At 40.7% G+C, this 72,089-nt stretch overlaps 4 protein-coding genes across 4 annotated transcripts in view; all 4 read left to right on the top strand.

Moving 5' to 3' along the window:
- Positions 1–2,750: 2,750 nt before the first annotated feature.
- RpL32 (Ribosomal protein L32) lies at positions 2,751–10,209 on the top strand. Its single transcript, XM_076173992.1, has 4 exons — positions 2,751–2,815; positions 9,462–9,557; positions 9,718–9,870; positions 10,034–10,209. The coding sequence occupies exons 2-4, from the start codon at positions 9,465–9,467 to the stop codon at positions 10,190–10,192; spliced, it is 405 nt and encodes a 134-aa protein (XP_076030107.1). The 5' UTR covers positions 2,751–2,815; positions 9,462–9,464; the 3' UTR covers positions 10,193–10,209.
- A 6,891-nt stretch (positions 10,210–17,100) lies between these two features.
- Positions 17,101–39,226, top strand: LOC143018790 (uncharacterized). The gene is made up of 2 exons (XM_076174369.1): positions 17,101–17,229; positions 36,876–39,226. The coding sequence occupies exons 1-2, from the start codon at positions 17,164–17,166 to the stop codon at positions 37,776–37,778; spliced, it is 969 nt and encodes a 322-aa protein (XP_076030484.1). The 5' UTR covers positions 17,101–17,163; the 3' UTR covers positions 37,779–39,226.
- Positions 39,227–45,992: 6,766 nt separating this feature from the next.
- LOC143018548 (uncharacterized) lies at positions 45,993–60,509 on the top strand. The gene is made up of 5 exons (XM_076174003.1): positions 45,993–46,228; positions 48,452–48,492; positions 48,950–49,050; positions 54,836–54,931; positions 58,833–60,509. The coding sequence occupies exons 1-5, from the start codon at positions 46,144–46,146 to the stop codon at positions 58,894–58,896; spliced, it is 387 nt and encodes a 128-aa protein (XP_076030118.1). The 5' UTR covers positions 45,993–46,143; the 3' UTR covers positions 58,897–60,509.
- A 6,988-nt stretch (positions 60,510–67,497) lies between these two features.
- LOC143018549 (uncharacterized) overlaps positions 67,498–72,089 on the top strand; it is a 536,469-nt gene continuing 531,877 nt past the window's right edge. The window contains exon 1 of the mRNA XM_076174008.1: positions 67,498–68,051. Coding sequence (XP_076030123.1) covers positions 67,972–68,051 — 80 coding nt within the window. The 5' untranslated portion in view covers positions 67,498–67,971. The remainder of the gene's footprint in view (positions 68,052–72,089) is intronic.

Consider the following 72,089-nt stretch of genomic DNA (forward strand, 5'->3'; position numbering starts at 1 on the left):
CGTCACTTCCTCCCTCCCGACGCTCCACCAACTCGCCACGCCACTAGACACAGAAATAGGCTCGTACCAATCAAAGCGCCAAGGACTGACCGCTACAAAAACAGTGCCATCCCATCCATTGTGCACATAATCAACTCTATGTAAACTTGTACCGTGTATATACTCTAAGTTTTATATTTCTAATCAGCTTTTATAATATATTGTCAGTGTACTACTGCAATTGAAATAAACCATTTATTATTATTATTATTATCATTATTATATAACCTCTTAGCATCCATTCCCAGATGTCTATTCCTCATTACACTTTTTAATCCACCAAGGCATTTACTCGCTTCTCACAATCTACATTCTACCTCCACCCCCACTCCTCCCTTTCCTGTCACATTCGCACCCAAGTATCTGAAACTATCCACTTCCTCCAGTTTCTCACCCTTAATGCTCACTTCCAGCCTACTGTCACTCTCTCCCTTTGTACATCTCATCACCTTACTTTTGCCCACATTTATCTTCAGTTTCCTTCTTTCACACACCTTCTCAAACTCCGTCACTAACTTCCTCAATCCCTCTGATCCTGCTACAAGTGCAGTGTCGTCAGCAAACAACAGCTGGCTCACCTCCCACTTTTCTCCATTTTCTTTAATCATCTCCAACCCCTGACCCACTACCCTTGCATTCACCTCTCGCACCACCCCATCCATGTAAAGATTGAACAGCCAGGGCAACATAACACACCCCTGACGAAGTCCCACCTTCACCTCAAACCATTCACTCTCTCCATTTCTAATCCTAACGCAAGCTCTACTACTCTCATAAAAACTCTTGACTGCTCTTAACAGTTTTCCTCCTATCCCGTATATCTGCAGTACCTCCTACAGTGCCTTCCTGTCTACCCTGTTGTAAGCCTTTTCCAGATCCATAAAAGCCCAAAAACATCCTTACCTTTTCCTATAGTTTTCTCACATATCTGTCTTACCACAAAAATCTGATCTACACATTCCCTACCTGTCGTAAAACCACACTGTTCCTCACCAATTACTCCCTCTGTTCCTCTCCTAATCCTCTCAATCAAGACCCTCCCATAAGCCTTCCCAACTACACTCAACAAGCTGATCCCTCTGTAACTACTACACTCACACTTGTCCCCCCTTCCTTTGTAAAGCGGAACTATACAGGCACTCCTCCAGTCCTCTGGCACTCTACCCTCTCTTAAACAAACATTGAATAACCTCACCAGCCAGTCCACCATAATTGTACCTCCTTTCTTCAGACATTCTGCATGGTATCCATCCAACCCAGGTGCCTTACCTGTTCTCATCATCTTAGTCTTAGTTAAAAAATGTTTATTGTTAAGTGACATGATGAGAGAGCGCAAGTGCGGAATGGGATAGTTGTCACTTACAGTTACATTATTTGGACTTCGGTAATCACCACAAGGTCTCCAGGAATGTGGTTCTTCCTTTGGAACCAAATGAAGTGAAGCCGCCCAAGGTGGACTGGAATGTCGAATAATACCTGCATAAGCAAAAATTGGAATTCGTCCTTAGCAGCCTTGATCTTCTCACTTGTTAATGGTTTCACCTTAAATGAAACTGGAGGGGAATCACCCGTATCTATACGATGACGTATAGATAAACACTGTAACTCCTGTTACATTGGCCAAACTGGTAAAGAATTACACTTAAAGATGAATCAACATAGATATAACATAAGGACAGGCCAAATGTCTAGTGGGGTTTTTGTCCTTGTAAGAGAGACAAACGTCATAGCACTGACTGGGACAATGTTAAAAAAATTGTTGTTTGTAATTATGTTTTAAAAAGGAACATCATTGAATCCAGTTTTATAAAAAGCAGTTTTGATAACATAAATTTGAGTTTAGGTTTATCTAAACTAGATAATTCTATCATCAATATGATCATAAAATAGTACCATGACTCTTAATTGTGCCAGATATCCCTGTGGACTTTTCGGCCACATGGTTATCTGTTTTTGTTATTGCTGTTTTATTGTTTATTATTACTATTATCATCTCCTTTTCTGCATGAGGGGACCGAGGGGGGGGTCGCCGAATTTATGAAGCGGCCTTGCTGTGGATGTGCTGTGTCTTGCGACACTGCTTCTGACCCAGGGCAGTGGACAGGATGCAGGGATGACCCGTCATCCAGGAGGTGCCTAGATTGGAGGAGGGTGGAGTGGAGTGGAATATATGGGGAATGAAATGGGTGGGAGTGATTTCTGTGCCTTTTTATTTTTGGCTACCCCCTATGTACGGGGGAAAAAGCCTTTGGTATATGTATGTATGTATTATCTTTATGTATTCACCTTTGTCTTTGGATCACGTGTTGGACTCGTGATCTATTCATGTGTGTGTATTTATATTTCTGAAGGTTTTATGTGGCTGTTACCTTCCCCAATTTTCTTATATCTGTATGAATAGTGTGTTCTATTTCTCTTTCTTGTATTCCGAAAATGTAATAAACGAAAACGTTTAGTATTCCGAACTTTAATTTCCCTGTGGTTTCTGCATGAATACATATATATATATGTATATATATATATATATATATATATATATTCACATATATATATATATATATATATTCATATATATATATATATATTCATATATGTATATGTATATATATATTATCATCACTGTTATTGTTATTATTTTTTAATCATCCTCATCTTTATTTCATATTTCCGAACGCAGTCTCGAAGAATTTTAAACTACCCGCTTTCTCCCTGTGTGATCGTAGATGGCAGCACTAGCTTCCCTTCACGTCTCTTCTTCACCAGCGTGGTTACAGAGGTAAGGAGAAGTGAAGTTAGTCTGTATAATTTTCAATATTTTCGTGTAAAGTTGCTATTCTAAGTAGTACAGTTGTGTTGGTATTAGATGGTGAAAACGACATTAGTATATAACAGTTATTTACATATGAGGAACGTATATTTCAGGAGAAATAAATATACGTGTATAGATGTGTTTACACAGGCTTACATGCGGTGAACAGATAAAAAGACAAATGTTTAGCACAACAAAAATTTAAATAATTTAAACTTTGATGATGTATTAAGCAATGTGTAGTTAGTTTTGGTGTTGAAATGCCCAATTCGTTTGGTGAATGATATTTTTCGTGCTTGGACGTACATACTTTTTGTGGTACAAAGTATCGATAGACACTGTGACTGTCTAACAGTGGCATGTGCTTTCCTTTATTTTGTGTGTAAAGTTTGTATTGTGTATTGAATGTTAAATCTGAACAGGTACGATAATCTACTCTTAGAATTAACTTACGGAGATTAGGCAACTAACAGTCGTGAATCTCACCTGAAAGTGAATACTTTATACTTACTTGGTCTGTTTACATAATTATAATATATTGTAACTTTAATAATAATCGAAGTATATATTAAATACAGAATACAGTACATAGTAAATGAGGGAGTTCCTATGTTAACATTTAGATTGAAATTCTGGTATTTTAGTTGTGCACACCTATGGCTATGTGATATAGCAATAGAAAATTAAATATTAATTTTGTAAATTATATTACACGAATGTAATATGCAATTTTCTTGGCGGAAATAAATAACAAGAAACCTTACTACAAGCAAATTACTAATGCACAAAGCTGCTAGGATACAGGCCAGATGCCATGTTGTCCGTTACAATTATCGGGCCATCAGCATCTGTGACGACAACAATTTGGATGATATTTAGAATTTGAGGTACTGAATTCCTAAATATAGATTAGGTTACATAGGTTAGGTTGGAATAGACAAGTTTATCCTTTCAATTCATTGACCTCTGCATCTATCAAAACAAACGGCATATAATTCAACTGCTGCAACCTCATACATTAAATCTGTTTTAGCAACTTTTTTTTATTGATAATTTGATTTCTGCCAAGAAAACCACCTGTTACATTGATGTATTATAATATGCAAAATTAATAACTTATTGCGTAGGTAGCTAGGTCAACATGAAAATGGAATTCCTGATATTTGAGCTGAAGTAGTTCTCATGGAATGCAGAAAGTCGCTATGAGTACAATGCAATTTGAATTATCCATCTAGCTGTCCTAGTTCTCAAGATATTGCATTTTGAAGGGAATTAAATTGGGCCTATTTTGTCCCAGGAAATCGGTCCGAAACGTGCGGTCTGACTAATTGCTGATCAAACGTTAAACAATGACGGTTTTTACTAACAGGCACAATTTTATATAAAAATTTAGCATATGGATGCATTATTTGACCTATTCTCTTTGAAGATGTGTGATTTCCATGTAATTTGATCAAAGAATTTTTTTTACCCTCTGCAAAATTACCCACCACAGCTACGAATATTGTCAAATTACATGAAAATCACACATTTTAAATAAAATAGTTGAAATAATTCAACTATATGCAATCTATTACACTAATAATACAATAAAAAACTTAATAGTGTAGTTTGATCCATACCACCAGTGATCATAGATAGCGGGCAGGACGAATCATAGCTGTGGTCCGTGATATTACGGAGGATAAAAACGTAACTTCTTTGATCAAATTACATGAAAATCACACATTTTAAAGAAAATAGTTCAAATAATTCAACTATAAGTCTATTACACTAATAACATAATAGTAAGAAACTTAATAGAGTGAAGTTTGATCCATACCACCAGTGATCATAGATAAGATGGCGGGATGGACGTTGACGTTATCCGATAATCCGACCCGATAGATAGAAAAAAACAACTAATTAATACCACCGATTTCTCAGCTCTACCATAACTCGCTGCCTTTATTGTGGTATTAGAATAATCCGCGAGACTAGTAGTTTTCGTTCATTTTGGTCAGTTATCAATACACTGAATTTATTTAGCTCATTTTTTACGCTGAAACATAAACCAATTTTCGATTTACTGCTGAATGCAAGCCGCCATGTTTATCTTATGTTTTTATGTAACTGATGATGTAATTGTTTGAAATTTACTATGATCGTAGTAAATACACTCTCATAACATTTGTATGAATGAAATTTCCGGCGGTATGTAAATTTGGCCGTTTGCATGGCGTGCGCATAAAGTGACGCACTATTGTGCTCGTCATCGACGGTGGTGCCTCTGGTGGTGTTTGACCTACCTAGCATAGGTGTGCACTTATAAAAATTTACTAAAACTCTGAAAGGATTTGCTTATGCCTCCAGGTCAAGGCTTGTAATTAAGATCAAGCAGTGGGCAACACATCTGATTCCATGTGGTAATGGTTACTTACCTAGGATACTTGGGAGAATTTTGCACCAAGTCTTAGGATACTTGGGAGAATTTTGCCTGTTATTGGCACAGCTGAGGTGGGCCTTCACTGGTTCCAGGGTCATCTGCCCTCCATATGATTTCAGGGAGGGTGTTGTGTGGTAGTTTGAGTATCCTGGTATTGTGCTCAGCCCCTTGTCAAGTCTTCTTTTGAAGCTTAGGGAGGTGCCTGTGTGGTCTCAAATCTCTCAAGGGAGACTGCTAGAAATAAGAGTACCATTGTGTGAAGGAATAGTGCACCAGTGTGTATACCTTGTGCCCTGGATGATGTTTACATAGTACAATCTTCCTCTTCGTGAGTGGGGGTTTTCTTGTAGTCCCACATTTGGTACTCTCCTCTCAAGGATCTTCCTCATGTATATGGCAGTGTATCTCTCCTCTGAGGAGAATATAGCTTCAAGTAGCAAGTTTTTCCCAGTAGTTCATGTGCTGAATTACCTGAATCCTGCTGGTGAAGGTTCTCTGGATGGCATCAAGGGTAGTGATGTGGAACAGTGGATGGCATGGGGGGACCACAGTTGGTAGTAGTATTCCAGCTTGAGTTTTCCACAGGGTTACAATGCATTTACCTTCCCTGGCCTTGTAATGGAAATTCTTAAGACCTGGCCACTTGTCTGTCTTGCAGCAGCTGTGATCTTGTGGTGCCTGAAGGATGCATATCTGCAAATGCTGCCTTCTTGGTTAAGTTAGGAGCTGTAAGGACAACATCAGTTTAATGTTATGTATCCCTTGTGTGCTGCTATAATTTTACCAAATTGTGACTTCGACATATTCACTTTCGGAAGCATTTAGCCCTGCTGTGTAGATACTGTCTTGCAGCAGTTCTTCTGTGGGAGCAATAAGATCTCGTTTACTTAATTGAATTACTTGATTTGGTTTGGTGGTTTTATCATCCCACCATGCCAACACGTAGTGTCCACCTCAAGTTTTCCTCATCCTTCACTAAAGAGTTTTTTGTCTGTCTAGACGTCGATGGGGTGCCTTCCAGTTTGGCAAGGAATTTAACCAGCTGGTGTTTGAAAGAGTTGACTGAACAACCATTTTTATCTTGTACCTCTCTTTGGGTGCAGTTGAAGAGTGGAAGCTCTCAATCTGAAGTTGTTCTACTGTAGTGATCCAGCTCTGCCACACTGAACAGTGTTGACAATGCATCTTCTGCCTCAGTGTGCAGACACCTGTGACATCATGGGGTTTGTCAGATTTGGCACATTTTCCCGTAGGAATATAATGGTGTACCTATTCCATCTTCTCTCCAAAGAGGGATTTGGGTATTTTAGCCATTCTGAGTAACTGATCTTTTAAGTGATATATATATATATATATATATATATATATATATATATGCTAATAAGAACACGGGTACGTGTGTTCACTTATGCAAAGTAGACCACTTGGAAAAAGAAACTAACGAAGCAGAGCGCTTTCGTATATTACATCTTCAGTGCAACAAGTGAAGATGTAATATACGAAAGCGCTCTGCTTCGTTAGTTTCTTTTTCCAAGTGGTCATCATACATATATATATATATATATATATATATATTATTATTATTTTTTTTTTTTTTCTTTTCTTTTCTTTTCTTTACTTGGATTGTAAGATTAAAGGGTGGGTTTGCAGGGTTTGACTAATTACCCCACCGGACCCCATCGGACCGCACCGGACCTTTATCCAAGCTTATACCTACCCCACCGGAGGTTGAGATTGATCGTAGGTTATCATGGAATGTGTATTTTGACAGTTTGCACATGACTTGTATTTGTAACACCACTTGACGTTGCATGCCGAGAGGTTCGAGAGAGTTTGTATGGGACCGCACCGGAGGCTTATTTTATTGTACTTCTACCTGAATAAAATGTACATCAATGTTTTATACGGAACAATAAACATTTATCTGATTCTGATAGTACCAATACCAATTATTCGTATACGGGCGAATAATAATAGCATCTCCATGATAATAGTGAGGTTGAGATTTCAAACTTATCACGTATCCGTATCCTTATACGGATATTTAACATTAGAATTCAGTGTACTTGTTCACGTGACCTTGTACATTATACGTAGTATTCGTTTTCGTTTACGTAGTGAAATCTCAACCTCTCTAATCATTGTTCTTGGACAACCGTATACTGACGGTGGAATAACAATAAAAATATGCACTTCGATCGTATATGGGCGAATAATCACTTCGTTTTATTTTTATTTGAATTTATTCGGTAAATCATCCTCCATCGCACTTTCATCTCTGAACGTCACTTAACCATTGATTTAATTGGGCCGGTCAGTTAACAGTGACTTTTATCTCAGTTAATATTCAATAAACGGTGCCATATTGCCACTTTCACTGACTTTTACCTCAGAACGTCACTTGCTTGAACTTCATTCAGTCAATTGGTCAATTAACAGCCTGTGACATTGCCCCTTTTACCCCAGAACGTCCTCACTTGAATTTTATTCAGTTAACTGGTCCGGTGGGGTAGGTATGAGCCAAATTTTATACCACTGGTCAAACTGTGAAAATACACATTCCATTTGACCAACGATCAATCTCCACCTCCGGTGGGGTAGGTTTTAGCTTGTGTAAAGGTCCGATGGAGTCCGGTGGGGTAATTAGTCATACCGGGTTTGCAGTGGAGAATTAAGGAGGGTTGGAGGGAAATTATGCAGGGATTGTTATTGTAACCATTCTTATTTATATATACCAACAGGCTTCTTCCAGGTCTTGTCACTTGAAGAAATATTATGTCTGAGTTAGCTAGTGTAGGCTAATGATGAGGTGTTTGGTATCTTCTATGTGATGGTTGCATCTGGCGCAGTTTTAGTAGCTAGGCCTATTCTGTGCTTACACTGTCCTAATACCAGATGACATGGATACATGCACAATAAAATGCTGAAGTGTTTAATTTCTTTGTTTTATTGCTTAATAACCAACACTACAGGTGTTGCATTTTAATACTGGTACTAAATCAGTTAAATTAAAGTTTATTATGCTGGTTTCAGGCCACATTGCTGTTGTGTAGATCCATGGAGACGAAATAAATTTGATACAAAGTTGCTTACCTTAAAGAATACCTTGTGCAGTCGGTGGTTTGACAGTTTTGGTAATTCAAAGTGATGGTGATACTGTTTCTTCTGTTGAGGTCTTTGGTCAGGTAACATTGTGATATGGTTATATAAGGATGGGATGATTAGTTGTATTTTCAGTTTCCTGAGTCCGTGTCTTGGTCATACATATTGCTAAATGATAGTTGTTTGTGGAATAATGCCATAAAAAAGGGTGATGATTGTACTTGTGTTTTGTACAGTAGTGGCATCCTGTTTAAGTGGAAGTACTCACAGGTTTTTGTTATTAACAATTAAACAAGAAAGAAAATATTGTTGGTCCAGATCTCTTGCAGAGACCCATGGCCCCCAGGTAACTGGCAACAGCCATTATACATACCCATAGGTAACTTCAGGAAGAAATACTGTGCTGTTGGTGAGGGATATTGCGTGGTAGTGCAGGACAGTGCTAATTGTGACTGTTCCAAACGTGGCCAGTTTGATTCCATTGCCATACCTATTCTGTGCTGGTATTGTATAAGAGAAGGATGGTATCTTGAACATTAGTGTGCTTATATAGTTCTTTCTTGGAAAGCAAATTGGCACAAAGTTTTGGATTTTCAAAATTGAAGCTGTGATGAAAAGCAGGTATGCCAACACTGATTTTGACTACGGAATATTGTACATAACAGAAGTGGAATGATCATGAGAGGAAGATGGAGAATGAAATAGATGGGTGAAGGCTTACAATGATGTATATAATGTCCATTGAGCAGTTAAGAGAATGCAAATGAACTGAATGAAGTGTTTTTATCTAGAGCAAGTGAAGAAAGTGGGGAGGGGGGCACCATAATATGGAGTGGGGGTACTAACTGTGGTTACTCTGGGTGAAAGACAAGTATAAAAGGTGTAACTTTGTATTTTAAAATGCGTGTATTGTGATGCATTATTGTATATGAGGCAGCTAATGTGTGCACAAATACTTACTCGTATTAAAGAGGTTGTAGTATACAGGAAGGGAGCAATGTTTGCAAGGTTGTCTGAATATTTACATAGGTTGCTTTTGCTTTTGTTCCAGTGGAAGAATTAATAATTTCATAATTTTTTCAACAGACAATGGCAATCAGGCCCCTGAAAAAAGCAAAGATCCTCAAGAAGAGGACCAAGAAATTCATTCGCCACCAGAGTGATCGCTATGTTAAACTCAAGGTAAGGTTTTACTTTAAAGAAATTGAAATTGAAAATGTACTAATAACCTTGTAAAATATATAAATTGTTGAACGCTCAACAGGTTAGTGCATTAATTTATGGATAACTGAAAAAATGTGCAACTAATTTGTTAACATTTACTTCTCTTCAAACATAACAGCCCAACTGGAGAAAGCCTAAGGGTATTGATAACCGTGTTAGGCGTCGCTTCAAGGGTCAGTACCTAATGCCCTCCATTGGCTATGGGTCTGCAACCAAGACGAAACACATGCTTCCTAACGGCTTCAGGAAGGTTCTTATCAATAATGTTAGGGTATGTATCATTTCACAGCCATTGTATTTAACAAACTAAATGATGAAAATTTTGGCTAGAGTACTGAAATACTTGTTGACCTTTGTTCAGCCTGATCACATATATACCTATTTTATAGTAACCATGTGAAATTGTGTTTTTCATTTGAGTACTTTTGTTGTAGGAGTTGGAGGTCCTCATGATGCAAAACCGAAGTTACTGTGCTGAGATCGCTCATGGTGTGTCTTCACGGAAACGAAAGGACATTGTTGAAAGGGCCAACCAGCTTTCAATCAGGCTAACCAATGGTGCCGCAAGACTGCGTACTGAGGAGGCCGATTAATAAATGAGGATCAGAAATTATTGTTTTACTAACCATGTCAAATTATAGATTTCTGGAGTATATTTCAGTGGGTGCAGATATTTGGGTGGTCTCTGTGCAACCTGTTAAATGTTCCCAACATTGAATGCCAGTATTATTTGCTTTTGCACCAGTTTGAGGGACTAGTTATTTTTCAGTATGTTATTGGTGTCATGCTGTTTTCAACGGATAATGGGGGGGGGGTTCCTAAAGTATCAAGAAATTCATTCGCAATCAGTGATCCCCATGTTGAACAGTACATACTGATGGGCCTTTCTCCCATGAGGGGTGGCTAATTGAAAACAGCCCCCCCTATATACATCCCAATTTCAAAGTCTATTTGATCCTCCTTCAGCACCTATAGTCAAATGGGCATCCATGTCCTTTGCCACATCTTTTGACAGCTGGACACATCAGCTGTAGCTGGCTTACCTTTAGTACATGGCGATGACCCCCTTATTGATTGAAGTTATGCAGAGGACGTCCCCTCTAATAGTGTCATTTCTTAGTCTCAACTACTCAATTTGCAAGCAATTAGGTAAGGTACAATGTATGTATGTTTTTTTTTTTGTTTTTTTTTTTTTTTTTTTTTTTTTTTTTTTTTTTTTTTTTTGTTTTTTTTTTTGTTTTTTTTTTTGTAGAATATTGAAATATTGTGTACTAGTAACCAAGGTTAGGTAGAATTTTTATTAACTGTGATGACATGATCACTCCCTACCCCTATCCCATCCCTTGTATATAAGCAATTTTTTCTATACACACCCAACAGGGGAAAGGTGGATGCTGCTTCATGTACCAGTACCTGATGCCCTTGGTTATGGATCTACCTTGAAAATTAAATGTATACTTCCCAATGGAATCTGGGCAAATTTCATCTTGTTAGGGTACATATCTTTCACTTCATTGTATTGCACATGGACAGAATGATGAAAATTTGGCTAGAGTACTGAAATACTTGTTGACCTTTGTTCAGCCTGACCACATATATATCTATTTTATAGAAACCATGTAAAATTGTTTTTCATTTGAGTACTTTTGTTGTAGGAGTTGGAGGTCCTCATGATGCAAAACCGAAGTTACTGTGCAGAGATCACTCATGGTGTGTCTTCACGGAAACGAAAGGGCCAACCAGCTTTCAATCAGGCTAACCAATGGTGCCGCAAGACAGCTGGACCCATCAGCTGTAGCTGGCTTACCTTTAGTACATGGAGATAACCCCCTTATTGACTGAAGTTTTACAGAGGAAATGAGTGTCATTTCTTAGTCTCAGCTACTCCATTTGCAAGCAATTAGGTAAGGTACGGTGTACATATATATATCATTGTATTGCACATGAACAGAATGATGAAAATTTTGGCTAGAGTACTGAATTATGTGTTGACTTTCGTTCAGCCTGACCACAAATAGCTCATTTTATAGAATCCTTGTAAAATTAAATGCTTTATTAGACTTCTTTTGTTGCAGGAATTGGAGGTTCTTTGATGCAAAACAAGTTCTTGCATAGTGATTGCTCATGGAACATCATTAGGAAGGACTTTATTACAAGGGCCAGCCATTTTTCAGTTGGGCTAATCCAAGTAGTCCCTTATGTCCCTAGGGAGTGTCTAAACCAGTCTTGGGTGTATCGAAAAAGGCATTCCAATAAGTTTATTTTTATTTATTAAGAATTGTACTTCATTTAATCAACATAAAATAAAGGAGTCCATACAATTCAATTGTTTATAGCCTTCCCATCAGCTCTTTTGTACTGAAAATTGAAAGCTAAAAGTAGTAGGCTGATATTTGAGAGGGAGCGGGGGTTATCAGTCTGACTTGAGTTGAACTTTGGTATAGGGACCAAGAGCTAGGAACCACTGGGCTAATCAATGGTGCTGCAAGACTATTAATGAGGCACATAAATTATAGTTTTATTGGCCTCATTTAATTTAAGACTTATTATATTTACTGGTTGCCATAATTTTTCTCTTCTTTTTCCCACCCTGCACATCAGTTGGAAACCAAAAATCCGTCCACAACTTGTAGTGCAAAGTCACTAGTCACTGTTGAATATTTGTACATCGTACACCAAGGGCTCATAACCCCCTTCAAGGGAGGTAGTCAAAGCCATAAATCCATTCCCACCCACTACACCAAGTCACCACCTTCCCTCTGCTCCTGAATGATGGGTCATACCTGCACTGGGTTGCAAGGCACAGCCTGCCCACTTCATTTAATCAGTGATTTCCCTCTGTCACCTTGTAAAGAAAAAAAAATGGGGAGAATTCCCTTTAGGCTGCATCAAAATATTCACACTCCCTCACCCACTCCAAGTATCACAGCATCATCCATACACAACCATTCCCCACTCACCTCTAGCTTCTGTTTTCTCCCTCAGATGTCCCCCTCTTTCCTAATGCCCTTTTTACCCCCATCCATCCATCTAATCCTTGGTTGCCCACTCGTGTTCACTCCACCTCTGCCTTCCACACCTTTTTTTTTACCTGTCTTCACAAATTCTTTCAACGTGTCCAAATCATCCCAATACTCTTTCATCAACCCAATCTCTCGTCTACCTTTCCATCCCCACTCTCCTCAACTCATCTATCCAACCTAGTAACCCCTACCATACTTCTCAGGCATTTCATTTCAAATTCATTCATGTTCCATATTTCTGCCCCATAAACATCTAAGCAAGATGCTGTAATGATTATGATTTATTTTATATTATTTGTTTATGCTTTATCATTTGTCGTTTGATTTTCATTTATTATTAGTTGACAATTTATTATTTACTGTTTACCTGTTTGTTTGTTATTCAACTATACCTATGCATTTATTTATGTATTTTGTTTGTTATTATTATTATTATTTTTTTCGCATCCAACCTAGATATGGACCAAAAGGTCTCCTGTCGGCATGCTCCGCCTTTGTAATCCTTTGTAAGTGCTGTTGGCTCAATCACCCCATACAATCTCCTCTTAGCATCCATTCCAAAATCTTTCTCATTACACTTCAATTTCCCAAGGTATTTACTTGCTTATCTCAATCTACATTCTACCTCCACTTCTCCCTTTCCTGCCACATTCACCCTGAAGTATCCAAAGCTATCCACCTCCCCCATTCGCTCTCTTCATATTTGCTTCCAATTTGTTGCCATCTTCTCCCTTGTACATCTCGTCACCTTACTTTTACCCAAATTTCCAGCTTCCTTCTTTCATGCACCTTTCCAAACCCCATCCCTAACTTCCTTAATCCCTCCTCTGATCCTGCTATAAGCAGTGTCATCAGCAAACAACTGGCATATCTTCCATTTTTCTCCATTTTAACCATCTCCAATCCCCAGCCCATTACCCTTGCATTTACCTTTTGCACCACCCTATTCCTGTATAAATTGAATAGCCATAGCAAAGTCCTGCCTTTACCTCAAATCATTCCCTCCATTTCTAATTCTATCACAGGCTCTACTACACACGTATACCAAGGGCTTTTTCGCCCCTTACAAGGGAGGTAGCCAAAGTCAAAGACATAAATCCACTCCCATCCATTCCATCCCCACATACTCTCCCATTCACTACCCCTCCCTCTTTTCTTGGCTCCTGGATGACTGGTCATCCCTGTCTCTCTCCTGCCCTGGGTCATAAGCAATGCAGCAAGACGTAGTACATCCACAGCAAGGCCACTTCATTTAATTGGTGACCCCCCTCTCCATCTCATACAGGAAAAGAAGACAGGGAGAAATCATTTTGGGCTGCATCAAAATATTCGCACATACTTCCTCATCCCCCTCTTCTATACATCACAGCATCATCCATACATTACCATTTTCCACTCAACCCTATCTTTTGTCTTCTATCTTCCTCAATAGACATTCCCCTCTTTCCCAATGCCCCCTTTACCCCATCCATCTCATCCTTGGTCACCCCTTCATGCTCACTCCCTAAACCTCTACCTTCCACACCTCTACCTTCCACACCTCTTTTACTAATCTTGCTTCACTCGTACTTTCCATGTATACAAACCATCCCAATGCTCTCATCAACCCTATCTACTAACTCCCTTTCCTCCTCATCTTGTTTCTCACTATCCAACCTAGTGACCCTATCAAAGTTCTAAAGCATTTCATCACAAATACATTTAAACTCGTATGTTTCATGTTTCTGCCCCATACAGTCCTGTCAACACAATCACACCTTCATACTATCTCCTCTTGGCACCCATTACCAAATGTCATTTCTCATTACACTTGTTAGTCCCCCAAGGCATTTACTTGCTTCTCTCAATCTAAATTCTATCTACACACCTTACTTTCCTGCCACATTGCTCCCAAGTACCTAAAGCTATCCACTTCCTCCAGCCTCTCTCCCTTAATACTCTTCCAATTTGCTGCCATCCTCTCCCCTTGTACATCTCATCACCGTACTTTGACCCACATTTATTTTCAATTTCCTTCTTTGACATATCCTTCCCAAACTCTGTCACAAACTTCTTTAATCCCTCTTCTGATCCTGCTACAAGCACAGTGTCATCAGCAAACAACAACAGGCTTATCTCCCATTTTCCTCCATTTTCTTTAACCATCTCCAATCCCTGGGCCATTACCCTTGCATTTATCTCTCACAACACTCCATCCATGTATAAATTGAACACCCATGGCAACCTAACACATCCCTGGCGAAGTCCCACCTTTATCTCAAATCACTTGCTCTCCTGTTCTTAACAGCTTTCTTCCTATCCCATATATCTGCAGTACCTCCCACAGTGCCTTCCTGTCTACACTATCATAAACTTTTTCCAAATCCATAAAGACCCAAGAAACATCCTTACTTTTTCCCAAACTTCTCACATATCTGCCTTACCACAAAAATCTGATCCACACAACCCTTATCTGTCCTAAACCCACACTGTTTCTCTCCTATTCCTCTCAAAACCCTCCCATAAACCTTCCCAACCACACTTAACAAACTGATCCTTCTGAAACTACTACACTCGCTTTTGTCCCCTTCTTCATGTACTCCTCTTTTTCTTTCTCATTTAAGCAGTTTACTCTAAGCACCTTCTTACTTTCAGTCCTTTTCCTCTTTCTCCATCTATCCTCCACTCTTAACTTGCCTTCCACCAAAAAAATGATCTGATATTCCTCCAGTCTCTCCCCTTAGAACATGTACATTCAAAATTCTTCCTACTCTTCTGGTTACCACTATATAGTCCATTAAAGCCCTATCTACCACGCTTCCATCCACCACCCTCTCCCATGTGTTATCATCAACTCTCTAGACACATCACCATCAATTCTCCACTACAATTTTTTCATGGCACTCCACATTTCACAACCACTGTCTTTATTGGTTTATCTCTTACCCTAGCATTGAGATCTCCCAATACCACAACATTGACCTTTTTCTCGAAACCCTCTGTGCACTCTTTTAAATCTACCCAAAAAGCCTCCTTTTCCTCTACACTCTTCTCACTACCAGGTCCATATGCACTTACAAAAACCCACCCCTCCCTTCCCAATTTCACTTTCATCCACATTAACCTTGAAGAAACCTCCTTCCACTCCATCACATGCTTACCTATCTCTTCACTTACAAGTATAGCCACCCCTTCTCTCCCATCTCTTCCATTATTATCTCTCCATCTCCACCTTTTATCTTCTCTTCTGTACTTGTTTTGCCTCCCCTTCCTCTCTTAATTTCCTTCACTCCTGATACTCTCCCAACTACAAATTCAAATGCGCCCCTCCCTTTCAACTTTGTTTCACTCAATACCAACACATTCACCTTTCTTCTCACAAACATACTGGCTATCTCTTCATTTTTACTCTCATCTTTACCACATCCAAGCACATTAAAAGACCCAAACCTTAGGGTTATGGTTGGAAAACTCCCAGACCCTCTTATGCCTTTGCTTTTTTGTAGGAATGTCCCCTCTGGGGCTACAGAGAGATTCTTAGTCGTACTCCTGTCCCATTTTTGTTGCCTTTTACGACTCATTTATAAATAATTTAAAATGTATTCCAGGGTAGAATGCATCCTCAGTAGTTCATTGTAGGGTTAGCTGCCTCAATGTTATCTGCTAGGATACAATTGTTGGGATGAAACAGTGGTGGTTGGGTTAGTTGATGTTCAGAGTTTTCTGATGAATATGGACAATTTAAGTAATTTTTAATAGGTAAGGAGCATTTTTTATTATACGACTGTGTGTGTTACAATATATATATATATATATATATATATATATATGCATATACACGGTCAATATCCACCAACATATGAATGACGCATAAGTATATCATCCAGTCTGTGTGATAACAAATATCTATATCTACAAATGCCCACTGACCTAAGTTCTTTGCGGTATTAGGTCGTTGGGGAGCCTTCCATGGGGGCTAGTTAAGGCGGGGGGGGGGGTTTGATTATGGTGGTTGGGGGAACTTATATTGGTGGGGGCTTATGGTGGTGGTGGCGATGGGAAGCTTGTGGTTGTGGGGAACTTATGATGGTGTGAGTGAGTTTGTAGTGGTGGGGTAGTTTGTAAGTCGAGGAGTTTATGGTGTAGGGGGGGGCTTGTGATGGTAGTCGAGTAGTTTATAGTGATTGGGACATTGTTTTGGTGGGTGAGGGGTGGAGATTGTGTTGGTGATAGGACTGTATGTGGGAGTGACGTATATATGTATGTATGTGTATTTATATATATATATATTATATATATATATATATATATATATATACATATATATATATTTCTCTCGGGAACTTGCAGTGATTACGGAATCCGGACCGGTCGGAAAAAAAAAAAGATAGAGGAAAGACTACATTTTCCTCGCTTTTTTTTTTTTTCCCTTCTTAATATAGATTAATCAACCGGGAAAACTTGGTAGACTTCCTAACTCTCAAAGTAGTCTCGCGTGGGCAACTGTTGGGATTGTGTATTTAACATCAATCCAACGCATATTTTTTAAATCCCTTGAACTGATGGATTACTTAAAAAGACGTTTCTATGTTCTAGTGTCTGCTGTTTCTTTCTGGATTCTCCTGATGGTAAGGTTCGGTATTGTAAAGAAATATGTACAGTCGCGAATTTTTCATGATGCCAAATTAAAATCCTTTATCTTTTTTTAAGTCATGTATGAACAATGTGACATCTACACAGGGATTCTAGAAAGTAGAAATACTTAGCATACTGAAATTTATTTCTGATGAACGTCAAAGTTCATGGGGCTTTAGGAAGAGATATAGTTCGGCAACATTCAGGATTTAATGATGCTATTGTGATCATTATTACTATGCTGTTATAACTATTAACTATTATCGTTATTATCTGTTAATGTTTATTTATTCACTTTTTTTTTCTGTATTCATTTTATTCTATTTGCTTATTTTCATTTTGCGTTTTGTTTATTCTAATTTTGTTATTTGTTTATTTACTTTTTTACGTATTCATTTATTTATTCAACTATTCGTCTACATATGATATACGTTTGTTTATATAATTATAGAAAATGAACATAAAGATGAAATCTAAGAGGCGTGTGTGTAGTGGTTTGGTTCGAACAAGCCAGGGAAAATGAAATTCACTTTGGTCTCTTATTCTAATCTCTTTGGTAAAACCACAAGTAATAGCCACTGGTTAGTGGATCTGATCAGTCGTAGCTGGACGGTGAGCCTAACGTCAGAGGCGGTGGCGGCTGATGACGGCGAGGCTCGATGGGACTGCTACAAGACTGGACGAGATGTTGTTGCTGCTGCTGTGGCTATTACTATTCTTCCCTGAATAATAATAATAATAATTGAAGATAGGTAAGTAAGAAGAGTGGGAGCAAGGGGGGGGGAGGGGGGGAGAGGTGAAGGTAAAGATTAGAAAGTGAAAGAAGTGTAAGTGTGAAGGTGTGGGGCGGACCCACTTGCATGGTGTATCAATAATATGTGCGGTCATCCTATCTATGCTCTAAACAAAAGTTTCCCTATCTAGCTAAACATTTTTGTGATGTGAAGGAAGGACTTATTTCTTGTTATTCATTTTATATTGACTTAAAGTTGAATATCGAGGTATTATTTCTGATGTTACTTTTATGTTTTAGTATAAGTCCTTCCTTCATTGTGCATATAATAATACATGTTTAAAATTTACAAGAATTGGGAGCAGGTGTGACTCTGTGCGGGCTTTGTGCCGTGAAAGTTATTTAAGTATTATTTGGGTTTCATTTCCATTTATGTTATAATTAGTAACAAGTTATGTCATACCTGCTCTCATTTGAATTATATATATATATATATATATATATATACGTATATCTATATATATATATATATATATATAGATATATTTTATGAGGAGGGATACGTACGTTTGGAGATGGCTAATGTGCCATGTGACTTCTAATACTCATTAAGTTTTACACACGTATCCTTATGGATACGTGTGTTTATGTGTGGCTAATATGCCAATTATTATTGTTAATGCGTTAATACTTACGTACGTATCCTACCGGTTTTTTTTTTCACATTTAGCTAGGCGGAAAGGGTAAGGGGACTTAGCCCAAGATGGTCTTTAGGCGTGGCCAGTTTTTGTGGTCTTTGGTTCTTTTGTTGCTATTTGGGGGCTGTGGTAGTGTGTTGTGTTCAAGTAATGTATTCCAGTTTTTTTTTTTTTCTCACATTTAGCTAGGCGGAAAGGGTAAGGGGACTTAGCCCAAGATGGTCTTTAGGCGTGGCCAGTTTTTGTGGTCTTTGGTTCTTTTGTTGCTAATTGGGGGCTGTGGTAGTGTGTTGTGTTCAAGTACTGTGTTCCAGGCTTTGCTGCTCAATCTTATAAGTCTTTCGTGTATTGTTTCTAATTTTGTTCTTTTGTGAAGTTGTTGTGTGGTTTCTAGGTAAGGGGGTTTGTGTTTTAGTATTGTTCGTATTGTTTTGTTCTGTAGTTTTTGCATTTTTTTGATGTATGTGGGTGAGCTTGTAACTGTAATTATGGGTGGGTATTCAAGTTGTGGTCGTGCTAGTGTCTTATATAATTGTATTTGTGTTTTTGTCTTGAGTCCTCGGAAACGTCTCAGTCTGTTTAGTGTGGTTTGTGTTGTTCTTATTCTGTTTTTAATGTGTGTTTGTATTCCTTGTGTTGTTATGGTGAGGCCTAGGATGCGTGCTTGTTTGTTGTATGGTATTGTGGTGTTGTTAATCTTGATTGGTGGTGGTTGTCGTGATGAGATGGCTAGGAGTTGAAATTTGTTTGTGTTTGTTGAAATTTTCCATTGTTTCTCGTATGTGTTGATTTTGTGGATTTCGTGTTGTGTTTTCCTGGCAAGCATTTGTTTTCCTGTGGTGTTGGGGTATGTGATGATTTGTGTTATGTCGTCTGCGTATTGTATGGTGTAGCTTCCGTGTGATGGTGGAGGGGTGTCTGCTGTGTATAAGTTGAAGAGTGTTGGGGAAATGACGCTTCCTTGTGGAACTCCACTGTGGAGTGGGAAGGCTGGTCCTATGTGTTGGTTTATTTTTATTTTTGCTGTTCTGTTGTCGAGGAAGCTACACAGTGTTTTCGTGATAATGTCAGGGAGTTGTGTTTGTAGTAGTTTGTGTTTAAGGCCTTCGTGCCAGACTTTGTCGAAGGCCTTAGAGATGTCACGTGAGATAATTATACATGCTTGTTTGTGTCTTTGTGTGTCTGCAATTGTTTCATATAGGGTGGCGAGTGCGGTGTGTGTTCCCTTGCCAGGAGTGAAGCCGTGTTGGTGTGGGTTTAACAGGTCGTGTTCGTGTAGGTGTGCCATTAGTCTGTTTGTAATGATTCTTTCGTATATTTTTCCTGGTGTCTCGAGTAGTGAAATGGGTCTGTAGTTTTGTATTTGTGTTATGTTTTTGTTTGGTTTTGGTATGAAAGTGATTATTGAGTTTTTGAATTTTTGGGGAAAGTATCCTAGGCTCAGTGTTTCGTTGAATATGTCTGTGAGCAATTGTTTAGTTATTTTTGGTGTGTGTGAGAGTATTTGTTTTGTGATTCCAGATTCTCCGGGTGTTTTGTTTTTTGTGTGTTTTATTATGTTTGTGACGTCTTCGAGTTGTATGGGTTGGGTAATGTAGTTGTAACTAGTTGCCGTTACTGGGCTAGTGACGACCGGGAAGATTGACAGTCGGTTTTAGCTTCTGGGATTTATTGACGTCACTATGTACATACACTAACACACCCGGCCCAGACTAGGCCTAAAAGGAGACTGACCGCGACCTGACCCCGGCAACCCTTTAAGTACTCTCCTTGAGTACCGAAAAGTAGCCTACCTCTGGCTGGAGCAGGGTTGCCGGGCATAGGCCTGCAGTGTGTTTCTACGAGGATACAAATACATACAATATAGGAGAACTAAAGACTTATTCTACACACACTTAATATGAGGCCGAAGGCCAACTATTTCTACACCGTCTATCACTTCACGGTTGCTCCCACTGCTGGGGTTGCGATGCCATAAGCCGACATAGCATATGTGGGGGCTTGTTCGCCACATTTACCCCCCTTCCCCTGCGAAGCGTGGAATCGTGATGTCCAAGCAGGGAGGCGGGGCGTGGGTGACGTCAAAGGAGGGAGGAAGCTGTGGAGGCGGCGACGACTGCGGCAGCGGGAGCATAGGCCGTCTGCGATGTCAGTGGAAGCGCGGACTTCCGCAGGGGCGCAGACGGTGGCGGTGACGGCGGTAGCGTTGTGACGTCGACCTGGGAGGCAGTCGTGACGTCGAGCGAAGAAGCGCAGAGTTGCTCGTGGGCGGCGGCGACGGTGGGCGGTATCCATCGTGGAGGCGTCCATGAGTGACGTCAGTGGCCGCGGGATTCGTGATGTCCGACTGGGTGCGCGCTCGGAAACACGAGACACGGGGGCGCCGCGCCTATGGGCAGGAAAAGGGTGCCGGTGACCCCGTACCAAGTACCGGCCCCCGCCGGTGACACACTATTGATCTGGTCCTGGTACCTTTGGGGTCTACGCACCACCCGGCCCGACCGCAATATCGTGCCCTCCGGGTTGAATTCTCCGTCTCCTGGGGTTATGTGGAGGTGGCCCTGGTGGGGACTGAGCGGCGCGGGGAGTGCGATGGCCTCTGGTGTATTCTGTGTGGGCGTCGGTGGGCGCGGCAAGTCCTGACTGCCATGGAGCGGCTGCGGGTGTGGTGTCGGCTCTGCCTGGGGGAAGTAGGGGGTGGGGGGAGTTGGGTTTCGATGAGGAGGTGTTGACGGACGAGGGTGCGGGGGGGGGTAGGGAAGGGTGTACCATTTCATCTTGGGTTGACCTGGGATGAACGAGGACCGCGTGAGGGGGGTGAAGAGGAAGGGTTTGAGGAGGGGATGGACTATTGGAACGACTTGGGGAAGAGGGTGTGACTGTTTCTTTCTGTTCAGGGAACGGGTGTATGACAATTGTGTGGGGAGTGGGAATTGGAGGAAGGTGATGAGTTGGAGGAGGGGTGGTAGAAGTGCGATGTGGATGGGGAGGGTTGGGGGAAGGTACTCGAGGAGGAGGAGGAGGAGTGGTATTAGAAAGGCGATGTGACTGGGGTGGGTTGGAGGACGGCACGAGAGGAGGAGGGGGATGGTTTGGGGGAGGAGGGGTAGGTACTGTAAGGGTAGACTGGGCGTTTGCATCCACGTGGGCGGGTTTCACCCTATCCCATGATACCGCTGAGCGCCGGCCACCTATCTGTACGGTGACGTGCTTTTGTGCGCGTGCCAGCACCTGGTAAGGGCCTGTGTACCTCGGCGCCAAAGAGCCAGCACGCGCGTCTACACGGAGAAATACCTTGTCTGCCGACATGAGCGTGGGGTGGTGGTATGTGGCGGATGCTACAGGAGGTCTCGGCGGCCGAGGTGTGAAAGACCTCATGGCTTGGCGAAGGGCAGGCATGAATGTTAGTTCTGAGTACGTGTCAAGTGGAGGCGTGTACTGTGCTGGCAGGCGTAGGTCTTCGCCGTAGACCAGTTCCGCTGGCGTGAGCTGGAGGTCCTCCTTCACGGTAGAACGGATGTTCAAGAGAACGATTGGGAGTGCGTCTGCCCACGACGTTGGATGTGGTTGGGCGCGAAGGGCTTCTTTCAGTCTCCTATGGAAACGCTCTACCATTCCGTTGGATTGGGGATGGTATGCGGTGGTACGCTGCCTGTTTGTGCCAAGGAATAATAGAAGATCTGTCCACGCCTTCGATTCCCACTGCGGGCCCTGGTCCGTGATGATTGTGTGAGGGGCTCCCAAACTAGCCACCCAACCATGCAGGAAATGGAAGGCTGTACACTCCGCAGTACTATCCACCATGGGAATTGCCTGCATCCATCTAGTTGCTCTGTCAACGCAGGTGAGGAGGAAACGGTACCCCCGGGAGGGGGGTAGGGGTCCCACAATGTCGATGTGGACCGTATGAAATCTCTGGGTTGGTGTTGGTATCTGATGGAGCGGGAGCTTGGTATGCCGATGGATTTTCGCTGTCTGGCACGGAATGCATGTGCGCACCCATGCATTTAGGTCCCGCTTCATCCCTGGCCACACAGCCCGTTTCTAAATTAAACGCTGTGTAGCAAGGATTCCGGGGTGGGCCATATCATGGAAATGACGGAATACAGTTTGGCGGAATGCTTTAGGGATGTAAGGGCGCACGTGACCTGTGGAGATGTCACACCACAATGGGGCCGCCAGTCCTTCAGTCTGCTGCAGCACTAGACGGAGCGACGTGTTTCCTTCTTTTAGCTCCCGTAACTCCTCATCTTCCGCTTGTGCTTGCGCGATTGCAGCATAGTCCAGCGTTGCGGAACGCGTAATTGCGTTAGTACTACGAGACAATGCGTCCGCCGCGGTGTTATGAGATCCCCGTATATGCCCGATTTCCGTTGTGAATTCAGATATGTATGCGAGGTGGCGTCTGGCTCTCGGGGTTAGCTTGTTTCCTGGGCTTGCCATAACATACGTAAGGGGCTTGTGATCTGTAAGCACCCTACACGGCCTCGCCTCTAGGAAATGGCTGAAGTGGCGCACTGCTTCATATATGGCTAGAAGTTCTCGATCAAAAGCGCTGTAGTGGCGTTGGGCGTCATTCAATCGCTTGCTGAAGAATGCCATCGGGGAGAGGACGCCCTGCACCTCCTGCTGGAGGACGGCGCCCACTGCCTCTGCCGACGCGTCTGTCGTGAGGACCGCCGTCGCTCCCGGCACAGGATATGCGAGGAGGGACAGCTGCGCAAGGCGGTGTTTAATATCCTGGAATGCCTGCTCTGCACTCGCGGACCATTGTAGCGGCTTCGGCGAGTGTTTCTTTGTTCCCTTAAGAAGATCGTACAGGGGCACGAGGAGGCCCGCAGCCCCCGGGATGAACCGGTGGTAATAATTTACCAGACCGAGGAACTGTCTCAACTTACGGATGGTGGTCGGCTGTGGGAAGTCGTCGATCGCCTTCACCTTTTGCGGAAGGGGCGAAATACCCGACGCCGAAACTCTATGGCCGAGGAAGTCGACCGACTCGGTCCCGAACACGCATTTTGCAAGGTGAATCCGCAAGCCGTGATCATGGAGTCGCTGGAAAAGAAGGCGGAGATGTTGGCAATGCTCATGATGGGATGCTGAAGCGACGAGGATGTCGTCGATGTATACCACGACGAAGTCTAGTCCCTGCACCACCTGGTTCATGAAACGCTGGAAGGTTTGTGCGGCGTTCCGGAGGCCAAAGTTCATGACCGGAAATTCAAACAGGCCGAATGGGGTGGTGACAGCCGTCTTGGGGATGTCCTCCTCTGCCACGGGGATTTGATGGAACGCGCGCATCAAGTCGATTTTGGAGAACACAGTCTTCCCGTGCAGCCTGTCATGGAAGTCCATCACATGAGGTATCGGGTAACGGTCCGGTTGCGTCATCGCGTTAAGAGCTCTGTAATCCCCACATGCACGCCACTCACCATCCTTGGCTTTCGGCACTAAGTGCAGGGGCGATGCCCAACTGCTGGCCGACGGGCGCGCAATACCATCCTGCAGCAAAAGTTCGAACTCTTGCTTTGCTGCTTGCAAGCGTTCCGGCGGGAGGCGTCGGGGACGGGCGAAGCACGGCCGAACTTGCGTGATAATGGTATGCTCAACGGTGTGACTCAGTTTTCGTGGATGGGGTATACTGGACGTGATGGAGGGGAATTCTCGGACGATGTCGTTGTACGGTGAAGGCCCCTGAACGTGCGTAAGCACCGGCGCTGGGGACGTCCAGAGGAAAGTGCGGATAGAGGCGTTGGAAGGCCTGTGTATCAACCGTTGGCGCCGTGCATCCACCAAAATGTCATGTTCCCGCAAGAAGTCCAGTCCCAAGATGGGTTGTCCTACGTCCGCCACCACGAAAGTCCACGGGAATGATAGCTCGGGGGCAAAGGAGACGCGCCAGTGCCTGGTGCCGTATGTGGCAATTGGAGTGCCGTTGGCAGCTAAGAGGTCGTACGCCGTATGTGCATGCGTCCTGTCCTTAGCGGCGGGGGGGGGACAACGCTAATGACGGCACCCGTGTCGACGAGGAAGTGACATCCAGTCACCGTATCCGTGACGCGCAATAGGGCGCGACTGTGTGCCCGGGACGGGCGAGGGGGGTTGTGACGGGGGCGTGGAGGACAGGCCGTCGGCATATCCTGCGTGGAAGCGGGAGGGACTATCGCCTCCCGCTTGCTGCGTTTCCCGACCCCCGTGACCAAGGCTGATGCTCAAACCAAGTGCATGGAGGGCTGCAGTTTCTAGCCCTGGGGCCAAACGTAGTGTGGTAGAAACAATACGCGCGTCGACGTGGAGGAGGTGGGTCGCGCACGCCCCCTGCACCGACTAGTTGTTCCAGCATGCCTTCGACACGCGCTAAGCGCACATCCAAGGTGTCCGCTGGTGCAGGCCGCGCCGTACTGGCGCGCGCGATAGCGTCAGTAGAAGCACAGGCAGTATCACTACACACACGAATCGGCGCACTGTTGTCGACGTTATACACACGAGCACTCTGGTTAGAAATGTTACTGTTCACTGATCCAGGGGGCACTAATCCTGCTGCCATATCCTGCGGAGCGAGCGCGTGGAACAACCTGTCGGCCTTTTTTTTATATTCATTGATATCAGTAATGTCTAACAACGTAAGGGGCGCCCGTACGTGCGGCGGGAGTGATTGTTTATGCCGAAACATCACTAATGCATCGGACATCGGTGATCCGGCGGCCCGATTGAGGTCCTTCAGGCGTTCAAGGAAGACGGAGGGCCTGCCACCGTCGTAGGTGATGGTATGGAGTTCCTCCATGGCAAGCTCCGTCGTTCTCCCGCACGCCTGTTTGAGGGCAACCTTGAGGGCGTCGTACTGGGCAGTCGCTGGGGGATCTGTGAGGAGTGTAGAGATGCGCGCTGCAATCTGTGCAGGGAGGGCCGCAACTGTCAGTCTGAATTTGTAGTGGTCGGTGACTGTGTCATCGTCCGTGGGCCAACAAGCGTCGATGTGCGCGAGCCAGAGGTCGATGTCGTAGTTGAATGGTGGAAGTTGCACCGCCATTGGGGGGTGGGTGGTGTCGAAAACGCCAGAAAAACAAAAACCAACCGGGCTGGGTGTCGCGTCAAAACTCCGGGTTCACCAATGTAACTAGTTGCCGTTACTGGGCTAGTGACGACCGGGAAGATTGACAGTCGGTTTTAGCTTCTGGGTTTATTGACGTCACTATGTACATACACTAACACACCCGGCCCAGACTAGGCCTAAAAGGAGACTGACCGCGACCTGACCCCGGCAACCCTTTAAGTACTCTCCTTGAGTACCGAAAAGTAGCCTACCTCTGGCTGGAGCAGGGTTGCCGGGCATAGGCCTGCAGTGTGTTTCTACGAGGATACAAATACATACAATATAGGAGAACTAAAGACTTATTCTACACACACTTAATATGAGGCCGAAGGCCAACTATTTCTACACCGTCTATCACTTCACGGTTGCTCCCACTGCTGGGGTTGCGATGCCATAAGCCGACATAGCATATGTGGGGGCTTGTTCGCCACATAGTTTTCTGTGTTTAGTCTGTTTAGGTCTATGTTTGTGTATGGTTGTGTTTGATGGAGGTGTTGTGTTAAGTGGGTGAGTATGTTTGTTTCATGATTCGTGTCAAAGTGCGTGTTTTCTTCTGGTGTGATTTGGAATATGTTTTGCCATACCTGTCTGAATGCTGTTTCTTTGTTTTTGTCGTCGTGTATCTTTTCGTTACTGTGTATTATGTATGGTGTGTTGGGGGCGTTTGATCCTAAGAGTTGTTTTATTTTGTTCCAGAATTCATGTGGTTTTTTGGGATTAAATTTGATATTTGATATAATGTTGTTCCATGTGTCTTCGTAACTTTGTTTGCTTTCTTCGAGTATTAATGTTTGTATTTGTCTGATTGTTCTTATTGTGTGTGGTGTCCAGTTGTTTTCGAGTGTGGCTTTGTTTTTTATGTAATTTGCCTGCCATAGTAGTTGTTTCAGTTTTTTGGATGTTTTGGGTGTGGGGATTTGTTTATGTTGTGTCGTTGGTATGCTTTGTGTAATTGCGTTGTTTATGAGTTTGTACCATATGTTTAGTTTGTTGTCTATGTAATCTGTGTTTTTTGTTTGGTTGTTTGTGTGTTTTGTTTTTCTGTGGTTATGTATTCATTTGTTGTTGTTTCTAGTATTGCTTTGAACTTTTTCCAGTCTGCTAGTTTGTATGCTAGTTTGGGTTGTGTGGGGATAGTGATGGCTGTAGTGGAAAGTGTGAGGTTGAGAGGTATGTGGTCTGATGATGTTATGTCTCCGGGGTGTATTCTGTATGTAAGGTGGTGGTGTCTGTTGGTGAAAATCATGTCCGGGTTGCTTGAGCCAAAGGGTGTTATGGTTGTGGGGAAATCTGGTCCGAGGAAGGTGAGGTGGTTATGTGTTATTAGGGGATGGATATTTCTTCCTATTTGATTGTTGTATGTGTGGTTAAGTGTTTGGTGTTTAGCGTTGAAGTCTCCTATTATATATGTTGGTAGTGGTTTTTGTGTAATTTTTAGTATGTCTTGTTTTGGTATGTAAGGTCTGCGTGGTGGGATGTATAGTGTGGCTATGATAATGGGTCCTCTGTTTGTGTCTATTTCTATTGCTAATGTGTCTTCTTCAAAGTCATCTATGAGTTTGTGTTTTATGTTCTTTTTAATGAAAAGTGCTATGCCTGCATTGTCTTCGTTGTATGTGTTGTAATTGAGTAATTTGACTGTGTGTCTACCTGTGGAATTGAGCAGTAAAATGTCAGGTGATTGTGTTAGGTAGTAGTTGGAGAGTTCGTGTTGTCTGTGTATGGTCCAGGATTTTACGTTATGTTGCATTATGTGTATAGTGTTCATGTGCGCGTGTTTATTGGCAGTTGGCAGTCCAGTGTGGTGTGTCCGTAGGTTTGTGTTTGCGTGTTTCGTAATATCCTTGTTTTGTTTTCTTGTATCGTGCTTCAGGTAGTCTTTGAATGGGTACTTTCGTCAGGTCTATCAGTCTTTGTTCTATCAGTGATTCTACTGTTTCCTCTGGTATGTTTTTTGTGTATATGTATTTGATTTTCCCTGATTGTAGGAGTGTGTGTGTGTTCTTGTGTATTGTCTCGTCTGTCATGTCATTGGAGTCTAGTGTTATTATCTGTATGGGTACGTTTTCTTGTTCTGTTTTCTTGGCTTTGTGTGGTTGTTCTGTCTCTGTTGTGTGTTCTGTGGTGTGTGGTCTTTTGTTGCGATATTCTTCTGTTTCCATGTCTTCTTGTACTGTGTGGGAGTGTTTGGTGTTGTTTATCATGTTGAGAGTTGCTGTGGGGTTGATAACTGATGGTGGAATGATCACTGTTGGAAGTCCGTTAGCCTTGTATATTTCATCTATTGTGTGCTGGTAAGTGCCTGGTGTTGCTGCTTCTGTGATGTTAGCGTGGATAATGGCAGTGTTGATTACTGTTAGGTGTTTGAGGTTTATGGGGTTGGGTGTGGGTGCTGGTGAAGGTTGTGTAGGGATGCTTGTTGTTATGTTTGCATATGTAGTGTTAGAGTGTGTGCGTGTGTTTTGCTCTTTGTTTTCTTGGATCTTCTTCTTAATTAGGTCTTTTCGTACCTGGCATCTAGCTGCGTATGTAGGGTGGTTGAGGCCACAGGCGATACACTTCTTGATAGCGTTGTGGCAGTTCTTGATCCTGTGTTCGGTAGAGCAGCAGCTGGAGCAGATGGTGTATGTAGTTGGTTGTGGACAGTGTTTAAGTGTATGGTCATAAGCGTAGCAGCGTGTACATTGTGGGAGGTGTATGTATGTTTCCTGGCTTAGTGTGTATGGGGGGAATGACTGGCTGAACATTAGTATTCCTTTTTCTAGGCATTTCTTTACCATTGTGGTATTCTCAAGTTTAGCCTTGATGATTGTTCGGGTGTTGGGGATCTTGACAATGTTCGTTCCATTTCTTCCTTAATCGAGTCCGGTTCTTCATTGTGGATGTGGTCGTCAACTTGTTTGATCACGAGAGTTCTTTTTGCATTTAATTCAGGGGGGTCAATGATCTCGAGTCCTTCCTTAGCAAATTCATTCTTGTTGGTCTTTTTTGTAAGCTCTTCGATGGTTCTGTCTTCTGCTATTGCCGTATGTTGGTTGCCGTTGGTGAATAGTTTATGTATGGCTATTTCTAGCTTGGACAAGAGCTTCCAGATGGTGCTTCGTTTGGATTGTCCAGCCGTAGGCCGGCTCTCTCGAATATTTATACGGCCCATAGCGCCGAGGCGCTAGGGCTTTTTAAGAATATGCGTGTGTTAGTTTGTGTGTGTGTGTTATGGTTGTGTAAGAAAAAGTAAGAAAAGTTAAGGGATTTGTGTTGGAGGGGGAGGGGGGGTCTCAGGGGTACGGTCTGTGCTCGCGTGATTACGTGGCTTAACGGAGGTTAAGGGAAAGCGCCGCGTCTGCTGGCGCCCGAGTGTCTATTGGCAACGTCAGTGGAGGCTCGATCGCCGGGTCTCGACCTATGCCTGTTCCGCTAGGTGCGGGAGACAGAGAGGGGTTTCCCCTCCCCACCAGTCGACTGAGCAAGTTTTAAAGACCACCAAGGGCTATGCTCAGTCGAAAGGGGGGTTATTAGGGCATATACCGTCAGAGCGAGAGACAACGAAGAAATTGTCTTGGCTCGGGTAACGGTTGAGGTAAGCAATCTTCAATTGGCAGTTTCACGGAGCAAGCGTAAGGACGTCCTTCTCCGTTGGTGGCAGCAGCTCGAATCCTCTCTCTTCTCCCCTGACTGGCCGCCGCTGCCCTATTTAAGGGTCGCTCGCGGCTCAGCGTAGTTGGCAAGAGAGGTCGCTAGCCGCTCGAGAACCATTTGCTGGCTCCTGATTGGCTAGCTCATATTCACCTCTTGCCAACTATGGGAAGTGTGTGACCGCCTGTGGCTGCGTCACTACATGTGTGTCATCCACTATACCCACGCCTACTCGTAATCCTCAAACCTACATGTAATAGGGTGGCTAATAAAAGTATTTTAACGATGGTAAAGGAATGTATTAAATCAATTCGATAAAGCACTACAATAAATAAATGCGTGCGTACACTTCGGTCGCTGAGTTACAATTAACGCCACGTTTTGTTTTGACTCCAAACTCGCATTCAAAAACGTGGGCCAAGTTGGCCAACACTTAGTTCTCCCTACAGACTCTTATAAAAAGTTACACTCTTTACTATCAATAAATAATGCAATCAACAATAAAATTAATGTCCAACAAAATTAATAATACAATGGGGAAATATATATACACCTCATAATTGAGCAATACACAACATAATTGTATGATTCTACAACGTATCACACCCACTACCGTTATATACTTCGTTGTTCTTTACCATACTCCCTCATTACCTGCACTTTGCGGTTGTGTTTATTATACTGTAATTGTTCGCTACAAATTCAACCGACTGAACACCCGCACGCAGCCTCCTAGGGGTCTGCAACGGCCCTTGGGTACATTTTGTCTGAGAAGAAACTTTAGACTGTCGCTTGAATTGTATTGCGTTGTATTGGGTCGAGTGTGGGACTGTTTCATGTCGACCGATATATATATATATATATATATATATATATATATATATATATATATATATATATAATGTGTGTGTGTGTGTTTACCTAGTTGTATTTTTCGGGAAGAGGAGCTATGCTCGTGGGGTCCCGTCTTCATATCTCATTTTATCTAAACTGTTTTTAAATTCATGTATTGTTTTTGCACACACCACTTTCTCATCTCACTTGTTCCTAATGTCTATTATTCTGTGAGGAAAGCTGTTCTTTTTTCAGATCTCTTCTATAGCTGTCTTTCTTGATTTTCTTTCCATGTCCTCTTGTATTTCTATCATCCCATTTTATTAGATCATCTCTATCAATAGTTTCTATGCCTTTCATGATTCTGTAAATAGTTATCAAATCTCCTCTCCCTCTTCTTTGTTCTAATGTCTGTAGCTCAAGTTTTGCTAGTCTCTCTTCATATGATAGTTTTGAGAGTGTTGGTGCCAATTTTGTAATTGCTCTTTGTATTCTTTCAAGTTTTGTTATACATTTTTTGTTGTTCTTGGTAACCACATCGTTGCTGCATATATCAGTGATTAGTATTTTCTTCACCATTTCTTCATCCAGGTATGTAAATGCCACTTTGATTGTTCTTATTAAATTATAAGTTTATCCAAAAATTTTGTTTATATGTTTCTCAGGTGACATATTATTCATAATAATGACTCCCAGGTCCTTCTCATTTTCTACTTTTTTTTTATCCCTTCTCCTAATTTATATGATCCTATCATTCTTTTTTGCTTTTTCCAAATTCCATTATACTACACTTCTTAGTATTGAACTCCATCTCCCACTTCCTACTCCATTGCCATACTTTATTGAGATCACTCTGTAGTGACTCACAATCTTCTTCAGTGTTCATTTTTTTAACAGTTTTGCATCATCTGCAACGAAGCTCATATAACTTTCAATTTCTTCATCCATATCATTAATATATATAGCAAACATTATTGGGGCCAGAACTGTTCCTTGTGGAACACCACTTATTACTTCATCCCAATTAGAGTGTTTGTCTCTTATCACTACTCTCATTTTTCTTTCTTGCAAAAAGTCTTCCATCCATTTAAGCAGTTTGCCCTGTATTCCTCCTTCAGTTTCTAATTTCTTAAGCAACTTCTTATGTGATACTTTGTCAAAAGCTTTTTTAGGTCTAGAAATGCACAATCAGCCCATCCATCTCTTTCCTGTATTATATCTATTAGCCTTGAATAGAAACATATTAAATTGGTGATGCATGATCGTCCTTGTCTGAATCCAAATTGTCTTGGATTTAGCACGTTGTTTTTTTCTAAATACTTTACCCATTTACTTTTGATAATTCTTTCACAAATATTTGCTATTGTACTTGTTAGAGAGACTGGTCTATAGTTGGTAGGGTCTTCTTTATTTCCCCCTTTATATATAGATACTATATTTGCTTTTTTCCAATTTTTTTGAACTTTTCCTTCTTTCAAGGAACTGTTTATTATGCTATGTACTTTATCTGCCAGTTTATTCCTGCATTCTTTCAAAATCCAGTTTGCTATTTCATCTGGTCCATGCGATTTTCTGACATCAAGGTTACTCAAGTGTTTCATTATTTCATTCTTTGTTACTTCTATCTCTTTCATAGGGGGGACTTTCTCTTCCCATTCGATCTATCCAGGTTGTATGTTCTCCCTTGTAAATACCGATTTAAAATGCTTGTTCATAATTTCTGCCATTTCTATTTCCTCTGTGTATTCAACTCCTCCTTGTCTTAATTTCTCCAAGTCTTGTTTGTTTTTCAGTTTGTTGTTTACAAATCTGTAAAATAGATTTGGTTGCTCTTTACATTTTTCTATGGCATCTTTTTCATATTTTCTCTTTTCCTATCTGCACACTTGTACGAGTACATATTCATATCTATAACAAGTAAAGGATAGAGCAGAGATGGGTGTGGAGGAGGAATGGGGATGGTTCAAGGAGGGAGTCTTAAAGTGTGCAAGGATGGTGTGTGGAACAAGAAGGACAGGGGGAAATAGAAGAAAGGGTAGTGAATGGTGGGATGAGGAAACAAAGAAGGTTGTAGAAGAGAAGAAGCGAGCTTTCACAGATTGGTTACAAAAGAGGACAGGGGAGTCATATGAGACGTACAAAGAAAAGAAAAGAGAAGTAAAGCAAAAGGTAAAGGAGGCAAAGAGGAGAGCAGATGTGAAATGGGGTAGGAGTATGACAGAAAATTTTGAAAGTAATAAAAAGATGTTTTGGAAAGAAATTAAGAGAGGAAGAGGAGGCGAATCAAGTAGGGAAGAAAAGGTAAAAGGTACAGATGGAGAGATGATAATGGAAGAGATGGCAGTGAGGGGAAGATGGGCAGAATATTTTAGGGAGTTGCTGAATGTGAAGGAGGATAGGGAAGGAAAGATAGCTGCAGTGGGAAATGCGAAGAAAATGAGTGATGAGTGAGGAGAATGGAGGAGAAATAAGGAAGGATGAGGTGAAGGCAGTTGTAAAGATGATGAAAGCAGGTAAGGCACCTGGTCTGGATGGATGTCATGCAGAATGTCTGAAAAAGGGAGGTTCAGTGATGGTGGACTGGTTGGTGAGGTTATTTAATGTTTGCTGGAGAGAGGGTAGAGTACCGGAGGACTGGAGTAGTGCCTGTATAGTTCCTCTTTACAAGGGAAAAGGGGACAAGTGTGAATGTAGTAATTTCAGAGGGATTAGCCTGTTGAGTGTAGTAGGGAAGGCTTATGGGAGGATCTTAATTGAGAGGATTAGGAGAGGAACAGAAGGAGTAATTGGTGAGGAACAGTGTGGATGTAGGACGGGTAGAGGTTGTGTAGATCAGATCTTTGTGGTAAGACAGATATGTGAGAAAGCTATAGGAAAGGGGAAGGATGTTTTTTGGGCTTTTATGGATCTGGAAAAAGCTTATGATAGGGTAGACAGAAAGGCACTGTGGGAGGTTATGCAGATTTATGGGATAGGAGGAAAGCTTTTGGGAGCTGTCAAGAGTTTTTATGATAGTAGAGCATGTGTTAGGATTAGAAATGGAGAGAGTGAGTGGTTTGAAGTAAAGGTGGGACTTCGTCAAGGATGCGTTATGTCGCCCTGGCTGTTCAACTTATACATGGATGGGGTAGTGCGAGAGGTGAATGCTAGGGTAGTGAGTCAGGGATTGGAGATGGTTAAAGAAAATGGAGAAAAGTGGGAGGTGAGCCAGCTGTTGTTTGCGGACGACACTGCGCTTGTGGCAGGGTCAGAGGAGGGATTGAGGAAGCTGGTGGCAGAGTTTGGGAGAGTATGTGATAGAAGAAAGCTAAAGATAAATGTGGGTAAAAGTAAGGTGATGAGATGTACAAGGGGTGAAAGTGGCAGTAGACTGGAAGTGAACATTAAGGGAGAGCGACTGGAGGAAGTGGATAGTTTTAGATACTTGGGTGCAAGTGTAGCAGGAAAAGGTGGAGGTAGAATGTAGATTGAGAGAAGCGAGTAAATGCCTTGGTGGATTAAAGAGTGTAATGAGGAATAGACATTTGGGAATGGATGCGAAGAGGAGACTATATGAAGGAGTGATTGTGCCAACAGCACTGTATGGGGCAGAAACGTGGAACATAAGAGAAGAAGAGAGAAGGAGTTTGAATGTGTTTGAGATGAGGTGTCTGAGAAGTATGGTGGGGGTTACTAGGCTGGATAGAGTGAGAAATGAGGAGGAGAACAGGGGTGAAAAAGGATTTGGGAGATAGGGTTGATGAAAGAATATTAGGATGGTTTGGACACATGGAAAGAATGAGTGAAGAAAGACTAGTAAAAGAAGTATGGAAGGCAGATGTGGAGGGAGTGAACATGAGGGGACGTCCTAGGATGAGGTGGATGGATGGGGTGAAGGTGACGGAAGACAGAGGTGAGTGGAGAATGGTTGTATATGGATGATGATGTGACTGCATGAGGAGGAATGGGCGGGGGGGTGTTGGGTGGGGTAGTATGTGTGAGTAAATTTTGACGCAGCCCGAAGGGATTTCTCCCCGCCCTCGCCTTATATGCAAAGGGGGACGGAGAGGGGGGGTCGCCGATTAAATGAAGCGGCCTTGCTGTGGATGTACTGTGTCTTGCGACACTGCTTCTGACCCAGGGCGGTGGGCAGGGTGCAGGGATGACCCGTCATCCAGGAGGTGCTCAGATGAGAGGAAGGGTGGGAGGGGTGTGGAGGGTATTTAGGGATGAAATGGGTGGGAGTGTTTTTATGCCTTTCCCTTTTTGGCTACCTCCCTTGGAAGGGGGAAAAAGCCTTGGTATATGTATGTATGTATGTATAACAAGTATATATTTTCCATTTTTCAGGTCTTTTGTTTTTCTTCCATTTGGTCCAAGCTTTATCTCTTTTGTCTTTTAACTCCCTACAACTTTTGTTGTACCAGCATTTTACATATTCTTTTTCTTGTTTTTGTCTTGGGACATACTTTTCCACTCCTTTATAATTTTTTGTCAAAATATTCCATTTCTCTTCCACTGTTGTTTCTTCTTTGTATGTTCTTTCCCAGTTTTCTTTCTGAAAGAATTATCTTATTTTATCAAAGTTTGATTTTTCATACATCATTCTTCTTTTTCTATATTGTTAATTTCTTTTCGTGTATTTTTCCTCATTTAGTTCCAGTTAAATTAATATGTGGTCACTTTTACTTATTGGTGTCTTATATTCAATCTTTTCCACTATTTCAGGTTCTGATGTGATTATTAGGTCTAGTCTCGATGGTTCTTCTTCATTTCTATACCTAGTGTTCTCTTGAATCCATTGTGTCATTGTGTGGTCAATAATCATCTCAAGTAGAACATTTCCCCATGAGTCGTCTCCACCCTTTACTGTCATCTCTTCCCAGCAGACTTCTTTGCAATTAAAGTCGCCCATAACTATTCTTCCTCCATCTTCCATTATCTTATTTAATGTTATCCTTGTGTTTTCTAACATACTTTTATGTTCACTCTTCCCACGAGGCTGTTTTTGGAGGCACATAATTTATCACAAACTTTCTGCTCTTATTATCTCTGTCTTCCACTTCGATCATAATCATCTATACTCTATTCTATCCATATGTGACACTCTTCGCGTTTATATCCTTCTTAGTCAGGAACATAACTCCACCCCCTTGTTTTGTCTCTCTGTTTCTAATCCAATAATTATATGCATCATGTCCTACACTGATGGGTGGTAGTGGACCTTTTACTTTCGTTTCTACAATTCCCATTATGTTCGGTTCTTTTACCTTCAGATAATCATTCAGCTCATTCAATCCTGTTATTAATCCATCGATATTTGTGTAAGACTTTCTTAATTTTCTGCTACTTTCATTATATTTTCTGTTTCCCTTTTGTTTTTCTCTGTTATGACCCATTTCCTCACTTTCATATTCACTACTCTCCAATAGAATTCCTCTTTTTTCTGACTGATCTCTTCTCGTTTTTTTCTTTAGCTTCTTGTCTTTTTGCGTTCTCATTCTCTCTTTCCTCTTTATTCATTTCTCTTTTTATCCATACCTTTTTATAATGTTCACTGTCTGCTAGTTTCCCTGTTTTTGCTAAGATATTTTCTGCTGTCGTTTGTGACCTGAATTTAACCTTAATTGGTCTGGTCTTATCTGTATTATATTTTCCGAGCTTATACATCTCTTCAATTTGTTTCCCTATTTCAGGTTCATCTTCCTGAACTAATTCTAATAAACTGTTTACTTTTTCTTTTTCCTCATTGATTCTTGTGGTTCTATTTGAATTATACTTCTCTTCCATTCCTGATATAATTATACATTTCTTTTTATCTGCTAAGTCTCTTACTATATTCTCCTTCTTTCTCATCACTTTAATAATTGTCTTCAGTTTGTTCTTTCATATGCTGTTTTACTATATTATTAAATGCAATTTTGCTGTTCTCTTGGATTTTTTTCCAACCCTGTGCTTCTTTTGCTATGGACTCTTTATTCTCTTTATTATTCTTTAATTCCTCATTTTCATCTTTTACTTCTTTTAACTGTATTTTTAATACTTCTATTTCTTTACTTAGTTTTTGGTTCACCTTCTCTAATTCTTCCAATTTTTCTACTCTCTGCGTGATCTTCGTGAGTTCACCGAACCTATCCTCCCAATGTTTGACAATTTTCTCAAGTTTTTCTTCTAGGCTTGCTAATCGGGGAGGGTTGGCTTCCCCCCCCTCATTAAATCCCTGGAAATTATTACATTCACCTTCCATTATGCTGCTCTTATCTATATTTCTAATCTTTACATTTTTGTTAATCCCTTCTTCGTCACTGAAATCCTCTGGCCCTCTTTTGTTTACATGGCGTCTGCCTGCCTGGACCAAGTCCTCCCCTTCCTCATTTCCTTCCATTTCCCTCAGTAATCCCTCCCCTTCTCCTTTTTCATCACCTTCCCACTACACCACGAGCTTTCCCCTTCCCTATAAATGCAACACATGTACCTCCTTGTCGTTGTGATCCTCGAAATTCTTGGATAACTCCGGAGTCCGAACTTCGCTGTCACTCCGACCGACGTGTGTGTGTGTGTGTGTGTGTGTGTGTGACGTATGGAACACAGTTGAGTGATATTTCACTTTTGAATGCGAATCTATATGCAAACCCTCATATACAACGAATCTTCTGTTTTCTTTTCTAGGTTTGTTTTCTGGGTACACAAGATGGCATCTTCATCCTCAAACGGGCGCAGAGGCCTTCTCTCCAGGAAGCCGTTCTTCGTGCCAAGGGACCCCTCAAACCGGACGACCCTCTTCTGCTCGATCTCCTAAAGGAATACTACCTCGACCCACCGTCTCAGCTCCCATACAACTTTAACAACGACTTGAAGTATCAAAGTGTTGGGAAAATGTTCACCTTCCCTATCATCCATCAATACGTGAAACACATCTTTGACAATCAGCCACCTGGGTTTTTCGTCGAGGCCGGAGCGCTGGATGGAGAATTCCTCTCCAATACTTTATACCTGGAGAAAGAGCTTGGTTGGAATGGTCTTCTCATCGAGGCCAACTCTGTCAACTACCGTCACCTCCTCCTCAAACACCGACGCTCCTGGTCCTCCAATGCTTGCTTGACAGGGACACCCTATGCTCGTGAGGCCCAGTTCGAATCCTACGAGAAAATGAGTCTGAAGAATGCGGACACTTCATCCTGGTTATACCGAGCAAATACTCACGAGTTTGAGAGTTTCCAAGGAGATGACAACATGTTCGACGCAACGTCGAGCAAATCCTACGAGAGAGCACAGTGTTTCCCCATTGCCTCGTACTTCGCTGTACTCAATATATCTGTTGTCGACTTCTTCTCCCTCGATGTGCAAGGTGTCGAACTTCCAATCCTCGAGACCTTTCCTTGGGAGAAGGTCACTGTTCGCGTTCTTGTGGTGGAACACATGCCTCCTGGGAAATCTGATAGATCACTTGACCAAAGTTTTATTGACTTTGTCACAAGTAAAGGCTATAGACTCCTGGACACTAGCTACGAACCTGATTACATATTTCTGTTAGAGTCAGACCCATATTTGAGGGAGATCGAGAAGCTGTGATATACACATGGCTCCTGAGAAATCCAATAGACCACTTGACCAATTTTTTTATTGACTTCGTCACAAGCAAAGGCTATAGACTCCTGATTACATATTTCTGAAGGAGATCGAGAAGCTGTGACACTGTCATCCCTAAGCCTCCGACTTAGGGTTTTGTGAATGTACTCGTGAAGAAAGATACAATGTAGTGTTTCTCAAGTTGGGGTCCAGTGACTCCTAAGAGGTTCACAAGTGTGACCACAACCCAGAAACTAACGGTAGTTAGTAGATGTCCGATGTTTTTATCTATTTACTTATTTGTTTATTCATTTATTTGTCTATTTATTTACTTGTTTATTTTTAAATTCTCCAGGAAGATGAAGGACAGCAGTATATAGGTATAAGGGACACGAGAACACAAGTTCAGACCTCAATGTCTATAATTTCCTCTACAGTTTCACTGCCACATGTCTACTGCTGGTCTGTGTATTATGTTGGTGCTCCACTTTGCTGTTTCACTGCGACATGTCTACAGAAAATATTTTTGCGTTGGTGTCCTTGTGAAGGTTAAAGAGTGAAGATGAACTATTAAATCGATAGGTCTCAGCCGTTTTATTAATAGGTTAATTATGTAACTATGTTTCCTGGGATCCTGGAGGTCACTTCAACACTAAAGAAATCTGTTTTTCAATCGCCATCGACTACTAATTTTCGGTATAAAGGTCTCCGTGGACCCCTTGGGTCGTGTGGGGTCTGTTGACCTTTGGAGACGAAGAAAGCTGCTGATTTGCATGCCTCGGTCCCTCTCACCGTGGTACGCAATGTCCATATATATATATATGGACCTTGGTGGTACGTGTCCTCAGGCGGACTGAACACGTATTCGCTACAGTGTACAATAGCATAAACACTCGTCTCCCTCCTACCCCTTCCCGTGTGTATATAAGCTACCTATTTCAGTATCTGAGGATGATTTGTGTATGTCGAAAGCTTAGTGGGTAGTTAAGTTAGTCTTTCCCTCTCCTTTGGACGACTTTTATGGGAATTAATTTTTGTCCTCTGCACCATCGTATCACCCGAAAATTTATGAACACGAAGCTATTATGAAATTCATCTACATTTGCCTTCAATGGGACCTTGCCTACATGTACTGATATATATATATTCTTCAGTTTGAAGAATAATCTTATAGTTCTTTATCTTTATAGTTCTTCTCACCCTGAAGAAGCCTCCGTGAGAGGCGAAAAGTTTTCGGTGATTGTGTCAACAGCTTTTGTACTGTTACCTTGTGTTATTATAACCATTGGCATTCAGCAGCGCCTTTTACTGCACCCTCTTCTCCATGATTTTGAAATCATGAATGATTATGTTCATACTTTGAACTGTGAAGACAAAATATTATTCTTCAAACTGAAGAATTTGAACCTCAAGATAGCCAAAGCTATTAGCGCAGTTGATTTTAATCAAAATTGTCTACGTGAAAACCTGTACCCTAGAAATATACATATATATATATATATATATAATATATATATATGTGTGTGTGTGTGTGTATGTGTGTGTGTGTGTGCTAATAAGAACACGATTACGTGTGTTCACTTATGCAAAGTAGACCACTTGGAAAAAAGAAATAACGAAGCAGAGCGCTTTCGTATATTACATCTTTAGTGCAACAACTTAAGATGTAATATACGAAAGCGCTCTGCTTCGTTAGTTTCTTTTTTCCAAGTGGTCTACTTTGCACACATATATATATATGCAGAAAAAACCACTGGGAAATAAGAAGCTTAGTCCGAACGTTTTCGTATATTCAAGACATTATCAAGGAATACACAGTTACAGAGACAAAGGTGGATATATATACATAAAGTAAAAGACAAGCTAGGAACATGGGAAGTAAGAGACCACAATCATCCTATTGACTGGGATAATTCGAATGTAATAATTTCTTGTAGATCCTTATTAGAAAGAAACATCATCGAATCCAGTCATATTAAACAAACCTTTGACCATAATATCAATTTAAGTTTAGGATTATTTAAACTTGATGATTTTGTTATTGATAAAATTGTAAGAACTTCTCCAAGTGCTACTAAGCGGGGGTGACGTAACGTCATGGACCAAACGTCCATATATGTAAACATCGGCTCTACCTGATTTTGAAGCATCTTGTGTGTACTTCCCATGTTCCTAGCTTGTCTTTTACTTTATGTATATATATCCACCTTTGTCTCTGTAACTGTGTATTCCTTGATAATGTCTTAAATAGACGAAAACGTTCGGACTAAGCTTCTTATTTCCCAGTGGTTTTTTCTGCATATTATTTTCACGTGTGCCTTGTGAATTACTGCAATATATATATATATATATATATATATATATATATATATATATGTATATATATGTATATATATGTGTATATATGTGTATATATATATATATACATATATATATAGATAGATAGATAGGTAAAGATAGATATACATGAATTGGTGAGTAAAAGACAGGACCACACGAGCTTTGCTCGTCTCCTGTACACCTATTAGATAGATACACCTACAAGCATGTGCACACGGACAACACATACAAAGGTAACACAAAACAATTAGGGTTCAAAGAACAAAGGTCATACATGACAAATCTATCTAGTTGCAATGAAGGCAGCAGAAATCCTGTAAGAGAGAGAAGGCTGGGTGAATTGCATTTATCTAGACCTGGAGAAAGCTTTTGACAAGGTACAGAGTGAAAGGCTACCGTAAATATTCATTAGAGAATGGTGAAAACATTGAGCTGAGTCACTGAAGTGGATTGAAAAATGTCATGGAAGGGATGAAGTGGAAGAGATGGGAACACTTTTAGTGGAAGGGATAAGTGGAGTCCTACGGTAATTAATCGGTACTGGCGCCGGTCGTTTTCTTATCAGAGAAAATAACTAAGGACATGAAAAGGGATCGTAGATAAAAATGAAGATAACAGGTGAGTTATCACATGTAATTTACTGTTCTGTTCAGACAAAATATATAAAGCTATTTGAAACTAAACACCAGTATATGTACTGTGATTTAGAGTTCTTGATATTAGAAATCTTCGAAATTTATAAATTTCTAATATTCGGGACAAAACGTAGGCTATAGGTTACATAATTAAGAAGTGCTTCTAGCACATGGAATTATCAAGATTTCGTTTTTTTTTTCCAAGTGTTGAATTCTTAATTTTGGAACTTCCTAATAGAAAAGTATCTAAACATAATCAAGAAATGATAGTAGCAATACAGCCTACAGATTGGAGAGGAACTAAAATAAATGGAAAAAGGATAACAGTGTATTAATAAATCACCAAAGGATTAGGAGAGGAACAGAGGGAGTAATTGGTGAGGAACAGTGTGGATTTAAGACGGGTAGAGGTTGTGTAGATCAGATCTTTGTGGTAAGACAGATATGTGAGAAAGCTATAGGAAAGGGGAAGGATGTTTTTTGGGCTTTTATGGATCTGGAAAAGGCTTGCGATAGGGTAGACAGAAAGGCACTGTGGGAGGTTATGCAGATATACGGGATAGGAGGAAAGCTTCTGGGAGCTGTCAAGAGTTTTTATGAGAGTAGTAGAGCTTGTGTCAGGATTAGAAATGGAGAGAGTGAGTGGTTTGAGGTAAAGGTGGGACTTCGTCAAGGATGCGTTATGTCGCCCTGGCTGTTCAACTTATACATGGATGGGGTAGTGCGAGAGGTAAATGCAAGGGTAGTGGGTCAAGGATTGGAGATGGTTAAAGAAAATGGAGAAAAGTGGGGGGTGAGCCAGCTGTTGTTTGCTGACGACACTGCGCTTGTGGCAGGATCGGAGGAGGGATTGAGGAAGCTGGTGACAGAGTTTGGGAGAGTATGTGATAGAAGAAAGATAAATGTGGGTAAAAGTAAGGTGATGAGATGTACAAGGGGTGAAAGTGGCAGTAGACTGGAAGTGAGCATTAAGGGAAAGCGACTGGAGGAAGTGGATAGTTTTAGATACTTGGGTGCAAATGTGGCAGGAAAAGGTGGAGTGAAGGTGGAGGTAGAATGTAGATTGAGAGAAGTGAGTAAATGCCTTGGTGGACTGAAGAGTGTAATGAGGAATAGACATTTGGGAATGGATGCTAAGAGGAGACTATATGAAGGAGTGATTGTGCCAACAGCACTGTATGGGGCAGAAACATGGAACATAAGAGAGGAAGAGAGAAGGAGTTTGAATGTGTTTGAGATGAAGTGTTTGAGAAGTATGATGGGGGTTACTAGGCTAGATAGAGTGAGAAATTAGGAGGTGAGGAGGAGAACAGGGGTGGAAAGGGAGTTGGGAGATAGGGTTGATGAAAGAGTATTAGGATGGTTTGGTCACGTGGAAAGAATGAGTGAAGAAAGACTAGTAAAAGAAGTATGGAAGGCAGATGTGGGGGGAGTGAACATGAGGGGACGTCCTAGGATGAGATGGATGGATGGGGTGAAGGGGGCTTTGAGGAAGAGGGGAATGTCTGTTGAAGAAGGACGGGAGAGGACAGAAGACAGAGGTGAATGGAGAATGGTTGTATATGGATGATGTTGTGATGCATGAGGTGGAATGGGCGGGGGGATGGGGGATGAGGTAGTATGTGTGAGCAAATTTTAACGCAGCCCGAAGGGATTTCTCCCCGTCTTCTCCTTCTATGCATGGGGGGACGGAGAGGGGGGTCACCGATTTAATGGAGCGGCCTTGCTGTGGATGTGCTGTGTCTTGCGACACTGCTTCTGACCCAGGGCAGTGGACAGGGTGCAGGGATGACCCGTCATCCAGGAGGTGCTAAGATAAGAGGGAGGGTGGAGGGGTGTGTGGAGTGTATTCAGGGATGGAATGGGTGGGAATGATTTTATGCCTTTTCCTTTTTGGCTACCTCCCTTGTAAGGGGGAAAAAGCCTTGGTATATGTATATGTATGTACCAAAATATCTACCCAAGTACGATTAATCATTATACATTTTTGTCAGAAGAGCAGTACAGTATGCATGATTGAAGGAATCAAATTGGCATTCAGTTTCATGGACCTATTGTAGCTCATGCAATCTGTGTCGTTGCAAATACAACCACAAGCTTTACTGTACTGATTCAAATAGTGTATGTAATGACAGGTGTATTTTGTAACCCAGGAGAAAACGGGGCATGCATGAACTAGAACACATGAGTTGAGTAAAGATATAATAATGATAAAAAGCATAAGTGTAGCCTTTAAGTTAATAAAAAAAAAAAAAATCCACACTGAGTGTAGCTCTTTATTAAGATTATAGATTCCGGAAATTTCCATTGTTCGGAACAAAAATATTTTTATTTTACTGTTTTTTTTTTAATTATTATTATTACAGTGTTTAGATCTTTTGTTGTCCACCATTGTCTAGATTTGTCACCTTCATCGATTACACTGTAATACGATTTTTGTCATTGACAAAAAAAAAAAAAAAAAAAAAAAAAAAAAAAAAAATCCAACTCCTTTCATTGCAAAACAATAGAAAATGTCTATTATTCCTGTCAGACTTTGCTTTTGTGGCTTTTAGAATTATTTTTGCCCCCAAATAGCTAAATTTCACCAATTTTGGACGGAAAACGAAAAACATAAATTCAAATATATATACATTTTAATCTTCTGAAACAACATTTTATTATCAATTTTTTCTTGACTTGAATGAATACAAATTACTTTCACGTATGAGTCCCCAAATGTAGTCTCCCGTCATGTTTTCACTGAAGGATCCCTTATATCTTTGTTCTTGATGGAAGTGGCCCCCTTGTTCCTCTGAATATGCTCCCATATTCGCCTTGAAGTTGTTGAGGTGAGCATCTAGTATACGAACCTTCAAGGACATTCTGCAGCCTATCTCACCATAGCTCTTAACTAAAGCTTCAACCAATTCCATATAGTTATCAGCCTTATTGTTGCCAAGAAAGCCATGTACTACAACAATGAAACACTCCCAAGCCTTTTTTTATCCTTTTCTCTGAGCTACTGTAGAAATTCCTAGCACTCCATAATTTTCCTTACTTGTGGTCCAATGAAGATACCTTTGTCTCTGAAAGCTTAGGAAAGTAGTCTTGAAAATATTTGAAGGCAGCAGGCTCCTTGTCAAGAGCTATAACAAACTGTTTCATGAGACCCAGTTTGATGTGTAGTTGAGGAAACAAAACCGCTTGAGGATTCACCAATAGCTTATGTTTGATATTGTGTGCTCCCACTGTAGTCTTAGTCTTTGGAGGCCAGTCCCATAGGCAAAGAAAGTCTCATCAAGAAAACCACCATCTTGAAGTCTCCAATAATTTCCAAGCCATACTTGTTGTAGTTCAAAGCTTCCAGAAGAAGAAGCTTTACACTACTGTAGTCCTCCTTAAGATGCAGAGAATGAGCAAGAGGTAGAGATGGATATATTTTCTACTGTGCAGAAGGACAGCTTTCAGAAGGAGCTGTCAATGAAAACTCTCCATTTATTTGCATTGCGATCAAATCCAACAGCATCAAACAAGCCTGATACATCATTGCAATAGCATAGCCTGTCCTCCTTTGCAAAGAAGCTGGAGAAACCACTGTGACGTTTTCTTTGGCTGGTCACTTGCACACTGCCATCAAGTAAATCCCATTCCTTCAGCCTTGAAGTCAAAAGCTCAACATTTGACTGCCAAATCAAGATCTCTGATGAGGTCATTGAAGTCTCTTTGGTTTGATTAGTAAGGATTCCTCCCAACTACAACTGTATCTGTTGATGTTACAATCCTCTTCTCTGTTTAACTCATCTTCTGACTTGCTGCTTTCTTCTGATAACTGAGTTCTTTCTGGAGGAGCTGGTGAAGGAAGATTAGCACTCTGTGGTACTGATGCAATGGAAGATGGAATGTCTGGATAGAGAGCAGTTGCATTTTTTTTTCCAGGTTGGCATTTGGAAGGATCCACCATGCAGAAAATGCAGTCAGTTGAGTGACCGGTAGGTTCACGCCATATTCTAGGAATAGTAAATTTCATGGCTTTGTTTCCCACCTCTATACCATCCTGTAAAAAAAAAAAAAAAAAAAAAAAAAAAAAAGTTACAAGTTTCTGTTAAACTGGTTTTATTTTTACTGTAATCGTTAACTGGATTTTACTCTCGAAAAAATAACAGCCATATTTCCTTCCAGTGTTCCCTTACGCTGCTTCTCACCTTTTCACCCATTTTCCGGTAGGCCGTTTGGCCTGTCGGCGACCATCCGACAGGCCTAACAGTGTCCAGGTCTTGTCTTGGTCACCAACTGGCATACAAAGATAAGCTTTGTGAGCTTTACACGATTTTCCAGATGCTGTCACAGAGAACTTCTTTGCTTTTGACGAATTTACCACATTTGTAGCAGAATACATCTGGAGAATGAGTGCAGCCTCTTGGTGGCATTTCTAGAATGTTCTGGAAAAGTCTACATGGAATAGAATTTTCTAAAGTGTTCTAGAAACTTCTGAAAAATTGTATAACATTCTGGAACATTTAAGATTTCTGAAATATAAGCAAATTCTTAATATGAGAGATTCCTTGCTAGATCTGGTCAGTTTAAGAATTATCTTATTAATTAAAATCTTTAGAACACTTTATATTCTTTCCTGTTTTAGCTTATTTAACATTTAAAAAACAATTAGATAAGTAATATCCTATTCTAACCTACCCTGTCATGAAAACCAATTATTGTTTTTATTGGTTTTCATTTAGTAACCCGCACTATAATGGAATATTAAAGCAAAAATGTAAATTCATTGTTCTAACCACAAAAGCAAAGTTTTAGGATATTTTTTTTCTATTTTATTTATATGGAAATAACTGGAGATTTAGGGTTTGGGCCAAGGAGAAGACAAATCCGAAATTTTGTTAGCTGGTGTTATTGGACATTTTCATACTTCACATTTCCAAAAGAGAAAACTGTTTATTCAGATTATCACTTCACTGCAACCTGAAATATATTTCCTCGGTCTATTTGGCATAATAGTTCCTCGATATTCAAACGCATGCAGTGAACATTATAAGTCATTCATGGACAGAGGAAGTGTTGCCAGAACGGTGGGCATAATTTTAATTAACTTCCTGGGACCTGTCCACATACAAAAACGTCATCTGTTCATTTAATCATACTTTTCTTATCGTATGGTTATGGTCTGAAGGAAAGGTTAGAAATTAAAAGTCAAGCGAATTGGCGTTTTTATACAAATGCATGGTATTGCTATTACTGTCCAAAAGTTCACGTAGAAACAAATGACAAAAGACAACAACAAAAACAAGTTGTTGCCAATCAGCTGTGAGATCAGCAGGAACAGATTCCTGAGACCGTGGTGTATCCCGGCAGTGGCCTTGAGACAAACTACTTAGTAGTGTGGCATTAATAGATCAGAGATGGCTCTTTTATATCGTTCTCTAATAAGAAAAGCCGATAAATTGGTTCCGGCACGTTTTCATCCATTTTGGAATCATGAAGCAGGTAAATTGTGCTTATGAGTTACGTTCATATGTTAAATATATAGTTATTATTTTTGTTATTAATGACATCAAAGTATTTATTATTTTCTCATACAATTAGTAGTTAATGCAATGTGAGGAAATATTCAGATCTAACAAATCCTTATTAAAGATTAATTTGCCTACCATAATCATATGTAATCTAACCTAACTTTAACTTACTTATATTTTTATAATCTAATAACTAATTGGTAAATACATTTCTCAAAAATATTTACTGGTCAAAATATTTCAACAAAATTCCACCACAGTTAATTAGACTAAATATTTGTTTATTCTATGCTATGGGTTTCTGTGCCAATCAATAAGGATTGAGAGGTTTCTTGGAGATTTCTAGTCCACCACCAGTAGAAACCGGGTTTCTGGGGTGTTTACCTTGACCCATGAGATTCTGGAATCTTATTGAAAAAATGGGCAAAATGTGTTTGTCTGATACTAGAATAAGAATGGAACCAAATCCAGATAGTATTCTGTTCTGTCAGGCTTAGGTGTAAGTTAGGATAGGCTTTGACAAATATTCGTTGAAATTTTACAATTTGGCATGTGTCACAAATGGCTATGGTTTTGACCCAAAAAAATTATATATTGCTTTTATTTCTGGTGAATTTTCCTGTAGAATAGCCTCAGTGATGGTAGTATAATTAATTATATTTCTAGCTGTAATTGAACATTCAACCCTCATTCTGGTACATCCAGAAAAACTAATGTCTTGTCATAGTTGATAGACAATACAGTAAATGTTGAGGACCATTTGTATCGTAATTTTCAAAAATAAACATGTTTTTCTGAACTTATATGGGCGTAATAAAAGAAGGGTTTCTCTAACATTGTTTTTGCAGAATAAATCATTTTGCCTTGTTTAGTACCAGAGGGTAGGAAAGGAAATCATGTTTGCGGATTGTACCTCCAGGATATCTGTGCCCATATGAACAAATAGTGATAATACTACCAAAGATTACTTGATATGCTCTGTAACTGCTTCAGGGTGAAAATAGTGAGCTGGTTATATATCACCATATGATGAATAAATGATGGCCAACACAAAATGATAACATTGATACATTACTCAACCAAGAATGCACCATTTTTTCATAATTTGTGGAGTTAAAGATACAAATTAACTTAACCCACCCTAATCTAACATACCTAAACCCTTGTTATTGTGGCAAAGGATTAATATATTCTTTGCTCTCCCTACTCTGCAGGGGATTGGAGCTGGGGGCTGTAATGGAAAAAAATGGTATACTTGGGGAAGTGATAAATTGGTTGTATTATTTGGAAGGTTAAATATTACTCTTATTACTGTATTTGTATCCAATTATTTTTATTTATGATAACTTAGAAAAATTGACAACTTACAATCATGGAAAAAATTAAAACTAAATGTCCAGAAATAAAAAAGAAGTGGAGTATAAATTTTTATTAATTTATTAACTTAGGAATTATTTTCACTATTAAGTATTTTTGTCAATTTGATGTTTGAAATAAGTCCTTCAAGAAAAAAATACTAAAGACAATGAAGATGAAGTATGTAACTGATTTTCTGAAATTTGAAGTGTACTGAACTTAGCATGGCACCACATATTATTATTTAAATGTCTTTGGTACTAAGGAGTTGTCACAGAAATTAATAGCATAGCCTGTTGCAGGTGGAATGAAAGGAATGATACCTCATGGCTCGAAAGGTGTTGAGGTTGACCACAACCTCTATCACCTTGGGGTTGTTTTGTAATGATCGTAATTATCGAAAGAATAATGCTAGAAGTTTCTTCATGTTATAGATGTTAATCAAATTCATAGAACACTTTCAACAACTTATCCCCAGTCTCACATCTGATTAACATCTGGTGTTTGTTAGAGCCAAATAACATTTGAATCCCCTCTTTCTGAAGTGGTTAGCATAATTAGTAATGATTATAAAGATTTAATTGTTTGTGCAGGAAGTTAAAATAAGATATATATATAATGTTTGGTAAGACCTTCATAAGCATAGTATTCACCAAGCTTTAGTGAGAATAAAATACTTTAAAGTGACCAGCAACTTGATTTTTGAACATGACATCATTCAAAAATATGGATTTTTGAGTGTAATAAATGTATAACTGTTATACTTAAACTTATGCCCTTATCATCTTGTACACATTTCCATGAATTTGAATATTAACATTAGTTTTTTTTTTTGCAGGTCCTAAAACTGTATTCTTCTGGGCACCATGCTTTAAATGGGTGAGTTATTGATTTTTTTTTTTTTTTTTTTTTTTTTTTTTAATTTGGTGTTCTACACATATATGAGCATGTGACTCCTTCAGTCTGGTACTGTATTCATGTTCTTGTTCTGAGCAAAGCCATATGTATTTATTCTACAGAAGGCACAGTATTTGCAATAAGTGACATTATACTGAAGACTGGCTGAGTCAGAGCATGCACCACAGTCAGTAGAAATCCATTCACCACCTCTCCCATCCCAGCTCCTTGAAGGTGGAGGTTACTCTGTCCCTGGATAATACTGAGGGGTCATGCATAATGAAGACACCCATTTCATGGGGCCAGTGCTTCAAGTGAATGGATTAATTTTGTGTCAGAATTTGGCAGAACAAATTTTGTTGAATACAGCACTTAGTTGAAGGCCTAAATTATATTATTAGGCTCATAATTTCAAAAGTCGTGTCATTCACTTTGACAGGGTCTAGTTATTGCTGGCTTAGGAGATTTGGCTCGCCCAGCTGAGAAGCTTTCCTTTTCTCAGTCTTCTGCACTTGCTGCCACTGGGTCAATCTGGTCAAGGTGAGTGATTTAATGTTTTCATTATGTTACTGTATTTAGTGTCGGCCCCTTGGTGCTACACCTCTAGAGGGAGGTGAGAGTGACAAGATTTGAAAATGGGCAGCAGGTAAATTATTCTTCCTGATGTCCTTCATGCAAAACCACCACAAGATACTTGTCATTGGTACCTTTTTGATGAGTAAAAGAAGGTAATTGCCCCTTTCCTTCATAAATACAGTTTTAAGGCCATCATTTGGTAATGGTAAAGTAATAGATGCAAAAGTATATGTGTGTATGAACACACACACACCTGGGAAAAAACAGTTTTCCACACAGAGTGGTGGATATCTGGAACAAACTGGATAAAGCAGTAGTGTGTGCAAAAACTAAACATGAATTTAAGAGCATGCTAGACACTGCGAGATACAAAGACGGGACACCACGAGCATAGCTCCCCTTCCCGTAAGATACAACTAGGTAAATACACAGAGGCTAGGTATGATATACAGGTACACCTCACCTTAAGTCGTTAATTGGTTCCAGGAGACACGACGTAAGTTGAAAAACGACGTAAGTTGAATTTGCTTATATGTAGGCTAGGTAGGCCTGGTGTAGCCTAGGCTAAACTGCTAATAGCCATTCCCCAGTACTGTATTTTACTTATGAATGCAGATTAATAAAAACCTATTTTAAGTTTCCAAACAAAACGTGTATTTATTATTTTGTAATTAAGTATAAAAAAATAAAAAAAAGTACCTGTACTTACTTTACCAATGTGTGCAATTTGGTGATGTTTACATTGCTAAAAGCTATTTCCCTGTGCTGTACTTTATGAATGCATTGTCAATAACATATGGTAAAACAAAACAAAACAAATAAATAAAAACTATTTTGAGTAATAAGTGAAAAATAAAATAAAGTATTTTTAATTTACCAATGCAGTACATACAGTATGTTGATGTTTAAAATGTAGATGTTTTATCATCGCCATTTTATCCTCCAGCGAAATATCATGACGCTTAGCAATTTCACTAGGACTTTTCTTAGGGGGCATGGGGGCAAATATTACAGTTGCAAATGAATGCTAATAAGAAAATCTACAAAACTTCAGTAAACAGATCATAATCCAAAACAATTGTGGGATTTGAGACACCGCTTAACGGTAGATACAGTATTAGAACTACTATTGCCCTGACAAATAAGAAAATCAGTTGATTTTATGTTCTAGTGAATTAGGCCATACTGCTTTATGGTATGTATTTTAGAATAAAAGCATGTAAAATGATATTAAGTTTCAGTAACTGAAACTTAATATCATTTTACATGCTTTTATTCTTATTTTATGTAACATGAATTTATGTACTTAAAATGTTTTTTGGTGTATATGGGATTCCATTATTATTGGCTGACCAACGTAATGTCAAGTAAAACGACAACTTGAATTTTATTTTTCCATATATTATTTTTGAAAACCGACGTATCTTCGAAAACGAAGTAAGCTGAGGTGTGCCTGTATTGGAGAGTAGGAGACGGGACCCAATGGATGTTGCTCCTCTCCTGTATACTACAGTTAGATAAATATACAGACATACACACACACTTTTTTTTTTCATATATCTCCAGCTTTTCTTCTCAACCTCTGCACATTTCTTCCTCTTCCTCCTGTACTATCCCTCTCTCTTCCCTTCCACCCCTTGTCCCCCTCCTCCTCTTCCCCCTCCTCCTCTTCCCCCTCCTCCCCCTCCTCCTCCTCTTCCCCCTCCTCCTCCTCCTCCTCCTCCTCCTCCTCCTCCTCCTCCTCCTCCTCCCCTTCCTTTCCTCTCTCTCCTCCTCCCCTTCCTTTCCTCTCTCTCCTCCTCCCTCCTCTCCTCATCCTCCTCCCCTTTATCTCCTACCTAATTCCCTCACTACTTACTCCTCCTCCTCCTGCAGTGTTATGCACTCTTTTTCCTCCTCCCTCTCCCTGCCCCACTCACACCAGCCCTCCCAACTCTGCACCTGAGGGCTGAAAGATTGCTTGGTCCTTACGGCCTCTACCTTCCATCACGCCACTGTTGCTTTTTCTTCTTCTTCTCTCTCCCTTTTGTACTTTCTTCCTTCCATGTTGTTGTTGTTGTCATTCCCTAGACTGGCTAAGCAGTTCTGTCTCCCTAAGAATGCCATAGGTGGAATTGGGTTTTCCCACAAATTCCTTATAGAGAATATATAGTGTGGCATATATGATTATGTACAACAGAGTCTACCATAACCAGGGAGTTGGGTGTGGGTGTGTGCATGTAAGGCCACAGCATTACCCATAGATCACTCATATATGAGCTCTGAGCTCTCTTCTGGGAGGGAAATAGCTGTCAGTCACGAGTCCAACACATGATCCAAGACCATGGTGAATCACATGTACTGTACATACGTGTGTGTGTGTGTGTGTGTGTGTGTGTACATGGTGTGTTTGTATTTACCACTTCCACCTAAGGCAGTTTTGGCAGCCAAGTTGGCATCCTATTTCTTCCTTGTCAGGTGTCATCTTTACTCAGCACATTTTCATCCCAAAATAACTTGACTCTCTTCCACCTCTATCTTCCACCACTCCACTCTTGCTTTATACTAATTCTGCTTGCTAACCCCCAGCATCATACTTTGTAGCCCTTATAAAAGTAACCACCCATAACCATCGAAGGATCTCCCTCGCATGCTCTTTGCCACCCTAGCACCTTCCTTCTTCCAAATTAACACCTAATATTGTTACCACCAGTCCCCCCCCCCTGTACCACTTACTGTATACCACCTAACACAGATATTATATTATACCTGCCTTATTCCACAATTTATCTGACATTGCTCCATCAGAGGCCTCTTTCTGTCTTACTGCCAACCCTCCCCTCTGCTACCCACCCACTTTTTTTTTTTTTTCCATCTCTTGCCATTTGCTAAAATAGCTCACCCACACTTGTTTGAAAGCATCATCCACACTTACACTCACTCACACTCAATGGCGCGGTGGTAGATTTCCCGGCTGCCACAGTGGTGGTCCGTGTTTGAATCTCGTCCAGGGCTGAAATAATTTCAGCATCACTGCGCTTCAAGTCGTTACTCCAACTCTTGTGGGTGGGGAATTGGGTGTGTGTGTGCGTGTAAGGTCACTGCATTACCCATAGATTGGTCATTATGAGCTCTGAGCTCTCTTCTGGGAGGGAAATAGCTGTCGATCACGAGTCCAACACATGATCCAAGACCATGGTGAATCATACACATACACACAATTTATTTTTTATTCCCTGTATCTCCTGTTTTTCCTCTCAACCTCTTTGCACTTTTCTTCGTCTACTATTTTTCCTCTCCCCTCCCTTCCCACCTCATCCCCCTCCTCCTCCCCCTCCTCCTCCTCCTCCTCCTCCTCCTCCTCCTCCTCCTCCTCCTCCTCCTCCTCCTCCTCCTCCTCCTCCTCCTCCTCCTCCTCCTCCCCCCCTTCTCTCACTCCTACCTCCTCCTTCTACCTCATTCCCTCACTACTTCCTCCTCCTCCTCCTGCAGTTCTATGCACTCTTTTTCCTCCTCCACTCTCCCTGCCCCACTCACACCAGCCCTCCCAACTCAGCACCTGAGGGGATGAAGGTTTCCTTGGTCCCTGCCACAGTGCAGCAAGACATGTCTTGCATGCTGCAGGGGAGAACAACCAAAGTTGAATATAATATGTTCACAGCATTCAAAATAAAAATAAAGGTGACATATATTGCAAATAAATAATTTCAGGTGACATTGGGAAAAAGCATTGCTTGATCTATTTGTGATCTCATCCTGGCATGTGGTCCATCTCATACAGATACACGCATACACATGCTGTCTCTCTCCTTATCTCCCTCTCCACTCTCTCTCTCTCTCTCTCATCGTATCTAACCTATTATTACGATGAAAATAGAATGAGAAAGATTGGTATATGTTTTTTTTTTTTTTTTTTTTTTTTTTTTTTTTTTTTTTTTTTTTTTTTTTTTTTTTTTTTTTTTTTTTTTTTATAAGCTCCATATGGGATATTGGCTGCCAAAATTTTACATTGCCAATCTTTTGGTGACTAGTGATATCCCTGTGGACCAGTCTTGCAACATTTCTTTATACTTAGAGTACTCTCTACTCAAAAAAGAATAATGATTACTTTGAACTTCTATCCCTACTTTCTGTTGCCCACCTTAAATCTCTCCTTTACCACCTTTTTGACACCACCTCTGGTGTGGTCTTATTTCCAAGGATAGAAACTGGTAGTTGCCATGAAAATACTGAATATTTTTGTCATTAGCAGGTACATAATTCCTTTTTGGCTTGTTTGCAATGACTTTTTTCAATCTATTTTATTTCATTCATTCATTTTATTTTTTTCTATCTGCTTTTTTTTTTTTTTTTTTTTTCCACTGTAGGTATCTTGAACTGATGTGTGGTCCGTACCACACATATCTTTTTTCATGTTTGAGTGTCTTGTTCCAGTTACACTGTTGGCATAGTGTAAGAAACTTAATATAACATTCCTTTACGATAAGAGATTAATTTTCTCTCAATAAAGAATACTGGTTACTTTTTACTTGTATTGTCTGTGAGATTGATCGAGTAATTGATTCAGTTTAACGTCATGAACTCCCCCTATTAGGATGGTAGGACAGTGTCCTATTAAGAGGACTTTGTAGCATTGAATTTCATGAACTATGCCCTTGGTCCAACTCACTGCAAGTAACAATACTCAAACCTACTCAGCCAGCGAGCCCCTGCACCCTCAAAAGACAATTACAGGCTGCACTAATACAACACCTACAGACGCCGTGAAACAAAAGTCCTCAAAGTCGAGGATCATCGTGACACGAGAGGGATACATACACCTGCTGCAGCCTCCACAAACACAATACACCATCTACACTACATAGCAGAACACCCACACATGACAAGAAAAATCAAAACAACACCCAAATATCTATATCACACACAATTTTTTTTTTTTTTTTTTTCCTACACAACTACCAAACACTAGCCTCCAGAAGTATATTCTTAATCATATTGCTCACTGTTCCATCAACAAACTGAAGGTCAATATATTGCTACATGCCAGACCCCCTGGTATCCATCCCTCAGAATCCCTTTTCCCCCAGGAGTCCTCTTGACCAGACTGCAGTGTGTGGACCATCCAGCCCTTCTGAGTTACCAGAAGAGGCTAGATGACCACATTACAGATAACTGTCCAGGATGCACTTCACTCCATACTATACAACTCATTATGGAGGATTGCATTGTACAGGGAGGTGGGACTGCTCAGCCAGACAGTCTAGGGAATGACAACAGCAACTCTCCTTAAATCTCACCTTCACTACCTGTATGACTCCACCTCTGGTTTGATATGCCCCCAAGCTGCTCCTTTATTAGAAAATTATTATTATTTTTTATATATTTATTTATTTATTTATTTTTTTATTTCTATGTGTTTTTCCTTTTCCATTGACAATTGTAGGCATGAACTATTTTGTTACGTCCATTCCTTAATTTAATGGACAAAAAAGGAGGGGGATCTGTCTGATAGATATAATAAGTTCAACATATTTGTTCAGTTTAATATCAAACTTACCAGAGATTGTGAAAATGAGTTCTTGATATACAGTGATTGTATTGTGAGGGGTTCAGAAATTTATTCAGAGTCACTGGATTTTGTTGCCTCCATAATCCATTAAATGGAGGGCTGAATGTATGTGACTATCATCAGAAATTCCTACAGTAATTTCAGTGATGTTCAGTATCATTCTCAAAATGCCAATTAATGAATTATTTTGGTCTTCCAAAGGTACTCCTTGGTGATACATCCCAGGAATTGGAATCTCTTTAGTGTCAATATCTTTGTGGCCTGCACTGGCATCTACCAGTTGACTCGTATTATCAAGTAAGTATTTAATTATATTTTAGAAATGCAAGATAATGTACAATACATACTTGTGTAATAGTTGATCTTGTAAAAAATAACTCCCTTATAAAAAAATATATATATATATATATACATACATACATACATATACCAAGGCTTTTTCCCCCTTCCAAGGGAGGTAGCCAAAAAGGGAAAGGCATAAAAACACTCCCACCCATTTCATCCCTAAATACCCTCCACACCCCTCCCACCCTTCCTCTCATCTGAGCACCTCCTGGATGACGGGTCATCCCTGCACCCTGCCCACCGCCCTGGGTCAGAAGCAGTGTCGCAAGACACAGCACATCCACAGCAAGGCCGCTTCATTTAATCGGCGACCCCCCCTCTCCGTCCCCCTTTGCATATAAGGCGAGGACGGGGAGAAATCCCTTCGGGCTGCGTCAAAATTTACTCACACATACTACCCCACCCCCCCCCGCCCATTCCTCCTCATGCAGTCACAACATCATCCATATACAACCATTCTCCACTCACCTCTGTCTTCCGTCCTCTCCCTTCCTTCCACAACAGACATTCCCCTCTTCCCCAAAGCCCCCTTCACCCCATCCATCCACCTCATCCTAGGACGTCCCCTCATGTTCACTCCCTCCACATCTGCCTTCCATACCTCTTTTACTAGTCTTTCTTCACTCATTCTTTCCATGTGTCCAAACCATCCTAATATTCTTTCATCAACCCTATCTCCCAAATCCTTTTTTACCCCTGTTCTCCTCCTCACCTCCTCATTTCTCACTCTATCCAGCCTAGTAACCCCCACCATACTTCTCAGACACCTCATCTCAAACACATTCAAACTCCTTCTCTCTTCTTCTCTTATGTTCCACGTTTCTGCCCCATACAGTGCTGTTGGCACAATCACTCCTTCATATAGTCTCCTCTTCGCATCCATTCCCAAATGTCTATTCCTCATTACACTCTTTAAACCACCAAGGCATTTACTCGCTTCTCTCAATCTACATTCTACCTCCACCTTCACTCCACCTTTTCCTGCTACACTTGCACCCAAGTATCTAAAACTATCCACTTCCTCCAGTCGCTCTCCCTTAATGTTCACTTCCAGTCTACTGCCACTTTCACCCCTTGTACATCTCATCACCTTACTTTTACCCACATTTATCTTTAGCTTTCTTCTATCACATACTCTCCCAAACTCTGCCACCAGCTTCCTCAATCCCTCCTCTGACCCTGCCACAAGCGCAGTGTCGTCCGCAAACAACAGCTGGCTCACCTCCCACTTTTCTCCATTTTCTTTAACCATCTCCAATCCCTGACTCACTACCCTAGCATTCACCTCTCGCACCACTCCATCCATGTATAAGTTGAACAGCCAGGGCGACATAACGCATCCTTGACGAAGTCCCACCTTTACTTCAAACCACTCACTCTCTCCATTTCTAATCCTAACACATGCTCTACTACTCTCATAAAAACTCTTGACAGCTCCCAAAAGCTTTCCTCCTATCCCATAAATCTGCATAACCTCCCACAGTGCCTTTCTGTCTACCCTATCATAAGCTTTTTCCAGATCCATAAAAGCCCAAAAAACATCCTTCCCCTTTCCTATAGCTTTCTCACATATCTGTCTTACCACAAAGATCTGATCTACACAACCTCTACCCGTCCTAAATCCACACTGTTCCTCACCAATTACTCCTGTTCCTCTCCTAATCCTCTCAATTAAGATCCTCCCATAAGCCTTCCCTACTACACTCAACAGGCTAATCCCTCTGAAATTACTACATTCACACTTGTCCCCTTTTCCCTTGTAAAGAGGAACTATACAGGCACTACTCCAGTCCTCCGGTACTCTACCCTCTCTCCAGCAAACATTAAATAACCTCACCAACCAGTCCACCATCACTGAACCTCCCTTTTTCAGACATTCTGCATGACATCCATCCAGACCAGGTGCCTTACCTGCTTTCATCATCTTTACAACTGCCTTCACCTCATCCTTCCTTATTTCTCCTCCATTCTCCTCACTCATCACTCTCATTTTCTTCGCATTTCCCACTGCAGCTATCTTTCCTTCCCTATCTTCCTTCACATTCAGCAACTCCCTAAAATATTCTGCCCATCTTCCCCTCACTGCCATCTCTTCCATTATCATCTCTCCATCTGTACCTTTTACCTTTTCTTCCCTACTTGATTCGCCTCCTCTTCCTCTCTTAATTTCTTTCCAAAACATCTTTTTATTACTTTCAAAATTTTCTGTCATACTCCTACCCCATTTCACATCTGCTCTCCTCTTTGCCTCCTTTACCTTTTGCTTTACTTCTCTTTTCTTTTCTTTGTACGTCTCATATGACTCCCCTGTCCTCTTCTGTAACCAATCTGTGAAAGCTTGCTTCTTCTCTTCTACAACCTTCTTTGTTTCCTCATCCCACCATTCACTACCCTTTCTTCTATTTCCCCCTGTCCTTCTTGTTCCACATACCATCCTTGCACACTTTAAGACTCCCTCCTTGAACCATCCCCATTCCTCCTCCACATCCATCTCTGCTCTATCCTTTACTCCCTCCCACTCCTCCTTCAGCTTCTTTTCATACTCCTTCTCCTTTTCCTTTTCATTCAAGGAGTTCACTCTAAGAACCTCCCTACCTTTTGTCCCTTTCCTCCTTCTCCATCTATCCTCCACTCTCAACTTACCTTCCACCAAAAAATGATCTGATATTCCCCCACCCTCTCCCCTTAGCACATGTACATCCTTAACTCTTCCTATCATAATCCTATTTACCACTACATAATCCATTAGCGCTCTATCTACCACCCTTCCCTCCACCACCCTCTCCCATGTGTACTTATGCTTGACTTTCTTCCGAAACACTGTATTTGCTATCATCAACTCTCTTTCTAGACACATTTCCACCATCAACTCTCCACTACGATTCTTTCCTGGAACTCCACACTTCCCAACTACTCCATCGATTGGACCATTTCCCACCCTAGCATTAAGGTCTTCCAGTACTATTACATTGACATTTCTTCCTAAACCCTCTATGCACTCATTTAAATCTATCCAAAAGGCCTCCCTTTCTTCCATGCTCTTCTCACTGCCAGGCCCATATGCACTTACAAAGACCCACATCTCCTTTCCCAGTTTCACCTTCATCCACATTATCCTTGAGGAAACCTCCTTCCACTCCACTACACGTTTACCTATCTCCTCACTTACTAGAATAGCCACCCCTTCCCTCCCTCGCCCTCTCTTCACTCCTGATAACCTCCCCAAGGGGCAGATTCCTAAAACGAAAAGGAAAGGCATAAGGGGTGCTGGAGGGCCTCGGGCCAGCACCCTAAGGTTTGGGTCTTTTAATGTGCGTGGATGTGGTACAGATGAGAGTAAAAGGGAAGAGATAGGTAGTATGTTTGTGAGAAGAAAGATGGATGTGTTGGCTTTGAGTGAAACAAAGTTGAAAGGGAAGGGTGAGTGTAAGTTTGGGAGTGTAAGTGGTGAGGTTTTATATATATATATTTCATGTAAAAGTCATAGTATGCAATTGCATTTTTCTGCCTCTTGTTTATCCAAATATTATGTATGGTTTTTATTGTATTGAGTGCAGGATAGGTGACAAAATCAAAATTGTCCTATTGTGTACTGGCTACTTAACTCTTTCAATATGGTGATGTGTCTGGTGAAAGACAGGTGATTATATGAGGCTGGGTAGGCCAATTCCTGATCTGATAGTAGCCTTGATAGTTTGAGACCGCTTGCAGGACAGAAGCCAGTTCTTAATATCCATTGTATCACCTACTGTAAACCAGAAAGAGGTAAGACACTGTATTGAAAGGGTTAATGGTTGAGATGGTGATGCTAAGAAAAGGAAAAAAGATATTAAAGCATAAATTTCTTTTTCAGCTATGAGCGAAGCAAAGGCAAAGAAGCTGAAGCTGAAGCTGGAGCTGTAGCTGTGAAAGAGTAGGAAAGAGTGTCCTATAAGGAAACAGTGACGACACCTGTTGGGAAACAATGACAACACATGAAGTTCTAAGGAGCACAAATGATCAAATCATGGTGGACCATATCAGGAATCAATGACCCAAGCTCTGAATAAGAATGGCAGTTTTATAGTGATTATGTACATACATATGTATGTGTATATGTATATATATATATATATATATATATATATATATATATATATATATATATATATATATATATATATATACAGTATTTACAGGGAAATAAGGATAGTATTTTAATGCATTTTAAAGATTATATGTATATAGTCAATACAAATTTACAGTATATAATGATGCATCTGGTTGATTCACTATAGCAATCCTGACCTCATTGCATACCCTTGTATAGTGGCAATGTTTTGCTGTTTTGAGAGGAGCCAAGAAAAGAAGGAGGGAGGAATGGTGAATGCAAGTGGAGTATGTGGGGATGAAATGGGTGGGAGTGGATTTATGCCTTTGGCTACCTCCCTTGTCAAAGGGAAGAAGCCTTTGATATATTTATGTATGAGAAAGGAGTATGAAGTACAGTAGGTCCTCACTTATGTTGTAATTGCATTCAAAACACCCAGGACTTACAGCAAATTAGTGCTGTATGATATAAACAGCAAATTAGTGCTGTATGATATAAACCAATCTTAATATATATTAATATGGTCAGAACTCAACCATATATTACAGCCCATTTACTACTGAAAATATTAGTATTACAATACCAATACAATACATCCATAAAACCCACAACCCCAGAATAGCCAGCAGTAATTTTTAGGCCCTCTGTAAAGAAACTTTGAACTTCTATTGACTGTTGAATTGGCATGGGTCTTTATATGGTAAGGAGATAATCCCAACAACAACAAAATGTGATGTGGAACAAAGACATCTACTTGAAGACAACAGTACACAAAATGAGACTGGAATGGGAAGTGGTTAATATTATTCCAGTAAAATTGTTTATGTAGTCATTAAATTCTTGATAGACAAATGATGGAATAACAAATCATGAAACTACTTTCAAAGAGGGTTAGGTAGTGCCTACTTCAGAGGACTTTTTGAAGCAGGGAAGTTAATGTGGTATGCCCTTACTACGAACTTGATGCCAGGGAGGACTCAAACTACATCCCCTAATGAATCATATTATGGCATAACTGATTACCTTCGTTATAATTGTGATGTAATAATGAAACTGTATGAGATGAAATATTTTAGATGAGGGTTTGCTGTAGCTGAAAAATTGTTTCTCAAGGTGTATGTAAATTTTTAATTGCAAAAGTGATTATTAATATTGTGAATTTTCCAGAATATTTACTTTTCTGGTGCAACAATATTCTTAGGTGTTGTAGCTAATTCAACTGACTTCTGTGGTCACTTCATTATGGTGTAAAGCTTAGTTCACAGATGTACATTTTAGTTCTTGTTAATCCATTTGGTTTATGATCATTGTGTAACAAGTATATTAGGCCACTGCCATTATAATTTGAATATTTCAGGCTCAGGAAAATATGGCCTTCCTTAAAGCCATAATTTTTAGAGCATGAATTGTGAAGTGGTTGGAATAAAATGTTCTCTTTTATTAAGATGTATTAATCATTGTAATGTCCTGCAATGAAGGTATGAAAATATCTTGAGTTTATGCACACAGAAGGTCAATGTTCTTGTGATTTTCACTTTGAGTTCATGCTTGAGCTGCGTGGCAATTTCAATATCTTTGTTGGCGATAGCCAGTCCTTCTATCCTTGGGAATGGTATTACCTTGAAGATGTGGAATCATAAAGGTAAAAGAGATTTAAGAAAGGTAGCTGAATGGGAAGCTTACTTTACCTAGATATGGACCAAAAGGTCTCCTGTTGGCATGCTCCGCCTTTGTAATTACTGGCTGAGTGAGTTAGGGCATTGTTACTTGCAGCGGAGGTTGAGGAGATGGCGGATTCAAACCCTGCCAGTGGCGAAGTTGAATCAAGGGCATGGTTCATTAAATTCCATTCTACAAAGTCCTCTGTAAGGGGCACCGTCTTAGCCTCCCGATAAGGGGGGAGTTTGTTACGTTAAACCACATTGTCATCATCAGCGGAATGGTTGCTGTGTCTTACTGTGTTGCTTCTGACCCAAGCTGTGGGCAGGAGAGGCGAATAACCTTTCATCCACAAGGACCTAAGAAAAGGGGGAAACAAATGGGTAACGGATAAGAGTGGAATGGGTAGGGTGAGTATATGCTCTGACTGGCTACCACCCTTTTAAGGGTGATGAGGCCCTTGGTATATAGCCAAATGGAGAGATTCTAGTTGCCATTCCCTAGACTGTTTGGCCAAGCTGTCCAGTCTTCCTGAGGAATGCCATGGCTACAATGGGGGTTTTCCCACAAATCCCTTGTGTGGTGAATATTGTGTTGTTGGTGTGCGTGATTGTGTACAATGTAGTCTTCCATAATGTGTTGTATAGTATTGGGTGAAGTGTTACATCCTGGATAGTTATCTGCAATAAGAACATAAGAATGAAGGAGACTGCAAGAGACCATAAGGCCTACACTAGGCAGTTCCATGTCCATTACCACCTGTCATCCGCATCCTTAAATTTGTCTAACAGTTTCTTAAAACAACTGATAGTTTCACTGCTCACTACATGGTTACCAGGGCTATTCCATTCGTTGACCACCCTATTAGTAAACCAATACTTGTCTATTTCTGTAATAGAGACAGAGAACAGAATTATTACAGACAGACTCAAAATAACCCCAGCCAAATCTACAGCAACACTTCTCACCAACTGGACAAAAGAACACAAATACATTCCTCAACTCTATATCAACAACACTCGAATACCACACACACACACACACCCTGAAAATTCTTGGTGTAACATATGATACATCCATGTCATTTAAACAATACATCATAAACATAAAAAATAGATGCACACCAAGAATCAACACACTTAAATCAATCACTGGAACAACATTTGGACAAAACAAAGAAACTAATACTACAATATACAAACAATGCATACACTCGGTGATGAATTATGCAAATCCAGCATGGGCACCTAATCTCAGTGAAACACATCTCAACACCCTTCAGACCATACAAAACAAAGCATTAAAAACAATTACAGGCTGCACATATACAACACCTACAGACCACCTATACTATGAAAAAAAAGTCCTCAAAGTCAAAGATCACCTTGACATGATAGGCACACAAACACTTGTTGCAGCCTCCACAAACACAGCACACCCACTACACTACATAGCAGAACATCCACACACACCAAGAAAAAAAAATATATATATATATATCTGTATCACACACAAATACTCTCTTCTATTCCTCCAAAACCACCAAATACCAGCCTCCGGAAACATATTCATAATCACATCACTCACTGCTCCATTAACACACTAAAAGACAACACATTGCCGCATGCCAGACCCCCTGATATCCATCCCTCTGAATCCTCTCTCCCAAGGAAGGACAGAGTCCACCTGGCCAGACTGCGATGCGGCCACCACTCAGTCCTTCTAAGCTACCAGAAGAGACTGGATGACTGCATTGTCGACAAGTGGCCAGGATGTACCACTTCACCTCATACTATTCAACACATCATGGAAGACTGTATTATATACAATCATGCATGCAAACAACACAACATACACTCCATAAAGGATTTATGGGAAACCCTGTTTTGGCCGTGGCATTCCTTGGGAAGACAGGACTTCTCGGACAGACAGTCTAGGGAACAACAACAACAACAACAATATTTCTTAAATCATCCAGCCTCTCCTGGTAACTTAGAAGAGTTGGATGGTGACCACATCACAGTCTGGCCAGGTGGACTCTGCCTACTTGGGGGAGAGAAGATTCAGAGGAATGGATATCAGGGGGTCTGGCATGCAGCTATGTGTTGTCTTTCAGTTTGTTGATGGAGCAGTGAGTGATTTGATTATGGATATGCTTCTGGAGGCTGGTGGCTGTGGAAAAAGAGAAGAAAGTATTTGTGTGTGATATAGGTATTTGGTTGTTGTTTTGATGTTTCTTGTTGTATGGAGGGATAATAGAAAATAAAAGTAATGATCATTCTTTTTTGAGCGGAGTCTTCATTTATAAAATAATGCTGCATGATTTGTCCATAGAGGTGCTATTGATATAAGAACGGTCCTGGTGGTACTCCTACAAATACTGATTCCATGATGTCATTTGGACTGAATATGATCAATCATGATGAGTTTGGACAATGGGAAGCTTGCAGGCTGAGTGGATAAGAGTGTCGCCACTTCTGACGGAGGTAAAGAGTGGAGGCAGTTTGAGTCTTGCCTTGCAGCGAGTTCATATTAAAGGAATACATTAGAATCCCTGGTTCAAAAAAGTCTACTTAAGGAGGCACCACCCAGCTGCACTGTGTAGGTCAAATGCAGTGCAGCAAGGCACAGTTCTTTCACCACAGGGCTCAACAGCTGAAGATAGTTTACTTCCACTGCTTCACTATACATCTATCCCCCTTTGTATCCACTCGTATACAGAGTAAATGCAAGGAACATCCCTTTGGACCACACCATCCATTCACAATCTTGTACATTCCAATCACACTCTTACCAGTTCAATTGACAAAATGTGCATCCAAAGTTCTTTTCATCCATCTATTCATTCATCTATCTCATTCTAGGTCTTCCTTTCTGACTTTCTCCACATCTGCTTTTCACATTCTCTTCCTGAATTGTTCTTCATTCTTTCCACGTGCCCAAACCACCTCAACACTCTGGTCCACCCTGTAGGATAGCTTTCTTACAACACCTCCTTTCTGTTCTGTCTCTACATTTGTTAATTCATTCTTGAAACAACTATCATGTTTCCACATACAAGTATTTTTTTTTCACCTGTACATTCTGTCACTGCCATCAACTTTTTGCATTTCTCAGAACCAGTCCCAAGTGTAGTGTCATCCACAGGTAGTAAGTTATTCACTTCTGTACCTTTCCATTCTTGTCCACTGATTCTGAACATGTGTTCAATACATATCTCTTCTCTAAGTACCTTATAGTCCCGCCCGGAGGCTGTAGACGGATTCCTGGAGGCGGCGTTTCTTCTGCATGAGAGGCCTAGGGCAACAGATGGATTGATCTATTTACTTTCCTTATCACTCCATCCATATACTCATTAAATAACCTTGAGACAACCGATCACTCATCATTGTCGACCCTCACATATGCTCTACTGCTCATGTGAAAACTTGTGACCGCTTTCAACGAACCTCCCCGTTCCATACATTCGCAACATGGTCAATCCTGGCATACGCTTTCTCCAAAGCCATGAATACTCGAGATTCTTCCTTGCCCTCTGTTAAATACTTTTAATTGTCTTGTTACACATACTTGATCCACGCGTTCTCTTCCTTTCTTGAACCTTCACTGTCGTTCTCCACGATTTCTTGTTGCTCAACTAATACTGTGTACTCTTAAAACCAACATACGCCATAAATACTTCGTGTGCTACTGTGTGTCGATTTACTTAATTGTATTTATCTCACTGTAATATACAGGGAAGGAACCACACGTTTGTGTAAGTTTGTGTGTGTGTGTGTGTTTACCTAAGAACACGATTGGAGGAGACTGCGAGGCCTACGCTAGGCAGTTCCATGTCTCTTACTGCCTTTCATTTCTATCTTTAAAGTTGTCTTCTCTTTAAACAAGCAATTGTTTTACTGCTAATTTCTTTCTTACTTATTCCATTCGTTAACCATTCTCTTGGTAGACCAGTTCTTGCCTAATTCCTTCTTAGATCTAAATTTGTACAATATTAATCCATTATTACGAGTCTTGCTTAATAACCTAATTACAATAAATAGGAAAAGTGGGATTCGTCTGTGTATATGCGTGTGTGCAACGTATGTATGTAAACTAATATATGAAAATATAACATCCATTAGTTCTGGAAAGAACTGAAGATGAGAAAATTTGACATGACGTCACTAAGCTGTCAATTAGAGGAGAATTAAGTGACAGGGCGCAACTTCACCTCCCTTCAGGTGGGTTCAAACAACAACTTGGTCTATTTAGTCGACGGCAAACGGGAGAAACTTCCCGATGATGCGATTGAGTATAATACATATTTAAATTATAAGATTAATTGAGAAAAGAATTTGAGTAAATTGAAATGTCGGTCAAATTATTGTTTTATCTGGTTTCATTGATTTATATTTCATTTAGTTTCCTGTATGATTTAATTCTTTATATTTTTCATTTTATTGATTCATTTATTCATATATTCATTTATTCTTATTCATGCCTGTATATATATATATATATATATATATATATATATATATATATATATATATATATATATATATATATATATATATATATATATATATATATATATATATATATATATAACATCAAGGACAGTGGACAGTAGTGTCGTGTAATGATCTATGAAACGTAATTAAGTTAAATATCACGTCGCACGGCCAACATTTATTTGATCATGCCACGCCACGTCTTACTCCGTGACGTGATGGTATGTCACCACCGTAACATCACGCAGCAGATGACGGCCACGGACGGTGATGTAACGCTGTTGCGGTCGGTCACACCACGCAACAGTGTCATCCTCGTGGACTGTGACGTCACACCATCACGTGACCAACACATGTCTGAGGTTTGACGCTTTTCCTATGGGCGTATAGTAATTATTTTTTTATTTGTTTATTTTTAAGTTTCTGTTATTAATTTATTTTCCTCTCAACCGGTACATATTTTCATTTACTTTTATTTTGTTTTTTTGATATATAGTTAATTGTATCTTTTTTCTATTTCCGTTCCTTCACAAGTCTTCTTTTTTCACTAATTAATCCATTCGTTTCCGGTACCGTTAGATAAATAAGTGAATAAATATGATATTTTGTTTTCAACAAACCAAAATTTACAAACATCTTCGCCTATTCTGTTCTAACACTTTGATCCGCTTGTTATTCTCTTGAAGAGTGATTTAATATAAATGTATTCTTGCCCTTGCTGCCGCCAGACAATTTTATTCCCCTGGGAGGCGGACGCTTGGTTGAACGTCGATCCCAGCGAGCGAGCCCCTCATTTTGTCCAGAGTCCATCTGTCAGTTGAATGAAATTGCCTGGCGACATCTGACAACTACAACACATTTCCGGACATGAAATCCTAACTCACGATACATTGAAACGTTGAAATTTCTATTTTCGGCTATTTTCAATATCTGGTATGAAATCGTTTTGAAACAAACGTTTGATGATGGTCCTTCCTGAAAACGATCCTGAGGGAATGAAACGTTTAGGGTTGTGGTTCTCATTTTGTGGTCTGTGAATCGCTAGTGGGTTGTATGGCTTCACAAGTGAGAAAAGAATTCGATAACTAGTGATTGTTAATGGATGTTAAGCGATTTTATTCAGGGTTGAAGAGACCTCTAGAAAAGTGGTTCTACCTGGGGTACCTGTACCCCCAAGGAGTACGATACCTTAAAACTTGGGTTACAAGACATGTTAGCCAGTGCAATGGTACTGTACATTTACCACGAGAAAGTATAATGTGCTTTCATTGTATCCTACTAATTGACTTTTTTTTTTAATTTGAAATAAAAAGTACCTTTGTTCAGTAATTGAATATAATAATTTCTCAGCAAGGTTTGTATCACTAATCTTTTTCATATGTTTGCATTGCATTTATATTGGATGGCGGTACGAGAACTTTTTCTGAGATATCGAGGGGTACAGCCGCACGGGCACTGGAGAATCAGTTAGAAGACATGTGGGAAGAAAGTGCCCAATAGTAGAGTACATGGACAACGGACCACTTGGACGACTTGAGAAGACTGGAGAAGATGTGCAGATATGCGAAATGGATTCAAGAGAACGGAAAGAGGTATAGTACAGGGCCGACGAACATTGTGAGACATTTCAGAAGCAGTTATGGATCACCAAGTGGTCCGATGACCAGCTACATAAGTTCAAGAGACCTCTAGAATTCTAGTTAATAGATGCACGCTAGAAAATAAAATCAGAATTCTTATGACGTCAGTCAATTTTTTTTTTGCCATTCACCAGTATCCAAATCAGTATCTGATTTACATTAATTTCCTCATTATGAAATAAAACATTTTCAATGAAAAGAAATTAATACAACGACAACAGTTGTATCGTTATGGAATAAATCGTGGATCGGGTTGATGTCCGCTCACAGAAACAACCTGAATCATAACATTTAACGACCCACTGTCGCAAACTACCTTGTCCCGAGGCGCTCAGAACAACCCCTAAAGACCAGTTGACGAGCTGTTTGCATATGCGTCGTAAATTGCTGTCTTAAAGTACACGAGATGAGTTAGTCTGTTTGGTATTCTTTATTCATTTATTTCCACACCCAGAAGCCCAATTACGTGGTTTCAACAAAAGGCGCCCTTGCTCGCAGATAAGGATTTTTTTTTTCTTTTTGTGGGGCACTCCGAACCCAGAAACCCAATCACGTGACCTCGACAGGACACACCTGCATTCACACACGAAGAAGAGTTGTGTTGGGCACTGCCGCGTGCCGGGCCGAGGACTCAGCTGCGCGCGCAGCTTGCCAGAAAACGCGGGAAGAGTTGAGAACCTGAGAGCCGAGATCGTAGCCAGTTCGTGCGTGGCGCGATACAGCGAGTGGGTTCAGAGAGCCTTGTCGTTCTCCCCTCAATAGCCGGTACCCTTGGTTAGAAGCATCCAGACGCGTCTGAGATGTGACACAGGTCGAAGATAGTGGCGAGACTTAAGGAAATAGAAAAATAAATTAAAACGTTCACAGAAATAAAAACAGCAAAACGTTGCAATATTACTTGCGGGTGCTAAAACTTCAAGATCTCTCCGATATTGTCCGGATATCGTAATTAACGAACGTCAAATATTATTCCGTGCTCTATCGAATGCTTTCAGAAAGCGAGTGTCGAGTGACTCTACGATAATTTTCCTAATCAGTGCAAATACTCTTTTGGTTCAACTATTTGGCATCCCTTGGCACCATTTGTCACCACCAAGACCTGGCACCATGATCAAAGTACTCAGCCTACCAGACGCTGCCACGCAACGACGTTTGGAGCTCCCCATAAGTGAACTGGATAAATGGAGGTAAGGTAAGTACTATCATGTGTTAGAAGTGCGGTCCCAAGTTGGCCCGTTTGGAAAGCCTATTGTTTTCTTATTCAATACCACCCTTCTTGATCTAAACATAGCAAAATAAATAAACAAATCTCCCTTATATATTCAACCTAAGATGGTATGAACAGGTGGTAATAAAATAGCTTGTTGGTAATTTGTTTTGTTATGTTTAATACGAGAGGGAGAAGTCCAGATTGCCTTCAGGGACCGCTCTTCTGAAGTCACCTTTTCTATTGACCCACCCATGGCATCGTCTGGCATTATGTGGCCCTGTTGACTGTTGGACTTGATCCTTTTGAACACCAAAGGTGTTTCACCTTATTTTTTATAAAAATCACGGGCGGCAGCCAGCATAGAATTTAAAAATCTATCTAGGGAATCAAAGGGGTGTAGTCTCCTGGTGTACTTAAGGTGGTAATAACTGAACTGCTGGTTAGAAGGCAGGCTATTCAATATTGTTTACCTGCGTATATTTTCGTGCTCATGTAATCATCATTCTTGTTATTATTGCTGTTAGTTATTGTTATTGCTATTGTTTCTATTATTGTAACTTGTTTCATTATCATCATTATTATTTATTTATTTATTTATTTTTATTATTGTTATTATTATTATCGTTATTATTATTATTATTATTATTATTATTATTATCATTATTATTATTAGTAGTAGTAGTAGTAGTAGTAGTAGTAGTAGTAGTAGTAGTAATATTAGTGTGTCACTGGATACAAATATAAGATATTGTGTTACTATATACTGGATGATTTAGTTCTGTTACCACCTCTCTTGCAAAAGTAAACAGTTTCTCTGATTAGGTAAAGTTAAGTGAGGTTAGTGCGTAATGTAATTTTCATGCCCTGTATAACACCGGGCGAGCAGTGGCAGTGATTTTTCTTTTCTTTTTCAAGTTTTGAGTCTTAGGAACAGCCTTGACCGTCTCGGTCCATCTCCCATGTCGTTCACTTCATAAATGTTAACACGTGTGTGTGTGTGTGTGTGTGTGTGTGTTTGGGTTTGGGTTTGGGTTTGGTTGTGCCTTCATGCCAGCCTCTCTCCCTGTTTCGCAGTCTTTCTCTGCCTTTGTGATTCAGCCTGTCTGCTCGTCTCTTTAAGCACGCCTCGTTTGACTTCTGTTGCTTTGAGTTGTTTTTCTTTACCTTCTTGTTCTCTCTCACTTTTCACTTGGTACTCTGTCTTAACCTGCCTTACTCTATCCTAATCTGCCTATCATCAGTCCTTCCTGCCTGCCTGCCTGCCTGCCTGCCTGCCTGCTTACCTACCAACCTGTCAGCGTCATGCCTATAAATTCTTCAGAAGTGCTTGATGTATCCATTTCTTTAAACCCAAAACCTCGTTACTAATTCACAATGGAACTCGCGGACAAACATACGCCAACGATGCTGCAATGTAAACAAATAGGCTAACGCGCGGCCAGGAGACTAGTTACCGGCCCCATGGGGAGAGCACCTATACATAGAGATGATGCTGATGGTCTTTGAAAAGGACTCGAGGACCGGTACCAATTAACTATAATGGCAGACCGGAGGTTTCCAGTCAGTGAGAATGAAGCTGGCGGTAGGAATTATGATTAATCAAATTATATCATTATTAATGAAAATTAGCTTTGTTGCCGTACAGCGTCTGTCCAAAGATAATTTTTTAATCCAAGGTTAATAACGATGTCTGGAGAGTTCCTTTTCAGTAGGAGAGGTATTCCTAGCATGTTGGGTTAACTAGCCTAGCATGCTCAATTAACCGACTAGCCTGTTAAATTAACCGATCTGTTCTTATACTAACCCATCTATCATATCAACTCCTCACTGCCTGAGGGTTTCTCTTAACCCGAACAAAATTGTCTGTCGGTAGACAGAATAAAATCTATAAAGGAGTCTAATCGGTGTCCTCCCCACAAGTGCCCACGTGAAAGATACCCCCCATCCTCTCACCTTGTTTTCTGTGTCTTCTTTCATTTCTAACCTAGCGTGACCTAGCTTAACAAAGCTTAACCTAGCTTAACCTACCCTAGCCCAACATAGCCCAACCTATCCCAGCCTATCCCAACCTCTCCCAGCCTATCCCAACCTATCCCAACCTATCCCAACCTATCCCAGCCTATCCCAACCTATCCCAACCTATCCCAGCCTATCCCAACCTATCCCAGCCTATCCCAACCTATCCCAACCTATCCCAACCTATCCCAGCCTATCCCAACCTATCCCAACCTAGCTAAAGAATCATTCCCTCAGACGTGCACCTTGATCCAGTTCTCCCATTCATCCTCCTCTCCTTCGACGGTGATCCAAGTTGAGGGGTGATATTCTCCCCCTCCCCCCTAAGAGGAATAAAACCATCTGTTGTCAGAAAGACTATATACACAAGGTTGGGATGGGCTGGGCGTCTGCCAAGGAGGAGACCAAGGCTTGGAGATCGGTGAGAGCGTTGTCACTCCATGGACGTCAACACAACACAAACTCGTCTTCAATGTCATGAGTAAAATCAAGTGACATTTAACACGTGATCCACTCTGTTTACTTTATTCAGGCTAAGGATGGACGACTGTTAAATGACTCGCAATGTTAACAAAATGCCATCCATTACAAAAAAAGAAACTAGTTAGATTACCAGTTTAATTTGTTAGTTAACATAGCTTGGAGTTGAGGGCACGGGGTTGAATGAAATTGCCATTAATAGGGCGTCATTGTCACCTTTGCCTTGGGTGCTAGGGTCTTAATGCTTGTGGTGCAGGTGCGTTACTGATTGTCCTATTCTTACTGTTCAGGCTGTCGCCAGGTGATTTTAATCAGTCTAGGAGGAAAGCCTTTTTCGTGATGTATCGTTAGTTTTCATTCCGAAGTTGTAAACAGACCTGTTCTTGTTAAGGCTGTCATCTGCCGAAGTAAACTGACCTACTCTCGTTTAGACTTTTATTAATTTATTTAGATATCAACTATCTATTTATATATTTATCTATTTTGTATGCATTTCTGTATTCTTTTTATTTTTACATATATGTTTATCTATTTTGTGTGCATTTCTTTATTGACCTGTTTATTTTTTTACATATCTATTTTATTGTTATCATTATTTTTATTCATTCATTATTATTTATTCGTTTATTCTCTTACAATAATTATGCCCAGGGCTGGAACGGAACTCAGTCAGCTTAACTGTACAAGGTTAACCAGTTCTCGCTAACCTGTTTCATCCCGTGAGTAGTTAACGATGAAGCAACCAAACCCGCCTCTTGCGTAGGACGAGGAAGCAAGCAAACACACACACACACACACACACACACACACACACACACACACACACACACACACACACACACACACACACACACACACACACACACATATCCTGTTCTTTCCAGTTCTCCTTCAACTAAATAGAATCGTCTGTCGTCGGGTCAGTGGAGGTCATGTAGGTCGACATAGGTCACCGAGAGAGTAGTCCCGTCCTTTCTCTTCGGTGTAGGAGGTCAGGGGCCGCGTCTTGACTGAATAGAATCGCCAGAGGATAACTATATTAGGAAATGGTCAGTGGGGACCTTGTGGCCCTTCCCTTATGTACCGGATGATGCCTTTTGCCGTTAATCTGGCTGCCTAGGCCGTTTTCTTTGGGGTTGGAAAAGAAAGAAAATACCCACAGTTTTGCCCAATTTCCTGTCTTTCTCGAAATGTTCATTAACATATTTTCTATTTTAGATTTAATTTTTATATTATAGCACACAATATTAACATTAAATCATGGGTACTTGAACTTATTCTTCTTCATTGGTTAAGAAAAGATTAGTAAGCGTTGCGAGGTATCTTTAATTTATTATTATTGAAGAATGATCACAAAACTCGAGTTTCTTTTCAAATAATGTTCTTCAACGAATAAAGACAAATAAGATATTTTGCTTCCATTTAATATTTTTGGTTTATTTTATTGTAATATAACAAAACTTGTTTCAAATGAGGATGCCCATTTCTTGTTAAATGAAAAATATTTTACCATCATTAA

The sequence above is a fragment of the Oratosquilla oratoria genome, chromosome 35 (genome assembly GCF_046742065.1).
Source record: "Oratosquilla oratoria isolate Oo_2021 chromosome 35, ASM4674206v1, whole genome shotgun sequence".
In the NCBI taxonomy this organism is placed as follows: Eukaryota; Metazoa; Arthropoda; class Malacostraca; order Stomatopoda; family Squillidae; genus Oratosquilla; species Oratosquilla oratoria.

What these genes read in the sequence shown, in the direction of transcription:
- RpL32 (XM_076173992.1), top strand. Translation starts at nt 9,465, where the DNA reads ATGGCAATCAGGCCCCTGAAAAAAGCAAAGATCCTCAAGAAGAGGACC. An exon ending in ATCGCTATGTTAAACTCAAG is followed by an intron (nt 9,558 to 9,717) that starts GTAAGGTTTTAC and finishes CAAACATAACAG; the next exon opens with CCCAACTGGAGAAAGCCTAA. An exon ending in TTCTTATCAATAATGTTAGG is followed by an intron (nt 9,871 to 10,033) that starts GTATGTATCATT and finishes CTTTTGTTGTAG; the next exon opens with GAGTTGGAGGTCCTCATGAT.
- LOC143018548 (XM_076174003.1), top strand. Translation starts at nt 46,144, where the DNA reads ATGGCTCTTTTATATCGTTCTCTAATAAGAAAAGCCGATAAATTGGTT. An exon ending in GGGCACCATGCTTTAAATGG is followed by an intron (nt 48,493 to 48,949) that starts GTGAGTTATTGA and finishes TCACTTTGACAG; the next exon opens with GGTCTAGTTATTGCTGGCTT. An exon ending in CAGTTGACTCGTATTATCAA is followed by an intron (nt 54,932 to 58,832) that starts GTAAGTATTTAA and finishes TTTCTTTTTCAG; the next exon opens with CTATGAGCGAAGCAAAGGCA.
- LOC143018790 (XM_076174369.1), top strand. Translation starts at nt 17,164, where the DNA reads ATGGATTACTTAAAAAGACGTTTCTATGTTCTAGTGTCTGCTGTTTCT. An exon ending in CTTTCTGGATTCTCCTGATG is followed by an intron (nt 17,230 to 36,875) that starts GTAAGGTTCGGT and finishes TTTCTTTTCTAG; the next exon opens with GTTTGTTTTCTGGGTACACA.